Source organism: Plutella xylostella, chromosome 22 (assembly GCF_932276165.1).
Source record: "Plutella xylostella chromosome 22, ilPluXylo3.1, whole genome shotgun sequence".
Classification (NCBI taxonomy): Eukaryota; Metazoa; Arthropoda; class Insecta; order Lepidoptera; family Plutellidae; genus Plutella; species Plutella xylostella.
Genome location: NC_064002.1, coordinates 10984581 through 11056669, shown reverse-complemented (window position 1 = coordinate 11056669; position 72089 = coordinate 10984581). Strand labels below are relative to the sequence as shown.

The 72089-nt window shown below is 39.0% G+C and overlaps 1 protein-coding gene and 1 long non-coding RNA gene across 2 annotated transcripts; one reads left to right on the top strand and one right to left on the bottom strand.

Annotated features, from left to right (window-relative positions):
* Nucleotides 1-20225: 20225 nt before the first annotated feature.
* On the top strand, nt 20226-50344 carry LOC105381712 (rho GTPase-activating protein 100F). The gene is made up of 24 exons (XM_048629130.1): nt 20226-20258; nt 20909-21025; nt 22819-22902; nt 26242-26340; nt 27676-27834; nt 28403-28520; nt 28827-28962; nt 29353-29514; nt 30159-30311; nt 30717-30841; nt 31309-31765; nt 36527-36615; nt 36852-37003; nt 37370-37530; nt 37781-37857; nt 38036-38298; nt 38547-38732; nt 39840-39977; nt 40482-40566; nt 40960-41160; nt 43367-43648; nt 44514-44594; nt 45143-45255; nt 45695-50344. The coding sequence occupies exons 1-24, from the start codon at nt 20226-20228 to the stop codon at nt 46091-46093; spliced, it is 3870 nt and encodes a 1289-aa protein (XP_048485087.1). The 3' UTR covers nt 46094-50344.
* Nucleotides 50345-68758: 18414 nt separating this feature from the next.
* LOC119690472 lies at nt 68759-69574 on the bottom strand. The gene is made up of 2 exons (XR_005253590.2): nt 69287-69574; nt 68759-68969 (listed from the first exon to the last, which is right to left on the bottom strand). It is a non-coding gene; the product is annotated as an uncharacterized LOC119690472 (long non-coding RNA).
* Between the last annotated feature and the right edge of the window lie 2515 nt (nt 69575-72089).

The following is a 72089-nucleotide window of genomic DNA, read 5'->3' as shown; positions in this document are numbered from 1 at the left end:
GCCGTAGCCGTATCGGCTTGGAAGACATCATCATCATCAAATACATTTTAAATAATCCTACTATAAATAAGGCTTTATAATAAACTTTAAACTTTTTATCTGTAGTTAGGTACTAAGTACCTACAATTTGTATAATTTGAGATAGCAACAAAGAAAAGAATCATTATTCATCAAGTAATTTCTAAAGAAAAACTTAATTCTTTTACGCTAACAACTAGCTGTTAAAAAATACTTCTGAAAAATAGTTTCTGTCTGGTAAAACTCTGTCTATATAGGTAGTTATTTGATAGAATAGCATCTCTCTTTATATTAATCGTAGGAATTCAACTTATTCTACGATATCTCTTTAACGACGAATAGCTATGCTTATTTGGTACGTGTTTTCAGGCTCGTCATGATCACAAGATATGTACAATATGTAGTTATGAGCTGAAGAATCGAGAAATACATAGCAATGAGCTGTAATGAAAACTACACGCAGCTATGACAAGGCCATATGGATAATATTATAATCTATATCCATGGAGCCATATATACAGTCAATAATTTATTTATAACTAAACTTTTACAATTTGATTAAACATGGTTATCATGTTGGCTGCCTCGTTAGGCTTGTCCAGAAGTTTGTAAAGAGTAGAAACTTTACATGTATAGCTCTTTAAATTTGGAAGCCAAAGTGGTATTTGGTCACCTATTTATATGTGGAATTGTCGGAGAATCGATGTCCGGTGTGGTCATATAGACACGCTCATCACTACCGAAACCAATGTCAGAAGCCTTTAGTGATTGCTTTTTGAGTCTTGCAGCGGCTATAAAATCTTCTTTAGCGTAGCGATTTACGAACCCAAGCAGTATGGATTTATCTTTGGATTTGTAAACAGGAACGCGAGATATGAAGTTAATCTGCGTTTTAGGTATAGGTAATTTCAAATGCTTACCAAGAGAGTCCACTACATCGAATAGGTTTTCGTTGTTTTTCAGCGGAATACCTTTAATTTCAACATTATTGAGCCTAGACCATTGCTCTTTTTCGTTCAGTTCCTGTTGAAGAGCATCGACCACAGACTGGGTGCAGTTAGCGACTTCACGTGTGTCCTCCAGTGCAGACAAGCGATCATTCACTCCAACAAGTCTCAACTCTTCAATTTTTCGGCTCGAAAATTCGCAACTCTTTATTACCTCCTGCATCTTCAACTCGTTGATATCCGATATTAATTTGGGTAATACATCCAGCTTTGTCGTGAGAATATCCAGTCGATTCAGAATATCTTCCAAAGTAGGTCTTTTTTTCTGCGCGCTTGGATTAGGGGATGCAATTCGGCACTTAGGACAAGTCCAGGCAGCTCTGCGCTCCGATCCCAGATTACGAAAACCCCTTTCCGTAATGTTTGCGCAAGAGAAACATTTGTCCTTGGAGCAACTGGCGCATTTGGCACCATCGCCACAAGTAGCGTTGCAGTCAAAGCACAGCATGTAGAGATTATACAAAGGTTGGGAACCACTGGATAACGAGTAAAGCAACGTGTGTTCCGCACGGCCACTGGGATCGTACTGATGAATTATTTGATAATTATTATGATGAAAGATAAGATAAACTGTTTTAGTCCCTAATGATGACAACAATAAATACCATACGACTACCACTTTGGTCGTGTAACTGATACTTTCATAAATTTTGTGTAGGGTATATTTTACAAAAAAATATTTTTAGTGTTGTGGATTTAATGAATTGACCTTAGCTTATACCAAAACTGTTCATAAAAAGGCCCCAAAGCAACCCGTTTTCCCTCGGCATTTAGCTCGGGTTAAATGTATTTATACCCGCTCATTGAGTCAGAGAAGGCTTTGATTCATCACAGCGTATACGAGTATAAATGTCAGTAGGTATCTCCTTATTAATGTAGAAAGGTCATGCGTGGGCAAGAATAGCAGAAGGGTGGACCTGAAGAGCCGGGAGGCTTTAGGTATTGTGTCCAGGCAATACGCACGTGTAAGTGTAATGTGATAAGGGTATTCTCTTAGATGTGAAATAGTTATTTCGTAGGTAAGTATATCAATCTCGGTCTATCTTTTTTGTCCTAATTCCAAGAGTTTCATCGGGCCATCGCTGTTAAATGAGTATTTTTATCTTGGTCCAGTCTGATTTAGTAATTCAGTGGTTCTGCTAAAATGTGTGAAACTATGTGTGGTGCATGTAAGAACTTAAAGAACTATGTAAATAGCCTCTGGCTATAGAAACGGAAGCTCATCTTCAGTTGGTTTCGTGCGCACTCGGTAATCGTTCCGAAATCCGACTATCCAGCCTAATTACCACAGGATAATAGCCGGCGGCCACAAATCATACTAAATGCCTTCAGAGCCAGAATCGGGATCATTACTACTCTACAATGCACTTGAGCGCCACCGAAGGTTGCATAGTGCAATGACACCAACCCGGCTAAGTGGAGTAGCCGCGGGTGACTAGATGTTTGAGTTGGAGTAGCGGCGATTTTCCACATCCGGGTTATATTAGGGCGACGACAGACTAGCAACAGGTGGGCTGCGCGTTACGTAAGCGAGGATGCGCGCGCATCTCATTGAGTGTTCGCTCGTACGCGGCATCGATCGTGAGTACGCCCATCGACCGAAGCCCGAGCCTCGATGTTTAAATAGTTGCGAGCTGGTGAATGAAATGAGCGGGAGGACTAATTTATGACTTTTATTGCCGCTCTACTTGAGGTCACGACGCTAGCGCCACGTTGAGACGTCAACTACACAATTATGAACTAAATGAGGTCAACTAATTAACGGATGCATGCTATAAGTTACAAGGCTGTACGTTTATACGGTGGAATTATGATAAATCGCCTGATAAATGGCGGCCATTGTCAGTAATTTTCCTCGTCTTCCGCTCTAATCTTTCAGATTTTTTCCTCAATATTCTTTGTGAAAAAGCCTTCGTACCTTATTCAAGGTCACACTTAAATCCAACAGCCAGCTAATAAAAATTAAAACGACTTAAATATAATTTCGGAGTTATCCATATGCAACACCAATCAAACTATTATACCTTGGAATCCAAAACATATTGAGATTGTCATAACGGTTTTTTTTTTTTTTTTTTTTTTTTTTTTTTTTTTTATGCAGCCTGTGTCGTGTCCCACTGCTGGGCAAAGGCCTCCTTATAAACTGACCACCGTTCCCGATCATGTGCTTCCTTCGGCCATTGAGGCAAAAACCTGTCGAGGTCGTCCCGCCATCTCCGCCTGGGTCTCCGCGTCGCCGACGTCCATCACTGGGCACCCACTCGGTGACAATTCTGGCCCACCGGTCCGGGTGCATGCGACAGACGTGGCCTGCCCAGGCCCACTTCAGCTTCGCAGTCTGTGCGCCCACATCAGTGATACGAGTCGAGGAGCGTAGCGTGGTGTTCCAGATTCGGTCTATCCTTCGTACACCAAGTATAGTACGCTCCATCGCTCTTTGGCAAACCTTGAGTTTGGACTTCTGATGTTCGGTCAGAGACCAAGTCTGTGCGCCGTAGGTTAGGACAGGCAGTATACACATGTCGATGAGTCGGCGTTTGAGTGTGAGAGGGAGAGTGCCCTTCATTAGATCTTTCATGGACCAGAAGCTCTTCCAGGCGTTGTTAATGCGTCTTTCGACTTCTTTGTCTTGCCTGTTCTCGAAGGATGCTATCTGGCCCAAGTAGATATACTCATCGACATATTCTATTTCCTGCCCGTCTACCACGACCCTACTTTTGGCGCTATTGGTCATGACTTGAGTCTTAGACCTATTCATCTTCAGTCCCACCTCAAGGCTCGCCGTGCTAAGGTCATAACGGTAGACTGGTTTAATTTAATTTATAGAGATAGTATGACTTTATGAAAAGGTCTCAGACATAAAAAAATTTAGATAGTTAATACGACTTTCTAAAAAGCTAAATATACTAAATAAATTATAGGAAATACTTACCTGTAGTATGGATCGGCTTAGTGAAGTAAGTTTCGACCTCATTTCCAAAGTAGGCTGGAGCGTTATAAATATTTTATGTTATCTGAAAAGGTTGACGAGTGATTCAGAGGTAGAAATGTAAAATAAGTCACTTCTTTCCATTTCCAATTACATTATTACAGTGTTAAAAACTGAAGAAATACGGATTTGTTAAAACCAATATTCTAGTACAATACAAACTAACAGTAGGCTGCCTTATGGCTCAAAGCCATCTCTTCAAGGAAACAAATATTATGATGATATATGATATTTTTCTTATATAGGTTTTGTGTCCTTAATTATTATGTTCGATTATTTTTATGGCATACATCTTACTCAGTACATCAGTACATGGTTAAGGACAGTGGTGTACACAAGTGCTTAAATAACCACTGCATACGCATATTTATAAAACAATTTGACGGCAAGAATACAGGCATACATGTGGCTGCCCATTTAAACTTGGTTCAAGTATGCTACGGCATGGGACTGAGGGTACGGCCACGAGACTAGCGGGCGGTCGAGCAGCGGAGCGGAATAATGTTTCTGCCGTTATGACAAGAAATGAAGCAGATGATGCAGATTTTTTCATGTATTTTTTTGATTTAAGTTTTATTGTATTGTATTGTATTGTATTGTATTGTATTTTATCTTATTTTGTGTGAATGAACACATTCATTAAGACTTCCTACCGATCGTAGCTGTAAGTATCTTAACGGCAAAAAAGCTATCAAATAAACTGTGAGCTACGGTAAATACTCATTAGTACCCAATCAAGACGAAGCTATAACTCTACATTATCTTCTTAAGAATCCAGGGGTCCCCCATCCTTACACATACACGATGCTTGCGACTCCGTTAAATGTAAAAGGGCCACTGCCACTGCCACTGATGCCGCCGCTAGTCTCATGACCACAGCCTCGTAGCGTCAACTCCCAACAATCTTGTACAGCTGACATACTTAGTGACCTATTTCGACAATTCCTGCGACGACACTCCAAACTGAGCCGTATGACACACTGCCGCTCGCTACGACATGTAAAGTGTTGCTCAAGAGGTTATCGCCGCGTTGAAGGACCATTTTAGGGTGCAGATGTTTATTTATTTATTACTAGGCGCCTGGCTAGATTAATTTTGATTCTTTTTAAGTAACAGTTGTGATTGAAGTTCGTAGTATCAATGCTAATACTGGGTTACCGATAACCGTCTTTATTAATCTAAGGAAAACATTTACAATTGAAAAACTAAATTTCACCCTGTTACTTCACACCTAGGTTGACTTGCTAACATTTATTTTATCCAAAGTATAATACGATAGTAATGTATGCGATACTGAAAAATTCATACAACAATTTTAGAGAAAATACCTGGGAAAAGAATAGTTTGCTATCTCCTACAAAAAAACAAGTGACCTACAAACATTGTCTGGAGTTGCAAATATTTTTATCACTATTTTATACAAAGGCTGTATTCACACAGTGCCACATGCTGTTTATTCGAGTTTTATTACCTTTTTCATAATTTTACAAGTCATTCTTAGTAAATATTATTAAAAAAGCACATGTCCCCAAACTAGACTCCGTTTCAGGATTTACCAAAAATGAATTTGAGTAAATTGATGTTGTTTGAATAAAACAATTTGTGTTCAATTTTATGCGAATACAGTTCACAATATGTGAACGTTCACGAGAATCGAGTAAACTACTCGTTCCCGGAACATGTTTTCATTTACTTCGAATCGGAATAAATGAGGTCAATGCACTGTGCTGCACGATGCGCTACGAAATATCGTAGCGCTACGAGATCTCGTAGCGTTGGCTACGGCGCGGCGTAGCACTTCGTAGAAATGCGAACGTTAAAATTTGATTTTTCTTCATACTTATTTAGTTTTAATATTATTAAGCTCCGTTATCGTACCAATCCTCAATATTAGCCTTTTGATGTTTTAATAAACGAAATCTGAGCTACCCTTACCTAGTTTTCAAATTAACATCTATTTTTCAAAGTTGTGATTCACCATAAATGAGTAAATAAAAATCAAAGCTATTCCCAGAAATACAGTAATCTGTTTTGTTCATACAGTGCCTTTTATCACGTATACATTGTACACTGTACATTAGCAGCTAAGCAGCAGCTGGTTCAACAATATTTTTTAAGCCATAGGAATAAAGCACAAATTCTAGTGCCTGTTGTTTGACTGATAGGCTGTTTCCGAATGTGGCTTCACAGCGAAGGGTCATGTAATTGCTTCACAAACAGAAAATTGATGAAAACCAACGAGTAAAATGTTTAGGTTTTTTTGCTGACTTTCGTTTTTTTATAAAGGGAGTTTTGTGTCATGTATTGCTGTGGTATTTTTAAGAAAAATATGATGATGCTTTGATTTACTTAAAATGATGTGTTCCTTTGATCGTATTTGTATATCTACAAAAAGGGATAAAATCACCTACTAATTGTTTTTATTCGGATTTGGGTTAAAATGTATAAGTAACAACAGTATGTACTCGTAGGACCGAGCCTGAATAAATCCTGGAAAGAGTCAAGCCACAGCCAACGTTCGAATAATCATACATCTTGATAAATATTATATAAAAGAAATATATAATTGAAATACCTTAGTATTTGCATACCATCATTATACACTCGCAAGTAATAAAAGTAATAAAGTAATAAAGTTACTGTATTTTTGTTTTTTCATATTTTTTTTTGCTGTGTGTCAAATAAATGATTTCTATTCTATTCTATTCTAATGAAAAAGTTCCATCGGCCATTGCCATGTTCTGCTATGTTACTGAAACTGTGCTTGCGTTTATTATTATCATTATCTATTTATAATGCTTCATTGTCTAAAAGTGCTCAGTACATGCCACATCTATTTTGGAAATTCCTGCAGTAAACCCTTATAGGACCTAACGGACTAGCACGGAACAGCTACTCTATCATCGTAACCTAATTTCTAACTACCGCGCTCATATTTCCAACCTACCAGTATAACTCGCATAATTGCAACCCATAAAGTTTAATTCACAAAACCGTAACCTAGTTATATTTGATTACAACCTCGTAAACGCAAATTATCTCCGGCTGACAGTTGACCCCAAACCGGTATTGTGTAAAAAAAAAGCAAGATGGCGGGGTCGCCGCCAACAAAAAGGGTTTACAATGTGAGGAGGCAGTCACCTCTGCGGCAGGGCTGCAACTGCAGAACAGTGACCTCGTGCGTACGATGGAGGGGAAGGGAAGGGTCGGGGAGGGGGAGGAACTAGGTCACGGACCCCCCCGCCGCCCGCCACTCGATCGACCGCCAAATACTAACGCAAGGAAAGTCGGAAACAAAATGCTCTTCCATTCCGTTGGAGGAATAAAGCCCGGGAAAAGAGGTCTGAGCGCTGTGACAGTTGTGCGTTCCGAATTTGAATGCTATACGTAGGTCACACATGGCCACATGGCCAGTAGTATGAATTGATACTGATTTCTTTTTCTATTAAGGGTCTGCAATAGGGAATCGAGGGTTGGCATTGTCATAGAATTATGTAGTAAATGATGCTCTACAGCCTTGAAAAAAATCACACAGCTAGTTGAAGAGTCTAGCTAGGTGCTGAATCATTCGAATTTAAGTAAATGATTATGGATAACTGTAAATTAATTTCAGAATATCAAGAAAAACCAGTCAATCACACTCCCGTATTGTAACAACTGTGTTGTAATTATTAAGAATTTTCATATGATTTTTATCGTATTATAAAGTTAAAGGCTTGGACTAGGCGCTAAATACCTTGTTTTTTAATAAACACACACTTATTTTGTGTAAATTAATCCCAAACTTGAGCAATTTTTTTCCCTCAAATCTTCATACAAATATCTATGGCGGCTTTCTGTGTTATAAAATCATAAACACAAGTGACGTTTGACTCAGTTGGCCGCTGGCCTCCAAAGAAGGGTCACGTCGGTTTAGGCAGCACTGACAGCTCGCGATCTTATCGTGTACAGATACAAAATCACTGCACATTGGTTGTCATTGCACTTTTTCAACTTTTATGACACCAACATAATTTGATTTGAAATTGAGGAAGCATAATTCTTCCAGTATATTCAATACATTAAATTAAATTAGATAGTGTGCAATATTCTCGTGATATTACAGTCTCGTAAAGGTCTGATGAGGAGCAGGAATATAGCGAATGGATCTAAGTGATGACAATACGCACGAACATTAGGTTAGGGATCAAAAATACAGTCTCTTGGTGCTGGTTGAGGTATGGTCTCGTGAGGATCTGATGAGGGCAGTAACACGGTGGTGGCTCAATTTTATTTCAAAGATGTTAATAGCTAAAAGCATCGAGTTTGGGCTATTAAGTATGTTTTTCAGAGAGAGAGAAAGAGATTTTGTTTTTCCTCTGGATGTGTTAGGTTTACTGGGTTTACTAAGTTCATTCTGTTAATGGCATCAAGTTGTTATGTGTTCATAAGTAATAATTATTTATTAACAAAATGCTGTTGATTCTCCACGAAAATGTAAAAATAAAAATAAAATAAATAAAAATAAATTCGTAACGTAAAATTGTCAATGACGGAATTTCTTCTATAGACAGTAGCCACAAAAAAAACAAACGATAGATGGCGTGATTTGAAGATAAAGATACATTTTTTCGACACATAGACAGCAACAAACAAAAAAAATACAGATTTAAAGAAAAGAAACACATACTTATACAAAACAACAAAGAAAAAAAAAGGATACACATCAAAATAACTGGAAAAAATATAAGCCCCAATTTACTTGTGTGGGACAGGGAGTACCATAATATTTTTTTTGGGGTACTCCCCATCTATGCGAAATATAAGCTTGATATCTTTACCCGTTTCTGAGAAAAAGGGCGGTGACAGACAGTCAGTCAGACAGACGGACAACAAAGAGATCCTATAACGGTTGCTTTTTTTCTTTTGACGTTCGAAACCCTAAAATTAAGTAAAAATATTATGCTGCCAAAAAATGTACTTACAGGTATTGAAAAAGCGGTATATAAACAAATTATACCAGCAGAGGGTTCACCATTTAGCTGAATGTTACTAAGAAAACGGCCTTGAGTGGCGGTCAAGTTGGTCCCCGCCTGCGATACTTTCCATTAACATTGGGACTCGTTTTCATGTTTTTAGCGTACAGTCAGGTTTTTAGTTTTTTTATAATTGTATTTTTTTATTTGTAACTTTTTAATTTTTTTTTTTTTTTTTTTTTTTTTTTTTTTTTTTTTATGAAATTTTACGTCGGTAGGTAGTTCATGATCATTTTTTATTTCAATAATTAAACAACTTGACCGTTATTCGAAGTCTAATAATAATTGAGAGAGACATCTCTTCCTTTTCGTATTTCCTGCTAAATACCACGTGACTTCCGGCGACTTCCCTTGAATTTGACTTTTTCCCACCACCACCGGCAGTTGGCGCCATTTTGTTGGCTCCAAATATATTCGTCATTGACGTCGTTTTCCTTCGTCCGAGCTGGTCGTGTCCCACCAGGGACGCTCCAGGTTTTCTGTGTAAATACCAACCTACCTGCAAATTTTATTTTAATTTTCCATAGTGAAAAAATCATTTAGATTTCACTAAAAAGTGGCTAAAATACCGGATTTGAAGTGAGTTTAAACAGTTATAGTGTATTTTTCCCTGGATTGTGCTCAGGTATGTTTTTACTGTATTGTTTCACCACGTTTTTACCAATTATTTATCGAAAAGTTACTGTAATTTTTGCCGCATGCTACCAGTGTAACGTTGCTATCATACTTATTTCGAAGATAAACCATCATTTTAACGGTGTTACCGTTCGTGTTTTAAAATTAATTTTAGCAATTAGTTCTTGGAATTTCCCTTGTATTACAGATTAAATTAAAATAAAAATAAAATGAGTACTGAAAATGCGGATTTGCAAGATGTGCAAGATGCACAACCATCCTTGTCAACACGGAAACATTCTCGTAAAAGGAAGTTTAGTGAAAGTGATTCGTCATCGTCTGAATCTAGCTCAAGCTCAAGCTGCAGTGATTCCTCTTGCTCTAAACGCTCCCGGCGTAGGAAAACTAAATCTAAACGCCGCAGACGAAATCAAGATCGTAAATTTGATAAAATGATGTTAGAAATAAAAAATCTTAAAAATCAAATAGCTTGCAATAACAATAGCAATGATGATATTATTGATGATAATATTAGTGGTCAGCTTTATTCAGATGTGCAATCATTAGATGAGGAACCAGCTCCTCAAATTTCTTTAACTATCGGTACTAGATTGAAAGAGCCGGAAATTTTAAAAACACCAGCCGTTTATTTGGATACTCTTAAAAACATCCAGCGGCTTGAGCACCCGGATTGGAGAAACGTTCGTTACGCGGATGTCCAAAAATTATATCGTCATAGCCCGGGCTTTACCGACTTAGATGCGAACGAAGAAGTTAAGCGCTACGATTCCTCTCGCACTCTCGTAAATTTTGAAAAGGCCCTAGCATCGCTTACTTTTGCCATGATAAAACAAAGGGATCAACTTGAAAAGGAGCTCCGTTCCTTTTTGGCGTGGACAACAACAACATCAGAGCTAACTTCGGAAGAAGTTAATAAAAGGATCGAAGATATTTTCGTTACAGGTGATTTTTCAAAAACATCTAACGATATATTACAAATGGTTTGCGGCCACAGAGCTGAAATAATTCAGCAAAGACGCGAGGCTATTCTAGCTTTCGTCAAAGACCCACTTCATAAAACTTCACTGCGTAAGGTTCCGCCTTCCTGTGATAATCTCTTTGAGACTAAAAAGTTTACATCAACTCTGGAGAGAGCCGGAGGAGTACGGAAAGTATTCTGGCCTCGTGAAAAGGATCGCGTTTCTGCACCGCAGACCGATCCGACTCCTAGTACATCTGCGCAACGCAATGTACACGTGCAAAAGAGACCAAACTACAAAGGTAATATACAAGCCGCGAACACCAGGTCAACCTCAGGTAATTATAACAATAAGCCATTTCGTGGCCGCGGTGGTAAGCAACAAGCACCTGGCAGCGGCCGACAAGATCATGGCCGACCAAGGAGAAACTCTCCCTCATCCCACCGGGAGAGGAGAGGTAATAAACGACGATACTGACTCACCGAGTCACGTCACCCAACAATTTCATGCTGGACAACTACAATTTTACCATCACAGATGGGTGAACCTAGGGGCACCAGCTTACATTACAAAAATTACTTCAGGATACCGTATCCCTTTCATTTCGAAGCCTCCGCTTCAAATGCCGAACATGTCGAATCCCAAAAGTCCCATCCAGTCCAGCGACGAAATGGACCTGATAATAGAAAAAATGAAACACGAGGGAGTATTGGCCAAGGTCAATGTGAGCCCAAGTTTCCTGTCCTCGATGTTTCTGGTGCCGAAAGGAGACGGCAGTATGAGACCCATATTCAATCTAAAGGCATTAAACCGCTATGTGTACACAGCGCCATTCAGACTGATAAATGTGTACAAAATTCCCGATTTTCTACAACCGAGCGACTGGATGGCAAAAATCGATATTTCCCAGGCGTATTTCCACATACCCATATCAGAAGCCCATCGTCGGTTTCTACGCCTAATTTATCAACGGGAACTTCTACAAATGAACTGCCTACCTTTTGGACTAAGTTCTGCTCCGAAAACCTTTGCCTCCGTGAGCAATTGGATGGCCCAGATCCTTCGCCAGCGCGGCATCCGCCTGGTCGTATATTTGGACGATTATTTGCTAGCCAATCAGGATGCTCGTGTTCTAAAGGACCACATAAAAATAGCAGTAAATCTACTGGAGTACTTGGGGTGGAAAATAAACTACGCCAAATCAGTTGTACAGCCATGTCAAACAATAGAATACCTTGGAATAACATGGGACTGCAAGCACAACCAAAAGTCACTTCCTGCTCAGAAGTGTGCCAAGCTATCAGCAATGATAACAAACTTATCCACAAGCAAAAGGGCCACTATCAAGGACTTGGAACGAGTGATAGGCCTGATGAACTTTGCCAGCTTCACTGTCCCACGCGGCAGGCTAAACTACCGACAGCTACAGCGATTATTGATCGCCTCGAAAAGAAGGTCTCAGGATCATATAAGAATGTTGCTGGACGAGGCTGTTCTACAGGAACTACAATGGTGGCTAATTCACCTCAAGGATCCATCTCCGGTTCACCACCCATATCCCACTCATTATGTTGTGACCGACGCCTCAGATGTAGCGTGGGGGGCGCAAATAAACAATCTGAGTGTAACAGGAACATGGTCGTCGCAGGAAAAGGGACTCCATTGCAATCGAAAGGAGTTACTTGCCATTTTAAAAACTTTAGAAGATCAATGTCAGAACCTTCGTTTCGGATCTCTGCATTTACAATGCGACAACAAAACAGCTGTATCCTACTTGAGAAACGAAGGCGGTACCAAGTCGCAGGGTCTACTGGAAATAACGTACAAGATATTCATGTTATTGGACAGTCATCAGATAACATTGACTGTTTACCACATTCCCGGGGCTTACAATGTAGAGGCAGATCACCTATCTCGATTTCGCAAGGGGCCAGAGTGGCATCTGCTCCCTCAAGCTACAACTCAGATTTTCGCCAAATGGGGAACCCCAGTCATCGACTTGTTTGCCTCCCGCCTGACACGAGTAGTTCCCAGATATTGTTCCCTGGACTGTCACGATCCGCTAGCGGAGTTTCACGATGCGATGACACAACAATGGAACTACGAGCTGGCGTGGGTATTCCCCCCGCCATTTTTGATGCCCAAAGTGTTACAACACCTGAACACGTGTCAAGGGATGTACCTCATTGTAGCCCCCAGATGGGAACAAGTATTTTGGAGACCCGATCTAAAAAACCGAGCCACAGCTCCACCGTGGACCATCATGAACCTGAGAAACGTTCTAGTAGACGTCTCAACCGGCCTCCCACCACAGAAAGTGACAGAAATGACGCTGGAGGTGTGGAGATGTGGGGGTGGCAGGAACATTTAGTCGGGTGGACAAAGGAGCAGAAGGATCTCTTGTTGAAAAGTTGGCGTCCTTCTACGATACGGACGTATAAGCCAGTATGGACACGATGGGTCAATTGGGCACGTGAAAACAAAATTTCTACGAATAAGCCAAGCGGGTCAGACTTATCCAGATTTTTGGCTGACTTACATCAAAAGGAAGGCTTATCCTACAGTACTATATTAACTCATAAGTCGGTAGTATCGACATTTTGTGATCCGCAAGCCATAAACCGACTTAGTGATCATCCTATGGTCAAAAGAATTTTAAAATCTATAGCCTTAGCAAAGCCTAATGTTCCGAAACCACCTGTGTGGGACATTGATATAGTAATTAATCATTTAGCTACGTTAGATCCTAAAACTGATAACCTTTATGAAATTTCAAAGTGTACGGCCACAATGTTGTTGCTATGTTCTGGTCGACGCGTCCATGACCTGACGCTATTACGTGTTGATTCTAATCATTGCATTGATTCTCAGGACTCGATTGTTTTATGGCCAGTATTTGGTTCAAAAACCGACACAGTTGATTATCGCCAATCTGGCTGGAAGTTAAAAGTAAATACTAATAATAGATCTCTTTGTCCAGTTCATTGGGTTAGAAGGCTCATTATTATTGGACAGCAACGAAGAAGTGCTGCCGAATCTAGTCACCTATTTCTATCAATTTGTGGTAAAGCTAAACCAGCTACACGGTGTATTATTGCTAGATGGGTCAAAAATATTTTGAAGGAGTCAGGCATAGAGGCCACAGCTGGTAGTTTCCGGTCTGCAGTAGCTTCAAAAAGTTGGCTTGAGAACGCTCCAATAGAGGAAATACTTACTCGAGGCAACTGGAGATCAGAAAATACATTTAAAAGATTCTACTGTCGTCAAATCATGAACGTAAATAATGTGAATAATACTGTTTCTAATTTATTCAACGCAGTTGTACCCTAATTTAGATATTTAAAATAATTTATTTTTATGTTACCTACTGTCAATCAGTCTGACTTTATTTAAATCACCTCATTTGATGCAAGATAGATGATTTAATGATTTATGTTCAAGAATATTATTACTTATTATATTATTACTTACGTTCAGTATATCAAGATACTTAACATTAATTTGTATTAATTATTTATACATAATATATTTACCAAAAATAAATAAATGTCACACATTATGTGAAATGTTTTCTTGTTACTTATCCTAAAGTTAACAAATTATGGTTTTATATTTTGAGCTAAGCTATCACAAGCTTCTCATTGTTAATGTGTCCCTAAATAACATTCATATAGTCACATTGACGTCCACCACCACCAGGCGATATCAAACACGTCTCTCAATTATTATTAGACTTCGAATAACGGTCAAGTTGTTTAATGAAGACGTTTTACCTAAAAATAAAACGTGTATTAAACATACTTACCTTATTCGAAGTCTAATAATTTTATTTCTGCCTGGTGGCATTCAACAAGACGCAATGACGAATATATTTGGAGCCAACAAAATGGCGCCAACTGCCGGTGGTGGTGGGAAAAAGTCAAATTCAAGGGAAGTCGCCGGAAGTCACGTGGTATTTAGCAGGAAATACGAAAAGGAAGAGATGTCTCTCTCAATTATTATTAGACTTCGAATAAGGTAAGTATGTTTAATACACGTTTTATTTTTAGGTAAAACGTCTTCATTTTGGTGTTGTTATTTAAATACCTTCAATATGCATATTTTTGTAATGTGAAAATCAAGTCCATTCATTTGATACCTTACACGGCAAAGTTGAATTATTATTTTTTCGATCATCACGTTATGTCCTCAAGAGGGCGCTATGTACATTTTAATGGAACGTCACATAGCCTATAGCCATCGCGCCATCAATACGCTTCTAACAATACCTCATACATCAAAATCTATCAAGCCGTTTAGGCTACAGACATACAATCAAAAAACATTACCCTCCTCCTTCGGCAGTCGGGTAAAAAGGAGTAAGACAGGGGGTCATTCTGAACTTTTGCTCTACGAGTTTTGGAAATTAACAAAAAAAAACCTTTTTCATAGAAACTTTGTTGGACATGTGACTTTTTACCATGGAAAACGAATATTTTTTTTCGCGAATTTGCAAATCTTGTAGAACAAATGTTGTTCAGAATGACCCCTTGAGTCATCCCCTTTTGGCTTAGTATAGATCTTTTGCGACACTATGTATTTACTTTGCTTTGTCGTCGGGGTTCAGTTGGCTGGAGGATGCCCGAAACTTATTATCTACACTTTAATACTTTTAGTTACCTTTCTACAAGTAAATACCACATTTGTTTGAGAAAGCTAATCGGGTTCCGAGTATAAAGTGGCACCCCTATTAATTTCTACTCTTTCCTTTGACTACTGGTTAGACTGGTTAGACTTGGACTACTGGTCCATAAGTATGAGAAGGATATTTTAGTCCATAGGCAGGACCTTTCGGAATGCAACAGCTACTATGAGATGAACATGGCAATGTTGCAGCGCAGACTGGTCAACTTAGAGTCTGCCCTAAATAGTACCCGTACGCCATACTCTGGGGATAAAACCACCAGTCCCCAGATGTCGGCACCTCTCTCGGGGTTCAACCAGAGTGCTTCACCTGAACAGCACCAGCAGCCAGCAGACAGTGTCCTACCAACTGACACTCAGCTACATCAGCTGCCATCTGCCTGCCCCCCTGATGAGATTCAGCCACCTACTACAACCTGCAACAACGAGCCCGCCGTCGCGACGAGTAGTGTCCTACTAACTGACACTCAGCTGCCACCAGCCTGCACTCTTCATGTGAACGAGCCAGCTAGTACAGCCTGCAACGACGAGCCAGCTACTACAGTCTGCAACGACGAGCCAGCCGTCCCAACGAGCAGCCCGTCACCGTGCGACCGGTCCGAGATTGCCCTGTCTTCAACACCGAGTACCTGCCTGCTTCGAGAAGCTCCTTATGAGACAATTGTCTTCTCAGATAAGCTAGGTAGCAAAATGGGTCACATGTTAAATGACTATCTTAAACAAAAAGTCATTAATATATGTATGCCAGGGGCTTCTTATAACCAAATTGTAGATAGAATTTTGTCAGGACAATACAGTGCAAACACTACATTAGTATTGTTAATTGGAAACAGCTTAGATGTGACAGAAAATGACTTAATAAGATGCTATGACGCCCTTTCTACCATGGAAATCAAGAAAACGATAATCTGTGCTTTTCCCTATTCCGCTTCACGGTCTCATAAGCAGAACACTCAGATACATGAGTTAAATATGTTGATATTTAACATGACATTTGGTCATAGGGAACAGATGATGTATTTCGATACAAATAAATTTATTCACAATTTTATTTTGACCAAGAGTACATTATTTGTACCTAAGTTTTATAAGCGACAGATAGCTAAATTGTTAGCTTACAATATTTATGACCCTGTTATAAGTAGTATAACAGAAGTAGGACCAACTGATACGATAGTTAGTAGTAATACTAATGTAAATTTAAACTGCCATGCACGACAAGAGATGAGCAACTGAGAGTTGTACACCAGAACATTCAGGGGCTTTCTCGCAAACTTCTAATGCTAGAGTTATTTTTAGAACAATACGACATAGACATAATTTGTATTACTGAGCATCACCTTAAAAATGATGACATGAATTTTAATGTAAAAAATTACAATGTTATTAGCTCATTTAATAGGAAATCTTTAGACAAAGGAGGATCATTAATATTTGTAAAGAAAAATTTAAAATGTAAGGATAGGAAAGATATTGTAAAATTATCGGTCGAAAGAATAGCTGAACTAGCTTGTGTTGAGATGGACAAGTATATAATTTTAAGCGTGTACAGGCCCCCCTCTTCTGACTATAAAGTATTTGAGAAAGTGATAGAGGATAGTCTTACCATCTTATCTAAGAGCTCAAAACAAGTGGTCGTGGTGGGAGATTTTAATATTGATTTATTAGTTGAGACTTCTATGAAATGTTGTATAATTAATTTGTTCAAGTCATATAATTTAAGTAATGTCTTCCTGGAACCTACCAGAATTACTCCCACCTCAGCCACTTGTATTGACAATATTTACTGTAATTGTGATTTTACTAATCATTCTGTAATCAATTGTTTACCATCCGACCACAGTGGGCAAATTATTACGTTTCCTTGTACTTTTGAACGTAAGTCAGCCACTTTCAAGTTCAGACCAGTAACATCATACAGAATTGATAAGTTTAAATCTCGATTGAACAGTAAACTAGGCTACTGTAGAAGCTCTGAAAGAAATCCCAATGATGCCTTTAAGGAAATATTTCAAGGTTTGTCTCAAGAATTTGAAAACGTGTTCACTAAGAAAGAAGTAGATGTTAATTGTAAACTAAGTCTTAATGACTGGGCAACATCGGGAATTTATAAGAGCAGACGTAAATTATATGATCTCTATGAACAGCGTACATTTACTCATGACGATAACTTTAGAGATTATGTAAAGAAATATACAAAGATATTCAAAGCCGTTTGCCACCAAGCTAAATCAGATTATATAAATAGAAAGATTAAAAACTCTAATAACAAGATTAAAACCGTATGGAATATCATTAATACTGAAACCGGGAAGAATAAACCACGTGATTTAAATTTTGAACTTAAAATTAATGATAAAATTGTTTCATCTAGTGAAGAAGTGGCTTCCGTCTTTGAAGATTTTTTCCGTAGTATACCGATAGCTACAACTGAGAACCTTGATTCATCTTGCGCTGAAGCTGAACGTTTACTAAGAGGGAATGCACCGCCTTGCGATCTCGACTTTCAATTTCATGGTATAAATACACAGACCATAATTACCACTTATAAAGAATTAAATTTAAAAATGACAGAAGATTTATGGGGCATGTCCGTTAAAGTTATTAGTCATGTTATTGATATCCTAGCACCCCACTTGGCTAATCTTTTTAACAGATGCATTGAGGTCGGTGTATTCCCCGATTTGATGAAACTTAGTAAACTAATACCGCTTTTTAAATCTGGTGAGAAAAATGATCCCAATAATTTTAGGCCTGTATCAGTTTTGCCAGTACTGAGTAAAATATTTGAAAAAATTATGCTGCATCAAATGCTTTCGCACTTTAATATTCACGGCCTTCTCCATAACCAACAGTTCGGTTTCACCAAAGGTCGATCTACAACTGACGCTGGTGTCGCGTTGGTCAAACACATATTTAGTGCTTGGGAGGAACGTCTTGATGCTGTGGGTGTATTTTGCGATCTATCGAAAGCATTTGATTGTGTGGATCATGCCACTCTACTTATGAAACTTAAATATTATGTGCTAACTGGCAAAGCTCTTACATTATTGGAATCATACTTGAGCAACAGAACTCAACTAGTTGACATAAATGGAGTGCGTTCGGCTGGCTGTCCTGTCAGTATGGGTGTTCCCCAAGGCTCGATTTTAGGACCATTCTTGTTTCTTGTATATGTTAACGATTTACCGTTTTTGGTAGATAAATTATGTGAGATAGTACTGTTTGCTGATGATACTTCACTTATATTTAAGTTGAAGCGACAAGAAGTCAATTTTGACAATGCAAACAGTACTCTTTCCATAGTTGCTAATTGGTTCACTGTAAATAATTTAGCTCTTAACTCCAAGAAAACAAAATGTATTAAATTCACTTTGCCTAATGTAAGACAAGTAGAGACATATTTGACATTGAATAACGATAAGCTAGAGTTAGTAAATGAAACGGTATTCCTGGGTATTACAATTGACTCAAAGTTGCAATGGGGACCCCATATTGAGAGGATAGCCGGTAGATTGAGTTCTGCAGCTTATGCGGTTAGAACCATTAGACAGTTAACAGATGTAGATACAGCCAGGCTTGTGTATTTTAGTTATTTTCATAGTGTTATGTCTTACGGAATTCTATTGTGGGGACGAGCGGCTGACATTAATCAAATCTTTGTTCTGCAAAAACGAGCAATTCGAGCCATATATGTATTAGGGTCTAGAATTTCATTAAGAGATACGTTTAAGGAAATAGGTATACTAACTGTTCCATGCCAATATATCTATGAAAATATTATGTATGTTCGTAAAAACTTAAATTCATTTAGTAAAGTAGGAGCCACTCACGGTATTGAGACCAGAAACAAAAATAAGTTGCTTTTCCCCACACTCAGACTTTCGAAAACAAACACATCATTCATGGGGAACTGTATACGTTTTTATAATAAATTATCAAATGAAGCAATAAACCTTACTGAGCAAAAATTTAAGAATTATGTTAAAGCTACATTATGTAGTAAAGCTTACTATAGTATAAATGATTATTTAAACGACAAAAACGCGTGGTCTTGTCCACCTCAGCTAAGGCTATTGAAAAAATGAAATGGATATAGGTACTTAAGTAAAATTGTAGGTACTAGATATAAGTAAAAATTGTAATAGATTATAAGGAAAAAGTTGAAAAGATGCTCGAGGAGTTTCTTTCGCCATTTCTTTCCTTCTCAATGACGGGGCCTTTGTGAAATGGTGGTAGATGACTATCGACAAATAATTGTAAAATTTTACGTCGATTAAACCATTTGAATTTGAATTTGAATTTGAATTTGAATTTGAATTTAAAATTTGAATTTCCTGGTGCCTACCAGTGTAAGTAAGAATTATACTTACTTACCCTAAAATCACCCAAAATGTACTTGAACATAATTGTCAATAAAGTTGGCGAGTAAAAGTTTATCGACCCACTGTGCAAACTTACATGTGTGCGTGTCACTGCGTGTGCTGTGTGAAGAGCATTGAAAACCCAAAATTGGCGCGGCACGTCACCCTGTACGGGCCCTTAATACTCAAAGCATGCAAAATGGTTACACTGGCTATTTTAATTCTTCGGGGCTGTTTTAGCATTAATTATCTAAATCCTAAATAAGTTTTTGGTTTGCATTTCTAGACGTTTAAATTGATAGGTCATCTTAAGTAGGTCACCTTTTTGAACTTCAAATAGGATAATCGCGTTATATTAAAATGTTATCTATTTCCGGAAGAGGTTCGTCTCAAGATCGTTTATTGTTCCGGGGTTTAGAATTTGGAGCTGGATATTTGATATAACGGATATTGCCCAATGACGGGGAAGGCAAGTAAGCGCGTTGAGATCTTGAAATTCGATTGCGAAGTCTCTTAGGAGAATTCTTTGATGGTTCACTTGATTTACAATTCAAATGGTGTTGGATGAAATAGGAGTTCCGATAATGGTATGTAGGTTCTCTAAGCGATATGGCATGTTTGTTTTATAAAAATCAATTCTTTCTACGGCGATTCCATTTTAAATTATTAATGTGGTAGGCTTTCTATTTTATTGGTTCCGAAGCGAGAGAATGATATATGTTTAATATGTGTGTGCGTGTGAGTTTGTATGTGTATGTAATGTAATATTATGGAATTTTTGGTTTATGAGGAATGGCGTCACTGTCTGGTAATATAAAAGAGAAAATACATTTATTAAATCAAAGACTAAAACTACTCAATACTCATGTCATGCAATCGATAGGATTAGAGTAGAATATAATAGAATAGAATATTACTTTGAAAAGGACAGTTATCGTACGTTTTATTTTGTAAAAATAGAGTTATCTCCTGTTGCGAGTGATTGAAGAAAATGTAAGATAGAAATACTCTATGTTGTAGATGTTAAAAGTTCAATAAAATATAGTGCAAAACTCTTACACAAAAAACAAGGAAATACAAAAAAGCATACTTAAAATCAAAACAGTCCAATAGCAGTCTTATTGCTTAGAGAAATGTCCATATATTGTAAACAGTGGTGTCGTTTACAAAACATGGCCATTTCTACCAGGCAACCATGACATTGCTGTCGTTATTAACATATGAATGTTGTCCGCAGGAGAATGGTCGCGCGGCGCCGGACCTGACGGCGTCGCCGGGCCGCGCGCCCCCCGGCCAGGTGCCGCCGCGCGCCAACCACGCGCCGCCCTGCGTGCTGCAGCCCGACTTCCGGAAGGTAACCGGCACCGTATGTCCTACACACTTCTATCGGTGTTCTGTTGCCCTGGTAGATTTGAGCTGCAATCTTTTCCTTAGATTGTTTATTTCATTTCATTCATTCATACCTCTATTAGCGTCCTGTTGTCCTAGTAGATTTGACCTATAGTAGTTTGCAATAGAATCCAACAATCATGTAAACAAACCAAATTGTCACGATTACTCCGAAATCACATACATTTTCGATCAATTTATGAACATAGTCTGATTTCAACGAACACACCATTGTTTTCACATTATCTTCAACACGATTTAACTTGTATTTATAAGTTAAATTTGTTAAAACATTTGCAACGTAAAAATTTCGAAGTATTTGACAAGCTGTCATCTTAGTTTTTTACTCATCGAACTCTATAAGTCATTGAAAAGTTAGTGTTGTTCGTAATCTGAAGTTATCTTTTATTTTTAATTTAATAAATTATTTTAATTTAATGTTATTCGAATACAATAAAAAATAATTTTCAAGAGCCTAATATAATTAACCAAAACGAAAAAAGGAAGAGGAAGAAATGAAAAAGCTCGACGGCATTTTAGACATGGCAAGCGATGACATAGTGGTTCCATTTATAATTACGGTCACCGGCGATACTTCTGATAGTGATGATGACGAAGACGAAGATTTAAATTTGTTTTAACAAACACTTTTTTTTATATATAATCAGTTTTATTTAATAGTCTATGGCTTATATATTTAATCTAATTAGAACGCTATGACATCACTATGGGCATAAAAAATACGCTGTCAATGTCAGTCCGCCATATTTGTTTACATGGTTGTTGGATTCTATTGCAAACGACTATAGAATCATCCTCATTACATCTCTTTTTAAAATAGAATATAAAATAGAATAGTGCAGCCACCCCGCCAACCACGCGGCGCCCTGCGTGCTGCAGCCCGACTTCCGGAAGGTAACCGGCACCGTATGTCCGACACACTTCTATCGGTGTTCTGTTGCCCTGGTAGAATTCCGCTAGACTTTTTCTATTTCCATTACTTTAGAACCAGCTACCTTGAAACTTTTTCAAGTGTTCTGGTGCCCTGGTAGATTTAAGCTGCAATATTTTCCTTAGATTGTTTATTCCATTTTGATTCATACCTCTATCAGTGTCCTATTGTCCTGGTAGATTTAAGCTAGAATCATCCTCATTCATCTCTTTTCCTTTGATAGAATAGAATATAAAATAGAATAGCACGGGCCTCCCTGCCTGCGCGCTTCAGTCCGACTTATGAAAATTAACCGCCACCGTATGTCTGACACACTTCTATCGGTGTTCTATTGCCCTGCTAGATTTCAGCTACGATCATTGCATTACGTTTAGAAAAGAAGGACATTCTTTTCTTGTTTGTATGTGGTTATTCATTACAGTCATCTACTTTTCACGCTTCTTCTTTATAACCGCGAGATAAGTTTAGCGTTTAATCCCTATGAAGTTCTGGTTCATGCTATGTGTAGAATAACTTTCTTATAATACGTAGTTAACTCTTTTTTCTCGTTTCTGCTACAACTTTTCAAATATGTCCAGCTATGTTTTTTTTTATCTTCCTATTACTAACTTCAGTCGCAATGTTGTGAGATATTACAAACAAGTAATTCGTATACTTTGGTTGTGTTAAAAAACTTGCGCTATAGGAAACTACATCTTGAAATAAATGACAGAAATGCAGTTGTCAGATAAAAATGCGAAACTATCGCATTTATTTATCCCTGTATTGTTTACAATAAAATCTGTAAATTAACCCTTATTTCACAGGTATCAGGGGTCAGCAATGAGATCTTCCGACAGATCGAGATGGTCGAGAACGACCACGACGCCACCACCGCCGCGGCTCTCGAGGTAACGCATTATTTAAAAAACCACAACTATTTATACAGGGTGTTGCCAAAGCGGTATAATAAGCAAAAGGTGACTCGGTGGTCAATCTGAATAACTTTTGTTTTACAACTCTCCATAGTAGAGAGCCACTTGACTAGCTAAGTTTGAAATGAATCTTTTTGCGAAATCACAAAAAATGTACAAATTTTTTAAACAATCAACAAACACATAATAGGCCTTGCCATCAACTTTAAACACGTTAAAAGCTGCCATTAATTTTACATTCTACAGTTTTTAACATTCTACAGTACTTTTAAACCTAATTTCGAATCCATCTCAACGTAACACTATAAAAACTAAAATTACTACTTGCTATGAAAAAGCGATAACTGAATTAGAACCAAACCTACAAACTATATTACTGATGACTGACGCCAACGATGCCTCAGAAACACTAATAAATAACATAAATACAGCCATTAAAAATAACCAAAACGTTGTTAAAATCCCTTGTAGAAAACGAATTATCCAACCTTGGATTACGCCTGGCTTGATGCGATGTATTCGTAATCGAGATAACCTACACTGTAAATTGAAAAAACAACCTGACAATGATGTACTTAAAATAACATATACCAGATACAGAAATTACTGTAAAAAAATAGTTAATAAGTTAAGAAACAATTTCGAAAGGAACAAATTGAGAGATGCAGATAAAAACCCTAAAGTACTATGGAACGCCATCCGGTCAATCTGCAATCTAAATAAAAACAACAATAATGATACTCAAAAGCTTGCCTCACTCTCACCTTCTCCGTTGGGTTCAGCTAACTTAGTAAATGAGCATTTTTCCAATATACACGCACACACACACACGCACTCACGCCTTGTACTAATGTACTCCCTTGCGGGGTAGGCAGAGGTACATTGCTGCACCCACTTCTCGCCAGGGTGTTATGTTAGTCCCAATGTCATAGGGGGCGGGCCTATAGCCATTTTACGGGCACATCCAAGACCCGAGAACAAATATCTGTGTTTAAACAAATATCTGCCCCAGCCGGGAATCGAACCCGGGACCATCGGCTCAGTAGTCAGGGTCACTAACCACTACGCCATTCGGTCGTCATTTTTCCAATATCGGTAAAAAATTAGCTGAAAAAATTACTGCTTCGCATATGCCGCGAAGTAGTACTTTATTAAATTCATCTCCGGTTGACTCTCTTGTTTTTCTGAAAGTCGATTTTGAGGAGTTGGATTTTATAATAAATGGGCTTTCTAATAACACAGCATCAGGATGGGATGCAATTTCGTCGAAATTTATAAAAATGGCCAAAACTATTCTCATCCCAGTAATTTGTCACATTTGTAACCTCTGTTTTGATAAAGGTCAGTTTCCGTCAGTATTCAAAAGAGCGACAGTCACGCCAATCCATAAGGGTGGGAGTGGGGACGATGTCAATAATTATAGACCAATTTCAGTTCTCTGTGTAATTTCAAAAATATTAGAAAAGGTTATTAACAAGCGTTTAACGGAATTCCTTACAAAAAACCACTTACTATCTAAAAATCAATTTGGATTTAGAAAAGAAATATCAACTGAGGATGCTATTTTGGCCCTGACAGAAGTCATCACACAAAACTTAGACATGGGTAACAAATGTGTTGGTGTCTTTCTTGACTTGACGAAGGCATTTGACATTGTCTCTGTACCCATCCTTATGGATAAACTATATACTTACGGAATAAGAGGACTACCTCACTCTCTTTTCCTGGACTATTTGACAGATCGTGAGCAACAGGTTAAGATTGGCGATACAATAAGTGGTATCAGTAAAATATCATATGGTGTCCCTCAGGGTAGTGTAATCGGGCCTACATTACTTTTAATTTATGTAAACGACCTCTGTAATATGAAATTGGAAAACTGCAGTATATTTACTTATGCCGATGACACAGCCCTTATCTTCCACGCCAATTCCTGGCTGCAAGTTCAGCAAATGGCAGAATCCGGAGTACATCATGTTTCAAACTGGCTTACAAAGAACCTACTCACACTTAACGTTAGAAAAACTAAATTTATCACGTTCTCCATTCGTGAAAATAGTCTTCCTGACTTCGAATTCACGCTAAAAGTACATGCGTGTGTTAACCCAGCTACAAATAACTGTGCCTGTGAAAAAATTGAGAGTGACTCTAAAATAAAATATTTAGGTGTAATTATTGACCAACATCTCACATGGCGGCCCCATATACTTAACTTGTCTGAAAAAATTAGAAAATTGATGTGGGTTTTCAAGAAGCTGCGCTACGTTGCTGATGTTTCCCTCCTTCACTCCACTTACAAAGCGTTAGCTCAATCTGTTTTAACATACTGTATAACCGTGTGGGGAGGTGCATCTAAAACTCACTTTATGCCTATAGAAAGATCCCTAAGAGCGCTACTAAAAGTCATGCATTTCAAACCTATCAGATTCTCCACTTATCAGTTACATACTACCTACAATATCCTGACGGCGCGACAAAATTATATCTTAAGTACTGTTCTTAAAAAACATAAAAATCTTTTATTTAACCCAAACATCATGCTTAGACGCAGAAACTACATTGTTTGCAGCTTCCAAAAACCAAACACCGAATTCGTAAAAAAACATTTTAAATACCAATCTTCATCTATCTACAATAAAGTAAATAAAACCCTTAAAATTTACCCTCTAACAAAAGTGGAAATAAAACGCATTTTATCAATGTTCTTAATAAATTTAACATATGAGGAAACAGAAAATATTATAAACTGAACACCTTCTTTTTGCTGCCTGCCTACTTCAATCATCATCTATTTATACCTATAGTTTGTGTTGTGCATTAGTTTTGTATATTTTGTTACCTAATCATAACTTTAGTACCTATTATATTGTTATTAAATTTTAGTCCTGTACTTTTAATATTAACTTGTATATATATTTAATCATGTGTAGTATGTGTACCTACTTAGTTAAATTTGTTGTATTTTATTAAATTATTGTCTTGGTGGATTGAGCGGGGCACCCAGTAATACAGGTTCCCACCTAGTACAGGGGCCCTTGCGAATTGTTTTAACTTGTGTTTTTTGTACAATAAACAATTTTAATTTTAATTTTAATTTTTTTTTTAATTAAACAAGATTTTTTTCATAGTGATACTTTTAAGGTTTGGAAACGTACAGAAAGTGCACCCATAATCCTATGTACACTCACGACTCACGAGCAAATTGTTCCAGTAACTTCGAACCTCAATGATAGAGATGGAACTTTTTCTTTGCTTGTGAGTATGCATATATATACCTTAAATGTTGGACAGTATATAACGTATATTTTCCCTCAGGCGGTGGAGCGCCGCGGGGAGATGATCGTGCGCATCCTGGAGATCCGGCAAGTGGGGCGGAACAACATCGAGGCCGCCAAGAAGTTCTTCTCACTACAGGTCAGTTGAGAAAGAAAGAAAGTAAGAATTGGTTGTATTGATAATGTATTTCTAGACAAGACCTGAGTGACAGCTTATAGGGTGAGTCTTTCGTAGATGTCAAATCCGAAATAAGTTTGTTAAGACAGAGCTTTTAATTTTGAACGACTTTTGTTATACTGAATGACCTTGGGATATCTCGAAAAAATATCTATTTCCCATACACAAAGTCACGTATAAACAAGATTTTTTTGTATGGGGAAGTAAATTGGCAAGTATTTCACATAGTCATTGAATCAAAAGTTTTTCATAATGAAAAGCTCTGTGGCCTATATACTTTCGAATGTTCACCTACAAAAACCCTCCCCTGTTTTACTGACACATAAGATACCTAACGTAAGTAGGCGTTTTTTCGAAACTTATATTTATAAAGCAGATTGGAAAAATAAATTAAGAAAGAACGTTAGGAAAAGTAATTCAATTTTTCATCGACTTTCACGCCGAGCATTCCATATCCAGCCAATATGCAATGAAAGCGTGGTGTTCCATTGACACGAATTGCCAGCATCCAGCGCAGCCGAGAAGAATGATGTCCTCCTTTGTCCGGAGCTGGCTTGACCTACTAGCTGGAATGCACGCAATTTAGACTACAACCCAGACAGCCAGATGAATGCCACTCGATTTACAACCACAATACGGAGCCACAAAATCCATTTTACAACCTTAATGTCTGTAATGCTGTAGATGGATATGAGCAATTTCGTCTCTCTGTGTAATATTTTAGGGTCTGTATTTGTGTAGCGAGAGAGATGTAGTGGTTGTGGCTAGACGGTATGTGAGGACATAGCTAGAGATTCCGTGGTCGATTTGGGCGCCTGCCTCAATAGGGCATTCACTACGTGTACCTATGTACATGTGGGTATGTATAGGTATATACATACATAGGTAGGTGTAAGAACATGCGTCGTCGTATTATGTAGATGGGTTTCTGGCGATTGTGATTTGATTTGACTGGATCACTTCTTGAAGCTAGGAAGTAAAAATATTTATTACTGACTTGAATGTGTATTTTAGTTTCAGAAACGAAACTATCATGTGTCGTATGTAGACTATTTAGAGGTGCATTGCTGACCCAATTTTTCGTGTTAAGGCCCAATATAATAGGAGGCCAACCTTTGACAATCCTTAAAGCGCAACCAAGACCCGAGAGGAAATCGGCAGAGCCACGCATAGAACAACGCTTACTCGGGCGACCATTCATACTCAGTGGAGCCACCAATCGCTAATCCTCTCCTAACAACATCTGTCACATATAAACCAATAACCGACCTCCAACTAACCCCCCCCTCTCCCCAGGACTCCCGGCACGCGGTCCAGCTGGTGGAGATCGTGAAGCGTCCGGGACAGACCCTGGGGCTGTACATCCGCGAGGGCGACGGCGGCGGCCGCACCGACGGCGTCTTCATATCACGCATCGCACTGGAGTCTGCGGTCTATAATAGCGGCTGTTTGAAGGTGGGCTGTGTTCTTCTGCTTCTGTAATATAGTGTACGGACATTCTCTACCATGGTTGCTAAAGTAATTAGCATAATAGTGAAGCGTCCCGACGCTGCCGCTGTAAGTACAACATCATTAAGTCTCTGTCTGAAACTAGGATTTGTCTCTGTAGCTGTGCTATAAGAAGAACCGTCTTCTTGGCAATCCAACCTTCGTCACAGTTTGAAGGTAGGCTTTGTTTATCTTGTTTTTTATAGAGACCCTTGGGTTGTTAAAATCATTAATATAGTGATCGCGAAGCGTTCGAGATATACCCTAGGGCTGTACATTCTACACCCGCAAGGGTTTTGTGGATGATAAGTCTAACGAAATCTTCTTATCACAAAAGACTTACCTACTTTGTATCTGGTCTCCTTTAAAGAACTTATTTACCCCTTGTACTATCTTTAGCTACAAGCTTTACCAACAAACCGCTCTCAACCTATAAACCCACCTTCCATCTGACCCTAAAACCTCGAACCTACATAAACCTCATATCCCTAAACCTAATAAATCCATACATAAACCTCATATCTCCCGATTCCAGGTGGGAGACGAGATCCTGGCGGTGAACCTGGTGGACGTGCGGCGCATGTCGCTGGACGACGTCGTCATCATCATGTCCATCCCGCGCCGGCTGCTGCTGTGCACGCGGCAGAGGAAAGGTTAGCATCTGAAGCCATTCATATACTTACACTGTGGTGTAGCGAAGCACGGGTTAAGTGACTGTTCGGATTCTTCGGATGCTGTGAAGTTGGGTCATGCTCTTTTAAGCCTAGCAATAGGTTTACGAAAGAAACAGTTGTCTGACAAATTAATAAGAGAGCAATTGCGTCAATGCTGCAATACATAGAAGAATAGGGCAAGAGCGCCTTACCTAGGTGTTTGTCGACTTGCTAAGAAGACTATAAAACTAGAAGATAATTATGATTATGTGCATGTGTAAACCAAATTCTATATTTTATCTACAGGAAAATCTGGCCCCGGATCGCCATCCCTTCCCCGTTCAGAGCACAAGCCACCGCCCGTGGTGGTGTTGAAGCGAGACTGCAGAGACGACCGCGATGACGAGAGAGAAAGAGACAGAGTTGACGGCATGTACTCGCAGTGAGTGTCATGTGAATTCTTCTGTCTTCTTACGTTATTTGGACTCCAGAAAGCGAAGCATTTTTAATTGCAGTTATGAATAAACTTAGGTATAAATAGCATATGCACAGTTTGTTGTAACTGTCGCCTGATGTGGTTACTTATAAAAACTCTTGCTATTGTTATAGGTTATTCAAGTAATCCTGGATAACTTTTCAAGAGATACCTAGTTACCATGATTATTTAAATAAAATATTCACACCCGAGAACGTCAAAAACAGCAGAGCTTGAGTATGGAATGCAGCGCTGTGATTGGTTAAATTGCCATAAAGTTGGGTTTTACCGATTAATTTTATAGATATAAGTAGAAAAAGGCATATACTTATACGTTTCCCTTATATTTATTTCCAGACACGGTACATTGCGTTCGACCGGGCCGGGCAGCAATATCCGTCCCGTGGGCGACGGCAGGGAAGAACGCAGCCGCATGCAACTTGGAGCCTTATCTCCTGACTCCAACGCGCTAGATTTGTACTACAACTCGCGACCACCTTCCGATCATTCCACTTGGAGGTAGGGAGATCAATTAATAATAATTAGAACTATTTTTGTTAGTGTATACGGTAGAAACAACAATGCACCCAGAATGCGTCCTTGTGGGACACCATGAATTGTGTATGGTTCTTTAATATGCATAGATAAGTAGATTGCATAGCTTCATATTGGTTTTGACAGTATAATTCACCTCCCACACTCCCCAATGCGGCTTGGCAGGAGGCTAGGATATTAATGGGATAGAAATTGTCAGATTACCAATAACTACTTACACTCTGAAATGATGGGATCAGAATTTCCGCAATACATAGGTACACATATAAAATATTTTAAGAACAGCATTTAGTTTGTATGATCGATTTAAATTCAGTTGTCATACATCTAAGACCTTAGTTGGCCAGAAACTTAGCACAATAATTCTGGCAACTGAGATTGTGGCACCATTCTCAATATTATAGAGAGGAGGCTTGTGTCTAACAATGTACCATCACATGCTGATAAAAAATTATGATAATTCAGACTATTTCTACCTTAGCACCACTCTATTTCGAAAAGGGGTTAAGTAAGTAAGTAACCCATTATTCCAAAAAACTTTATTTTCTTATCCCTATCTACAATATATCCTCAGCTACCTCTTTCTAACAACCTGTATACTTCCCCAGCTACCGCCCACCGCCGCCAGTGATCACGGAGCAGCCGAAGTCCTCGTCCACCCAACACTTCGTGCCCTACGAGCGCTCCTACCCCAACACGCTGGAGAGTTTAGCTGAGAAGGTCCACTCCTTCTATCCGAATGAGCCTGGCCAGAGATATGAGTATGTATCATCAATGATATACAATAGTATATATTTTTAGGAAGACAAATCAGATACTTATAAAAATCATTAGAGTGCGTTCGGAGGTATTCAATTTTGAATGCTACACACTAACAACTATTACCTGCTTTGTTTATACCTACAACCATTTATAGGTCAAACTGCATTATATGCCGATTTGACTAAGTTACTTGGACTATGAAACAAAGTGTTATTGCAAAAATACATAGTATAAAGAAACCGAAAATATGATTCCATTTTCCAAAAGCCCTGCAATAGAACTGGTCTAAAATAATGAAACCCCATTTCGCCTCACACACTACCAATTTCCTGTATAATAAACTTCTGTCTTCACACACTAAACCTTCAATCATATAATATATAATAATACCCTTTCCCCAGCAGCAGATTCAGCGGCCGCGTCCCGCGCTCCGGGTCCGAGCAGCAGCTGCCTCGCGCGGAGACGCACTCCGACTTCGGCCGGCACTCGCTGCTGCGGTCCAGCCTGAAGGCTTCTGCTGCTACTAATGGTGAGAGCTTCTAGCTTATTAACATCATGTAATTGACGGTTGCATGTAAAACCCTTCCTTCATTGGAAGGAGACTCGTGCCCCAGATGGTTCGTAATGACGTGGTGAATAGACGGTTACTGCTGGATACAGTCCTATCTAATAGCCTAACGCGATGCAAACGATGAATCCTAAGGAACCCTTCAAGGGGAGGGAAGTTTTATTGCGATGTGACGTTCGCAATGACGAGAAGCTTTGTTCTCTGAGGCTTTTCACATCGAAACACTAGCGTCTTACGCCTCAGGCTGTTGGTCTAGTAAGCGTCTTCTGCTAGCTTTGTCTGTTTGACTCCACTCAAGAACTCGTCAATTACAACAGTTATCAGTTCTTTCATTCCCACTTTAGCTTAGTCCATTTCTGATACGAAATCAATATAGGTATATACGGAATTAGCAAAACTCCAACGCTAACTCCTTACCTTCTTCACAGCAGCAAGTCTATCAAGATACGCGCATAACCAGCGCTATGGCACCGTCGGCATGGGAGGCCAAGGGATCACATCCGGACTTACCGGCAGCGGCCTGACCGGGTCTGGACTACCCTCCGGCCTATCCACCACCGGACTAAGTGGCCTAACCGGCTCAAGCCTCGTTGGATCCGGATTAACAAGCTCAGGATTAGTTGGAAGTGGTTTGACTGGAGCTGGCCTAAGTTCGACTCTGGGTCAATACGGCACAGCCGGGCTTGGTCTACCCTCTTATAGCAGCAAGTTTGGTACAGCGCGACGGAATAGAAGCCTGGACTATTCGTCGGATACAGAAGCGACTGCCCCGACTCGAACCCCGTACTATTCTGGTCTGAGCGGGTACAGGAGTAGCACTCTGGGACGTGATATTGGCTCCAAGTTTAACTCGTTGCCGCGTGACGTCAGGAATACTGGGCAGAGGTAAGTAACTTTTTTATTAATTTATTTATTTATTTATTTATTTATTTTATTTTAGGAAAACTTACAGCACAATTTAAAGGTATAACAATAGAATGAGCAGTAAAAGGCCTTTTACAAGTTTCCACTGATAGAAATAACTTAATAATATTTACGCTAATACAAAGTAGCAAACTAAAGTAGGTACATTAACATATTATCTACGCCTAATCAAACGTACTAAACTGTATATATACAAAGATGTTTAATAACAATTACACTGTGAAATTATATTATACCTAAACTCTTAGACATCAAAAAAGGTACAACTTAGAATATTTCTCGCCTTATTAATGCTTGTATTAAATATATCAATGTCCAAATTATTCGATACGTGGTTAAAGTTGTTGCAAGCACGCCATAGATACGAATTCTGTCGGTAATTGGTAGACACCGTGGTGTTACTGAAAGTCGGATTGAAGCGACGGGAACGATTCGGAACATAAAATTTTAATTTTTCCAATAATTGAGGACAATCAATTTGGCTGGTGGCAATTCTTAGGAGGAATAATAAATCACAAATTTCACGCCGGTTTATTAATGGTAGAATGTGAAACTGGCGGCAACCTTCCTTATAGTTTTGTAAGGGATACCTAACACGATAACTTAAATACCTCATGAACCTTTTTTGTATACGTTCGATGCGATCAATGTATACCGTATATCTAGGGTTCCACACCTGTGATGCATACTCTAAGTTACTTCTGACATAGGTGCAGTACAAGATTTTAAAGGTTTTTGCCTGTTTGAAGTTAGTTGAAAGCCGCATTATAAATCCAAGAGCCTTGCTTGCTTTAGCCGTAATCGCATCAATGTGGGCATCAAACAACAGCTTCGAGTCATGGAATACACCAAGGTCTTTGATTTTACTGTCTCTTCCGATGGCATGACCTTTTAAGAAGTAATTAGTTAAAGTAGGTTGTCTTTTTCTAGTGAAGGTGATGGTAGAACATTTTGATGGATTTAAATCTAATTTATTGTCGTTACAGTATTTATCTAGGTTATTTAAGTCATTTTGTAATAATATAATATCATTTTCATTAATAATAGGTTTAACAATTTTCATATCGTCTGCAAATATGTAAATACTAGAGTTACTAAAGCACGAATCAATGTCGGAAATAAACAATAAAAATAGCAAAGGCCCTAATATAGAGCCTTGTGGCACACCACTTGGTATTTTAACCCAGTCAGACTGAAAGTTACTGGCCACGACAGCCTGGGTGCGGTTACTGACATAAGACGAAAACCATCTGAAGAGATTGCCACGAATTCCCGCCTTGAAGAGCTTGATCAGCAAGAGCGAGTGGTCAATACGATCAAACGCCTTGCTATAATCTGTGTATACGACGTCAGCCTGGTAACCTTGGTCCATTGTTTCCGTAAGTAACTCATTATACAGCAAGAGATTTGTAACCGTAGACCTACCCCTTAGAAACCCGTGCTGAGTAGATTTAAAAACCGTCTTAAGCGCCACATTAAGGTCACGTTGTACAATTTTTTCAAAAACTTTTGCTATTATGCAAAGCTTGGAAATAGGTCGATAGTTTTTTACATCATTTTTTGGCCCCTTTTTATGGATAGGTGACACAAAAGCTGCTTTCCAAATATCTGGAACCTTGCCCTCTTTAAGTGACTTTTCAAAGAGGAGGTATATGGGAAACGAAAGTTGTTCAGCACACTTTACCAAGTAAATAGGAGGGATTTTATCAGGACCGGCGGACTTACAGGTATCAAGTCTTTTGAGATGGTTATGTATAATTGATTGATCTAGTTGAATTGAGGATATATGACAATCATGGTAGAGGTTCTCAACTTCACCAGGAGAATCAGGTGGATTTAGTATATCAGGCTCTAGAAAAGTGGAATAAAAGTAATCCGAAAATAATTTACAAATTTCATCACCCGAGGAAGTTATGTTGCCTTCAAAGGTCATACAACTGGGCAAGGAGTTAGTTTTGGCTTTGGATTTTGCGAATGACCAGAATGTTTTTGGGTTGAGTTTGATTGACTCCTCAACTCGGGTGATATAAGCGTCGTAACATTCGGTTTCCAACATTTTAGCCCTACTTCGTAATATACAGTATGAATTAAAATCCGATTTATTACCATAGTTTTTAAATTTTAAAAAGTATTTATTTTTCTCTTTAAGAATTTTTATTAGTGTCGGTGAATACCATGGTGGATGTGATGTACTTTTTAAAACTTTAGATGGTACAAATTGATCTCGTAGTGAGTACAATTTGTCATAAAAAATTTCAACACACTCATGTAATAGTTTATCGTGAAATGCCTTGTTCCAGTCGAAATTTTGGATTCCCGTGTTAATAGAGTCCCAGTCCGACTTAGAATAGAGGTGCACAGTGCGTGGAGGTGATTTAAGGGGGTTGAAATCAGAACATTTATAAGTAATACATAAGGCTTTATGATGCGGATCTAATGGTACCAGGGGACTCTGACACTCTTCTACCGAAACATCACTGTTTGACACTACTAAATCCAGGAAACGGCTGTACTGGTTACTAATACCATTATACTGGCTAAAACCAAATGTGTCTAGATGGTCAACAAAATTTAACTCATCATGGTCACTGTAATTTGACGGTAAATAATGTGACAATTTAATATGCTTAGTCCAATTAATGTTACCTAAATTAAAATCGCCTAGAACTAGAAATTTATCGGAAGGATGTGATAATATTATGTCATTTAGCTTCAATAAGAAGTTAGATAGTTGTTGTGATTTGGTATAGCCCTGGTTTTGCTTACATAAATAAATTATTCCTATATGTAGTACAGATTTCCTACTCAAGTTAATCGAGATCCAAAGGTCTTCCGCTGAGGAATTCCAATTTGGTCTTGGAGTTACCGATAGATGTTTACGTGTGGCCAAGAGTACTCCACCACCCAGCTCCTGATTCGTGAGGTTGTAGTCCCGGTCCCGCCTCCAAACACAATATCGGCCGTCGAACAGCTCACTGTCATATATGCTATCATTAAGCCATGATTCCGTCACCGCTATCAAATCAAATGAGTGTAAACATATATTTCGATAAAATTGATTAGTTTTAGTTCTAAGTCCCCTAACGTTCTGATAATAGACACTCAACATTTTACTATTCATTATTAAAAATGTTTAACTATACAAAAATAAAGTAATCGGAACATAAAAGTATTCAAAAAGTCTGTTATCAGAACGCAGAGGACCCATAACGCATAGGCAGCAACGTTAAAATTGGCTTGGCTGATAGTTATAGGTAAATTAGATAAGAACATAGGACAGCGAGTTTGTAGGTAACTGTCGTAACTTATCAGCAGCGAGATGCGGACTTTATAAGCAGCATGAATAGAAGCTAGTTTCATACCGATCCCGTCCAAGCGGCCCGGCCGGCTTGCAACAACAACAGGTACACGGACTGAGAATAAAAATAAGCGAGCGATAGGCAAATAGCAAATAAGGCGAGAACAAGTTATTACAATAAGTAATATGAATGCAGGGGTGGTTAACATGTAGTAAATAGCGAAGTTATCTGAGTTAGGCAATTTTACGATGACAATGAAGTGAGTTTTTTTATGAAAAAAGTTTAAGCTATTTAGGCATATAAAATTGATTAAATTATTTTGTTTAAATCATTAGCAGAGTTTATGGTAATTACATGTGTCGTGTCGCTTTTACGCATGTGGATTTTTGCGAACTTTACCCAAACGTATTTATAGTTCTTCTCCTTCGCCAGAGATTTAGCCCTAGTAAGTAGGTTTTTGTACATAGGCGACAGATGGTCGTTCACGTAAATACGTTGATCTGCTGGACCCAGATCCATATCTGAAGCGGTTATCTTCTTAGCTCTTGCTGTTGAGATAAACTCTTCTTTCACATATCTATTTAAGAAGCTAATCAAGATTGATTTCTCCTTGGAGTTATGTATCGGGATCCGGGATATATAGTTGATTTGGGAATTTTCAATAGGATAACCCACATGGTTGCTCAGCAATTTAGCCACGGTAAAAAGGTTCTCATTCTTCTTAATAGGTATGCCCTTTATCTCGACATTATTAAGTCGGGACCACTGGTCCTTTTGGGCAAAATCTTCCTTAAGGGACTCGAATGATGCCTTAATTGTAGAAACCTCATCTTTAAGGAGTTCTAAAGACATAATGCGTTTGTCGATACCATCCAGCTTAGCGGCAAACTCGTCAATTTTACTGCAGCTCTGCTTAACTTCATCCATGTTGGACTTAAGCGCCCCCACTTCGAGCATTAGCTTCGGAAGATCGTCCAGCTTGGCTGTCACTTCGGCCAGTTTCTGCAGGACTTCCTCCATATTGCCAGTGATCTGGCGGGTGCTAGTTGGCGCAGCAGGTGAAGAGATGCGGCAGCTAGGGCATTTCCATGTTGCCCTTCGATCGACACCTAATTTACGAAACCCAGCTTCGGTGACATTAGCGCAGCGAAAACAGAGGTTTTTATGACATTGCGAACACTTAGCACTATCATTCACTTCGTTATCGCAACTCGCGCACAACATTTTTAAAAAAGGTTGAGAACCACTGATAACCGAGAGGACGCGAAGAGACGTTAGACAACGGCGACTATTTGAGCGAGACTGAACTAAAAACTTAAAACTTTATCCTTTCATAATAAAATTGTTCTCCGCTAGTGCTAACTAGTTTCCTAAAATGTTAATTAAACTTAAAAGTTCAAACTAATGTGGTTAAATTTTACAGGTTGGGTTTGAGTAATCGACGCGCCGGCAGTGTCCTGCAAGATGAACCAGAGCCGCTGTCTTCTCGGTTGGATCTACGCTCTTCCAGAGGTAAGTTCTAAGTGTCCAGAGATTGTATTGTTACTTCTAGACATTACATTACATTTTTTCGCTTATGTACCTCTACTTTTATATTGTAGGTAATTTATATGTAAATTCCTATGAAGCATTACATATAATATTTCGCTTATGTAACGCTATTTTTATATTGTAATTAATATGTAAACTCCTATGAAGTGATTTCTATGTTAACTGCGCCAATACTCAACCACCACGCATCCCACCAGGTCGTCTAACCTCGTCGCCATCAGTGTTCACGTCGGACGAGTACCGCGCGTGGCTGTCGCGCGCGCCGTCCACCAGCGCTCTGTATGAGACGCTGCGTCCACGCCTGCCGACGCACTACTCGGCTGAGAATATACATGACGCGCTCAAGAATGTGAGTTTTATTGTGATGATCATTGTTATTGTATATTTGGGCATTGTTTCGCCCATGGTATAATGTTTTGCTCAACAACGCAGAGTTTGATAGTAACTAAACTATCGTAGGTTTATTTCTCCATGTGCATTCGAAAGGCTCTGACTACGTTTTCAAAAATACATACAATCAATCTATTGACGCATTTACATTACCGTGGAGGTTGAGGACTACAAAGATTGGCGAAACTCGTCAAGAGAAGTGAATCAGCATGACATCAGTAAGACTGTGCCATGCTAGCTCTCCATTCAAAAGCTCTTATATGACTCACCCTCATCAGCTCCTCTTAAATAGCAAGACTTCTATAACTAACCTCGTCGCCAACAGATGGAGAACAGCAGTCGTTTCGGCTCGACGCTCGGGCTGGCGGGGCGGCGCGTCGAGCGTCCCCGGCACCTGCCCGCGCGCTCGCTGTCTTCACAGCAGCTCGGACCTTCCAGCTCTCCGTCGGCGAGAAGAGTGAGGCAGCTGTTGGAGTTGGGGTCTAGGTGAGTGGTCTTCATATTGGTTTTCTGCAAGCGAAACGATCCACGCTTTTGCGGTAGAGTGTGAAGCGAAGCGACTCCGCTTTGCTGGTATATCCTCTCAATCTGTGTGTTTGGGAACGCCAGTTTGGGTTTCCGCTCTTCTTGGATTTCAGCTGCCGCAAATTATTTGTGCATTGGGAAGCCTAGATTGATTCCTGGATCATATGTATAAGTATGTGTTGAAATTTAATGTATTTCATTTCTTCTGTAGGTTCAACTGTCCCAACCCTAGCCCAGTGCCAACGCCTGGCTCAAGGCATCAGAGACATTTGGACATCAACCCTAATGGTGAGTTGATTATAATAGATACCTATCGATCCGCAAAACATTTATAGGAAGTATTATTTGCTTTACGGAGAATTTATTTTCCTCGCGGCAAATCAATTTTCACATAATATTTTTTGTACCAACCAACAACCACAATCTTCCACAACACCAACTAACCAATCACCCTTCAACTCCACAGAATTCCTCAAATACAAGGTCGAAAAGCCCTCGACCGGCGGGCTCTCCTCCTCCATGACTGGGCTCTCCCGACTCGCCGGTGGCGGCATGTCCGGGATGCTGTGGGTGCACCTGCTGGCTGGACGCGGGCTGCGGCCGTCCCCGTCCGGGGCGTCGCCCGGGTCGCCGCCGTCCGGGCCGCTCGCCCCGGCGCAGCCGCCCGTCGCGCCCAGAGACTTGTACTGTGTGCTCGAGTGTGACCGGGTGCATAAGGCTAGGACTGTGGTGAGTAACTTCACATGTGCTTTGCGAACTTTCAAGATTCCCTGATCTATAATCAAAACAATCAGCCGATAGGCTCTAAAATATACACAGAAGAAAACGCTGCTTTATTTCTGTTTGACTACAGAAGCCATTTTACCTAGATGAATTAGTCACCTGATGAAACCCTGCATATCTCACAAGTCTCACAACATAATCTCTAAAACCCACCACAGAAACCAGCCTTCCTCAAAACCCAAACTCCTCCTCAGGTCCGCACCGGCGAGCTGCAATTCGACTGGGACGAGTCCTTCGAGCTGGAACTCGTCGACAACAGACAACTGGACGTGCTGGTGTACTCGTGGGACCCGCAGCACCGGCACAAGCTGTGCTACCGCGCCGCCGTCACGCTGCCCGAGCTGCTGGCGCGCGCCGCCGACCACCAGCTGGCGCTCAAGGTGAACTGAGCTGTTTGAAACGAAGGCTTTGTGTCGCTTTTGAAAGCGTTCCCGTGGGAATACCGGGATAAAAATATGGCTATGTGTGTTTCTGGGTACCACCTACATACACACCAAATTTCATCTAATTTGGTTCAGCATGTATATTGTTCCTGAAAACAAGCTTCCTACCTACCAAATTTCATCCAATTTGGTTCAGCCTGTATGTTGTTCCTGGGCACCAGCTACCTACTTACCAAATTCCATCCAATTTCATTCATCCATACCCACAAACTTCCTGGTTCACACGTATAAGCCTCTCCGTATTGGCTCGTGGGTCTCCTGGAGCTGGTGGACAGGCGACAGCTGGGCGTGCTGGTGTACTCGTGGGACCCGCAGCACCGGCACAAGCTGTGCTACCGCGCCGCCGTCACGCTGCCCGAGCTGCTAGCGCGCGCCGCCGACCATCAGCTGGCGCTCAAGGTGAACTGAGCTGTTTGAAACGAAGGCTTTGTGTCGCTTTATCAAGGGGGTTCGTGGGAGTTCTAGGATAAAAATAAGCCTTATGCCTACCAGCTTCTTACCCACTAAATTGCATATAATTAGGTTCAGCCGTTTTCTCGTGAAATTACCAGCTTCTTACTCACTAATTTGCATATAATTAGGTTCAGCCGTTTTCTCGTGAAACTGTAACAAAGATCCTCAGTATTTCGCGTCTATACATACCTATAAGTCTCTCACAATAATTGACGAGTAGTTCGAGCTGGAGCTGGTGGCAGCTGGCTTTGAAGGTATACTAGACTATCTTAGACAAATGCTAAGGTTGTCGTGGCCGAGGGTGTCCCACGCTACGCATGCCTGTTCGTGAGGAAAATCTGGATTTGAAGGTAAACTTAGCTGATAATAATATGCTTATGCGATGACTACGTATAACGTTGGATGGAGTATTAATAACCTACGAATAGGGTGCGACAACAAGATTCCATACACCATGTCCCGATCAAAATCTATGCTACACATAGACGAAAAGAAGGAGGGGCGTACCATGCGTTTCGAAGTCAACCAGAAGTCTTCCAGCTTACTATACCACTTTTAGAGCATCCTGAATAAAAAACCCTTTCATTCCAGATGGAGCCGCGCGGCACGCTCTACATGCGCGTGCGCCACACGGAGCCGCACGAGCTGTTCCGCCGCCGCCCCGCGCCCCCGCGCCTCTCCCCGCCGCCGCTGTTCGGCGCCGAGCTCGATGCCGTCGTGTCTAGAGAGGTATGTTATTATTACATATAACTTACATAAAGCCGGCTAGATGGGGTGACGAATTGCGAAAGGCGGTAATGATTGGATGCGGAAAGCTACACGGAGCCGCACGAGCTGTTCCGCCGCCGCCCCGCGCCCCCGCGCCTCTCCCCGCCGCCGCTGTTCGGCGCTGAACTGGATGCTGTCGTGTCGAGAGAGGTAGTTTATTTTTATCCACCACCGACAAAAGGAGTGTTATAAGTTTAACACAAGTTTAACGTGTCTGTGTACCTATCTGTATTCGTTTTGTTTTTTAGGATGATTTTACATGTTATTATGCTCACGACTGTAATCCCCGAAGGGGTGGTCAGAGGTGACTCGCAAGCGAGCCACCCGCTTTTCGCTGTTCATTTATACTCACGTGATAGGTTAGAATCTAGATGTGCAGGTTTCCTCACGATGTTTTCCATCATCTGTGTTTTTGAACTGTGTTTACAGACTTAAAAACATTGTTTAATAATGAATAATTCGCAGGTGCGTCCGCCGCACGCGCCGCCCGTGCCGCTCATCGTGCGCCGCTGCGTCGAGGAGATCGAGCGACGGGGACTCGATATTATTGGTAAGAGACGAGTGAATGATGGTGATTACGACACTGAACGATAGGGTGTAAGGTGTAAGGCATGAAATGAGCTTTCCCGAGTGTCGCAAAATACTATTATAATATATTTGTCTGGCGCTTTAGCATTTGGCGAATACATAGGTATGTCTGGCTAATTCTTTCATCACACTTCCATTACTATCAGCCGCGATTAGATTGAGATCTGGGATTACACCATCACATCTGTTGTTATAAGTGCAATCATTCCTTATATAAGTTCGGTGCTCCATGGCCTAATAACTTATCAACTGATGAATCCTTTCCTCACGAAGCCACTGAATGCGGCTCCAACTATGCACAAAAATCTGCCATCCACACGAGTAAGCACTATAATTCATTTCATCATTCTTCCAGGTCTATACCGGTTATGCGGCTCAGCAAGCAAAAAGCGCATCCTCCGAGAAGCATTCGAGAGGAACGCTCGCGGCGTGGAGCTGGCTCCAGACTCTGTTCCTGACATCAACGTTATTACCGGGCTACTGAAGGACTACTTGAGAGAGCTGCCTCAGCCGTTGTTCAGTCGCTGCTTGTACCAAATGACGTTGGATGCTTTGGGTTAGTGTTTTGTTTTTGGATCATTATCAGCAGCTATTAAATGATCACTTTACCACATAAGCTCCAATGAAGGAACTCTATGAAAAGCCATTATAGGTACTACCACCAGCAGACCACTTGTGTAAATATTCTGTAATCACGAGTTTCACTCATGTACATGCACACGGCAACCTTAAATGGTTGGCAGGGCACACTAACGTAGGTAGTGTATGTGTGTGTCGGCGACGTCGACGTAATTATTTAGTTCTGGGCAACCCACACACGGATATTGTAAGCATGTAGTTGTGCCAGTGACAATGATTCATTGTTTTTATGATATGAAGCAAAATTTTGCAAGACATTGTAATAGATTGAATGGCTCAGTTGGTATGATACAAGACTTACAATAATCGGTATGGTGGTTCAAATCCCACTGAACTTACAACATTCCTTTTTTGTTTTTTTTTATAGATTTAATTTATTTTTTAAGATGGTTAATAATAGTATTGTAGTATATACGAATAAAAGCAACACAGAAAGTAAATGAAACAAGTTATTAAGTGTTAAAATTACCAAATTTATTCTTGCCGTAACATAAACATTAAAGATGTTACGTTTTTGTTGTTTTTCGTTTTAAAACATAGTAATTGTAGTTTATATTAATAAGGAAAATTTTCAATTAGCAGTTTTAAATCATAATAAACATCAGAAAAGGATGGACTGGCTGGTTTACTAAAGTAAATAGGCAAGTCATTAGTTATATGAATCAACATGTTAATTAGCTAGAAATAAGATAACTTATTCCAACCTCAGTAACAATAACATCATTAACACATTGGCTTACCCATAATTGTAAATAATAATAAGCATTTAACAAAAAAACTAAAATCTTATACAAATGGAAAAATAAAAATTACTGAGCTAACCTCAATAACTATAATTTTCGCCACTTTTTCGCCATAATATATCTTACGTCCATCCTTATCTGACTTAAAGGACTTTTCATCACTAAATATCACCTCATTGTTGCACCAATCAAAGTTTAAAATAGTCAGTCGCAAAACGCACTCTGTTTCGACGATGCTGATCGGTTAGAGCAATTTTCTTCGTCGGCCTCCGACACCGCAACCCAGCAGCACGCAAGTGAACCCGTACGGTTTGTAGGGATAGATTATGTGTTGTGGCCGTAGAACGGGTGCTGCAGAACGGATCGGCGCTATGTGCAGCTACGATTTCTCGATGGCGTAGTGATGCATCCGTATAGACGACTATTGTCTACATGTCCCGAATCTGCGTATCGGAGAACCCATAATTGAACAGTTCTCCTCTGCAAACAAAAAAAAACAAATACTTAGTTTATACAAATACAAATATTCTAACAGTTAAATAAAATATTTGCAATTCTATGTTACTTACCGTTAAACGTCTTGCGATTTCACTAATTGTAATGTTTTGTTCATATAAATACGATTATCTCCGCCTTTTTGAACATGGTTAAGTAACTTTCCATAGTGACTGCGAAGAGTAATTAATTAAATTTGCAAATCACAAAGTGAATCACTTTGCAGACGCAGAGGTGAATTGTCACTAAAACTAAAAACTAATTTCGTTTATTCATATTGTATGAGGGTAGAATGGTTTTACTTCTCAAATGAAGAACGAATCATATATTTTAGCGAAGAGAAATAGTCGACAGCTATGCAGCTTGTAGTCATTTGTCAATTTCAAATAAATTTATTTCATACTCAACAGCGTTTAAATTAACGCTAAATTTAAATAAAGTAAAATAAAATTACCCATTAGTGGACTCGAACTCACGACCTATGTTTCATAAGTCTAACATACTACCAATGAGCTACGAAGAGTATAGCTACAAGCTGTGAAATTTTGCTTCAAGTCAATTTTATAACTATTTGACTTACTCGACCGGTTGATATTTTTATGTCACAGCTGGTGTAAGGGCGTTTGCCTACGCGCAAACTCGTTTGTGCTGTTGTGTGTGTGTGTGTGGTTTGTTACTGGTGTATTTACCGATTTCTGCTTTATTGCACACATAGACCACGTTAGTGTGCACACATACACTACGTTTGTGTGCCCTGCCAACCATTTGGAGTTGCCGTGTGTACCTACATTATAACTCAATGGTTTCAATCGGGTAGAGATTTGCTATTATTATTACAGACCAGTTATTAAAAAGCATACTGATGATTCATTTCCCACTTTCCAGGAGTATGCCTACCAGACGACCGGGAAGGCAACGCCCGCCTCATGGCTTCCATAGTGGAATGCTTGCCGCGCGCCGCCCGCGCCACTCTGGTCTTCCTCTTAGACCACTTAGCTTTAGTCGTGGCCGCTCAAGACAGGAACAAGATGTCTCCACAGCACCTGGCTGTGGCCATGGCGCCTCCCCTGATGCTGCACTCGCAGCCACCGACGGAAATGGACTATCAGAGGCCGATCAATGTGCTCCAGTGTCTACTGCAGATCTGGCCGGCTCCGAAACGTTCAGGTAATGTAGTCGTCTGCGATACATGCGTAGCATTTGGAATTGCTAATAATTTCCGTGATTTTGATGATAAATTCTTGTAATTTGATATGTTGCCTATTTACTGCCAATATGGGTAAAATTATTTAATAATGAAAAATACGGTTGTTGTTGCTGAGGTTCTAAAACCCGGCCGAATCTTATTCTTCCCACGGACTGTACCTCTACCTACTAGTACTGTAGAATAAGTTGGGGATTAACTTTGATGCTGGAAACTTTAGCGACATTGCTGACTTCACAAATGCACTATTTCATCAATATGTACATTCATCCCCAGTGTAGTATCAAACCACACTCGCACGAATTAGAAGAAATACTCGCTTCAACATAAACACGCATGCAATAGCTTGAGAACAGCTGAAGCTAGAAACGAAATGCACATTGAAATGATACTAGTTCTCCAACGGATTTTATCGTGACATAATTTAAATTATACAAACATTTGCAACCACTTCTTGTGTTTATACATGGTTTATACTTACGTGAATACAGTTTACATAAAACACTCTGCACAAGTTTAAATTACTCTTCTTTTTCCGTGCAACTTTGTTAACCACCGAATGAAAGCATGGATACTATCCATCGAACTCCTACATTTCTACTGCACTGGGCCGACAAGGCCTCAACATTGCATCAAGAATAAGAATGAACGGATGCCTTCATCTTCTCTTTCTACCATGACCATACTCCCACAGCATAACCGAACCAACCAATCACGATGAATTCCAACCACGAGACTCGTACCACTTCAACACACATGCATGCTAGGAAGGTTTCCCTGTCGCATTAAAGTTAAGCTTAGTCTTAACGCGTGTATGGTTGTAGACAGTTCGGCGCGGCGATCCAGCGCCCGGGCCGCGTGGAGGCAGAGCCAGTGCGTCGCCAGCGGCCTCAGCCACCCGGGAGCCAGGTATTACTTCCATTTGGAATACGAGATATACCCTGCACTTCTTAAAGTCAAATTTTAAAGGTGCCACATTTATAAGTGCCTTCCTTTACCTTCGAGTTCTCAAGCAACAATAGCGTCTATATTGCTGATACTACAGTGTACCTATGTTGATAGGAAGGCCAACCAAGTCCATCCTCAACTTAACACAAAATACAGTCATTCCATAGCGACCTCCAGAGCTAACATCTGAGGCATCGCAAAGGAGAAATAGAATTTATTGCGCTGACAACCAGGCCTATGCGATCTTTCTTTCTGACCACTATGCTCTCAAGCCACACTCGCATCTATGTCGTTGACTCCAAGGTATACTTTGGCAGGCCAAGCTCCGCCCTCAGCCAGTCCATATCGTTCTCCAGAGTCCATATCTAAAGCATCATTAACGAAGTAAACGAAAGCTAAAGAGGAAAAATTGTTGTGCAGATAATAAGGCCTATTCCGTCCTCTTTCATCCCCCTATTCCCAAGCAACAGTAGCACCTATCTCGCTGACACCAAGGTATATTTCACCAGGCCGAGCTCCGCCCTCAGCCAGTCCATATCGGCCTCCAGCGGCAGCATCAGCAGCATCTCCGCAGCCTCCTCCCTCGGCTCGGCTCGCGCCCGACCGCTCGCCGCCCGCACATGTAAGCATGCACTGTAATTCCATAGTCATAGATAGCATTATGCAATGGCTTTTGGCACACGCTTCGAAAGACGTGTGGTCGAGAAATGAAGTTCTGGATATCGGCGCGAGCGAGATCAGTATGTTTAAGTGGTATTGCAAGATTGGCATTGTAAGCTGAAACGAGGTGATAAAGTTCTTCATTACAAACAACATTGGTGCTAAGCGTTATATCCTTTCAGCTTACAAGTCTTTTTTGCAGAGATACCTACTATCATCTGAAAGCACAACGATCATAATCTTCGTCCATTGCAAATCAATCACGACGCAAAAATTGCTGATGACGCTTGTAATTGCTCTCTACTCCTGACTCCCCTAGCGACTCAATACTCGTCCAAGAATCCTCACACCAATGGTATCTTCTTCCTTCCTCATTATCTCATCTTTATTCCCTTGCGCAGGTTCTCTCATCAGTCAGGGGCGGCCAATATCGTCCGCAGTCGCCGCGCGGCGCGGGGGCGGGGGCGGCGGGGGCGGCAGCGCGGGGGGGGCGGGCGAGTCCCCCCGCGTCCAGCAGTAGCTCGGGCTCGCACAGCCCCGCGGACACCATCAAGCACGGCGGCTCCGTGAGCTCCATCCTGCGCCAGCCGGAGCAGCCGTCCCCGCGCGCCTCGCCCCGCGCCTCCCCCCGCGACTCCCCGCGCACCGCCATACCGGGAACCTCCGCTGGACTGGCAGTGACGCTGAACACTCCACGCTACAGCAGCACCAACCCGTTCCTGCAGCAGTACGACCCCGAGGAGGAGGCGCAGGCGTGGCGCGCCGCAGACATATTCTCCCCGCCTGCCACCCGCACGTAGTCGCTCCTACGACAATTTTCTAGTCAATTTTTTTAAGAATCGAAAGTGTGCTACGATCTACGATTCCCGCTGTATATTGTTTGGCGAGCTCGCGCGTTTGTTATGTATAGAGCGAGCGGTGTATATTGATGTGAGAGTGTATAAAGGCCTGCCGCCGCCGTGTAGGCGTTTATTTGTATATTGTATATAATAATCGTATATGTATGTAGGTTCGCTCCAGTTGGTTCGCGGCGGCGGGACGTCATGACACATATCATGGGCGCATCGGCCGCGCGGGGTCGAGACACAGGGTTTACTCATCTCCTTCCATTCTCAGCTTTCTTGTCTGATTTGATTAGTCAGTTCGATCGTTTCGGCCGCTTGACCGTTATTCAACATTAGGCTAAAATCATAATGCCCCTGTGAAAGTGGAAGGTGCGCCCAGTGTAGGTCGTATAGTGAGATTGTATAATGTATAGTAGCACAGGCGTTACGGACTGTCTTGAGACTGAGGCCATATCAAAGTAGTGGATCTCCTGCCTAGAGTTAGCTATCTCAGTGGAGTTTCAACGAACGATATCGAACGAAAAAGGGTCTACGAGTGGGTAGTTATTTTGAGGTTCTTCATTTGCCGTGTGGCCTAAATAAGAACTGGTACTGTCTTACTTCGAACTGAAGATTTAAGAGTGTTGAATTGATATACATTACCTATTGTTTTTGATAAGTTGTATTCTTTTATTATTTAACAATACTGAAATAAAAGTAATTCAGACATTCTAAATATTATTTAAAAAGTTACTTCGTGTAAAAGATCTTATTTATTAATCATGACAGTTCTGTTTTCCTTTAACAACATTTTAATCAGTCAGTGCTATTTATGTAAGTAAGATTAATTATTGTTAAAATGTGTTTTAATAGTTTCACTCCTTACGGAAAAGTGTATAGAGACCTCACGTACGTTACTGATGCTGCGGTTTTGTAAATTATATAATTATGCTAGTTATTTGAATGTTTTAGTATTGGGAACAGATAATTTCCCGTTATATGGATGTTCGTCAGTTTGGCAATAAGTTTGGGATGTGAATTATCTCTGAATGTCTGAATGTTACACAATCGAATGGAAAAAAATATTATGGGTCGGTCAAAATGTCAAGATGAGTGTCACTGCGTTCTAATTTTGAATTTAAACCAATTACAGCTATAGACTCCTGTGATTGGGTATATTACCTACTTATATCATAATCAATAGCGAAAATAGATTGTTCAAAATTTGAAAACAGAATCTCTCGTGTCTCATTGGCGTCTGTTAGAAAGACATGATAGGATTGGAGACGTTGAAATTGACCAATGACAGCACTGATTGACCTCATCACTGCCATGATTGGTCCATTTTTATATTAAGGTTATTATACACTTGTTTATATGTCTGTCGGAGGCTACATGGTAATTTTAACTTTTGAGCAACACTTCAAGACGGACGTACGTTTAATTCAGTTTTAAATAATTGATTGCACAAATAACTCGACTGATATGGGACACAAATCGTTTTTTGATACTTTACTTTTTACCTGTTACTGTTTTGAATGCTTTTTCTGAGATATGTTGTGAACTTGGTATCTATAGCTTTTGTAATGTAACTCCGTAGACAACTGCTGTGCGTTTTGGAGGAAATACTTCAGCTGCGCTCATGTTCTTAGATACTTCCAAATTTTTTAAACTTTTTCCCTCCGTATTTCCGTTCTGAAACGCACAGATTCCACAAATGTGTAAAACAAATTAATAAGATAGACAAAATATAGTAAATTTATACATAATGTCACTGTTATCTGCTTTCAGAAGCACTTATTGTAAATAATTGCAATAACTACCCTACGTATAGTTACAGGTACTTTTGGGGAAATGTCACTTCTAGGAAAACTGAATGAAACATGATCATACCTACTCACAAATATTTTGTATCTTACCTCTTCTCTAGCTAATTGTTATTCAATTAAACTTAACGTGTGTACTATTTGTAGATAGTGACCTGTGGGTCTACGCATGGAGGATATTATATACTATGGTACGGTCAATTTATCTCCAAAACTTGGTGGCATTTATATCCATAATGTGACTTGGCCAACAGATTCTGTACTAGTGAACAAGTACCCTTATGAACAATTAAACATCAGTGAACTAATATATAAAATATATTTAACTTTAACAAAGTAAAGGGTATATATCGTAGATCAATTTAGCTGGTACACTATAAAAATCCAGTTAATTTTATAGCTGAAACACTTATCAACGCGGCTACATCTCAACTCGACAAATTCCTACATGGAATTGAGAATTAATTTTGCTCCGTATTTTGTTGCGTGAAGAGTTGGAAACATGTCGGGCTGGGATGTATCTGAATAAATCGATATAAATAATATGGAAATTAGAAATGATTAAAAGATATTATCAAATGAAATAAATAATTAGATCAATCGCTGAGACTTGAAGTGTCGCTCGATAGTGTAGCCGGCGGTCGCAAGGGGGCGCGATTGTTCGCTGCGATTTTGCGACTATTATCCATCGCTTTACTATTATTCTAATAATGGTCTTTGATACAGGTCGACTACAATTATAATTTTGTTATTGTAATTTTTTACATTGTTTTCATAACAATACCAACAAAGAAATTCATTACGTTTTAATTAATGGAACAAAATGTACCTTGTGGTATGGTTAATTGGCAAATAATGTTTAAAACATTCATGAAATTATGACCGACCTGTAGCTATGTAACATTGTACGAAAATGCGATTTATGATGTATAGTCGCAAGTCGCTGCGACTAATCGCAGTCGCAAGTCGACGGTAGAGTGTAGTGACTTCGGCGCACTGCTTATGTTGGCTTCTATAATAATGGCGGACTTTGAGGGGAATTGTGTTTCCATTATAGTAATGGAACCACGTTATAGGTGCGTATTACACAATTATGTACATTTCACATCATTCGACCAATACTTTTGTTGTTAAATGTAGGTGTCATTCAAATGTACAATACATACAAATCATTAATTTTAAATACCTATTCACTAAATATAACATTAGTGTTAAGTTTTATCAGAGAAAACATTTTGCATATAATTTATTTGATTATTTAGCTTGCTATTCTATATCAGTATGGCACACAGGGAACCACTTTATAGTCGAATGATGTCAAATGTATAACAGCTTTATAATAGTGTGACCTCGGAATACAGAATAACACCAGAAGAGTAATTTCAATTAAAATGGGCAAATTAATTCCTGTTTTTTTCATGATAAGTGCCGTTTCTGGAGTTATTCTATATTCTAAGAGTGTGTCTCATACTGACACTACCATCAGAGTCAAGTCTAGAACCTGGTTATAATAAATGTATGATGTATAACATATCGTATTCGCTCTTTTACGTTAGTTCCACATATAACCAGAAAGAGACGCTGTGATGGCGGTGACATCTTGATACACATAATTATTTATAGATTCGGTTCACTAAAGTTGACCACTTTAAAAGTTTTTTTCATAAGTTGTGCTCAGTTTATTTTTTCGCCTAGCATCCATTAGATGGTTATAATAACCGTGGCGTGGATGGAAATATCCAGTTTCTGCTCATGTAATTTATGGTCACCTTTCCTGAACTGAAGTATAGCTGTACTTTCCTATATCGATTAAATTTATACCTAAACATGAAGGTTATGTTATGAAAAGTGTGTTTGAGACGTTAATAATTTTATATCTACTTAGTCTTGTTGAGATTTTTTTATCGAGATATACCTATATCAATTTATGATGCCTGATTGTTAGAAAATTGTATATTTAACTAAATTTTTAAATCTACATGTAAATTACAGATATCCTATACTCATTAAAGTGAATATTGATTCAGAAGTTTAATATAACTCTTCGTAATGCTACAAATATGATTTGTGGTTTGGGGATTCTTTCAGTGGCCGCTCTCATTGGCTGTTGCCGCTCGAAAGAATCCTTAGACGTTGATAGTCTGTTCAATACATTAAAGGCATCGGTAGACAATAACGAGTCATTTCTTAACATTCACCGTCAGTTGTATAAATGATTGTAAATACTTGTATGTCGTTTTCCCCGAAGTCCGTCGGTTCGTTTGCGGGGCCCCTCGGGTACCTAAAAACTATATCAGTATTTTGAAATTTGGTAAAAGTAGCGTAAAGACGAGTACTGATGTCGAGAACGGCCGGGCCCGCGGCCGATCGATCACCAAATAAATAATACGACGTTATATTATCAAGTGTGTTTTATTTCTTGAAATATTAGATTTCCCAGCGAGCTTCGCCTTAAAAGGTGTTTCTATGGAAGTTGTGCACTCACTGTAATGAAGCATCATAATTTTTGAAGTTGGTCCTATATTTTTTGGGCAATTCTCAACCAACATAGTACCTACATACAACGTACATTGGCTAAAAAAATGAATGCAGAGGACCTAATCATGAAGACGAACAATAGATATATTATAATAATATCATAATATATTTAACATACTATTATTATGATATTGTAGGTTTATACTTACAAGATACATTCGCGAGTAATTAAACAGTTCCAGTGACACAGCACTTTTGATGCGCAGTTAAATGCTCGTAGTACCTACATTTGACAGCGCATCAACATGTTAGGCCCGGGTCTCCTATTTACTCCGTAGGTCGCGTCAAGTGTCACCGCCGTAGGCCACGTCACGATAGTCATAACATCTACGCGCCAACGTCGGCGTGTAAATGTAGACCCGGTAAATAGGAGACCCGGGCCTAAAGCCTTGGTCTCCTATTTACGCCGTAGTTCGCGTCCTGCGTCACGCCGTAGGCCGCGTCACGATGCTCACTATAGAAATGTACTGATGCGGTCTCCCTCACACGCTGACGTTGGCGCGTAGATGTAGTGATCATCGTGACGCGGCCTACGGCGTGACGCTGGACGCGATCTACGGCGCGTAATAGGAGACCCGCGGGCCTTACTAACTCGTTCCAAGGCTTTAAAAATGGTGTTGGCATTTTGTAAGTGGAACTTTTTAATTTGCTTGCGAGTGTAGATAAGGTTCGTAAAAAAATTACTAAAAATAGGACAGTACCGATATGGTCCAATACATGCTACGATCTCCGTAAGACAAGATTCTATACGAATACCGCTATTGATGATAAATGAGTCAGTTTGTAGGTACTGAGGTTCCATGCATTATTCATAAAGGACCCTACAAGATGCCTCATTTCTATACGGCATGCAAAGATATTTAATACGAACCAGATGGAGTGTCAGTGCAAAAGAAACGTCTCGACAAATAACACCACACTTCTACCACTGAGGTCTTTTGTTTTGAATAAGTTCGGTTAGAAGATTTGTGGCTTTATTCATTAGGTTGAACTGGGTTTGCAATTTACGTAGTTCTGGTTTTCTTCTGTCACCTGCATACATGATCTGTCAAAAGTTTCATGATAGTTTCCGGTAGAGGCGGCACTTTGTATACGAGAAAACTGAAACTTTTATAGTTTTCGACAATCTATCAAACCTACAAAATACAAATCGTTTATTTGGTGCTAAGTAAAGGTTCACACAAATGCATATTATCTCTAGTCCCTACACTAGGATTCCCTGTGTTGTAGGGGCTAGCTTTCACTCTTCCACACTATTTTACAAACATTTAGAATATATATTAGAGTGTTACAAGAAAATATGTACAATTACAAGTACAGTTAGTAACTAAGTAAAATAAAATATAAACCCGTTTACATTTGAATTGATTATGATTATGTGTGTATGTATGTATTTTTGTGTGTGTTTGTGTGTGTGTATGTGAGTGTGTGTGTGTGTTTATGAGTGCGTGTGTGTGTGTATGTGTGTGTGAGTATGTGAGTGTGTGATCACGTTAGTATAATTATGTTACGTTAGTTTAATTACCTGTACTACACCTACAGAATGCGGACAGTTTTTTGTTTTGTTTTTGTGTGTGACACGCCATCTTATTCATATATTGTGAATCTAAGACGGCGAGTCAGTAATATTTATTTATTTTTATTTATTTATTATTTTTCATGGAGAATCAACAGCATGTTCTTATTTATAATAACTTAAAATAGCTATTTAATATAATATTAGACAGGCCATTAACAGATTCCCACATATAGAAACAAACTTAAAGTATACAGATAAAAAACTACGCTAGTTACAAACTAACAGCGGCAAGCGCCACTACGCCTAGTTAGAATTAAGTGCCTACTGACTTATTATTATTGGCAACATAATATTAGAAGAAAATAATAAAACAGAAAGCTACAATATTTGTGGCATTTGAATATTAAATACCAAATGCAAGTGTGCCCCCAGATAATTGAATTAAAAATAAATGAAAATATTTTATAAAGTTATTCACTTAACTAACTACCTAAATACTTATATTAGTAGTGTACTATTTTAGTTCAACCGACTCATCAATGAAAAAGTTTTTAATTTTAGAGAGACTACTGCAGAATAGGTCAATTTCCGATTCGGTGAAAATTCTGTTGTACGTGTTGCATGCCCTTACCAAGAAACTATTTTGCCGGTAGTTACAGTTAGCGGAGGGTACATGTAACAGTGGCCTTTTACGAGTCAAGTGATAAGGAACCCTTAATGCTATCTTGGATAATATTTCCGGACTATCAATGATTCCCCTTAGAATTTTTGCAAGAAAGAGTACATCGGAGATATCCCGTCTCACATACAGAGGCAGTAAATGCAGCTTTGTGCATCTCTGCTCGTAAGGTAGACGAGGTAATTTAAATTTAAAACCTAGGAACCGAGTAAATCTCCGCTGTACTCTTTCGAGCCGATCAATATACATATTGTATCTAGGGTTCCAAATTTCGCTCGCATATTCGAGATGACTCCGGACATATGCACAGTAAAGAATTTTGATAGTCTTCATTGATCTGAACGGCTTTGATACCCTAATTAAGAAACCCATGGCCTTGCATGCTTTACCAATAATGTTGTTTATATGGATATCAAATAGTAACTTACTGTCATGCGTTACTCCTAGGTCTTTGGTGTGCAAAACTTGGTTCAATGCCTTATCTTTTAAACTTAGACTAATGTGAAAGTGATGGCGTTTGCGTGTAAAATTAATAAAAAAACATTTATCCACATTTAGGTCTAGTTTGTTAGCACTGCAGTAATCATCCAGCCTATGGAGATCATCTTGAAGGAGCATCGCATCAGGTGCGTCATTCACGACTCTAAACACCTTCATATCATCCGCAAATAAGAGATATTCTGAATTTAGAAAACAGGATTCGATGTCATTGATAAAAATTATGAAGAGTATAGGTCCCAACAGGGAACCTTGCGGCACACCTGATGGGATGCTCATCCAAGATGAAGAGAACCCATTCAGTACGACTGCTTGACTACGGTTCTGAACATAGGAGACAAACCACTTCAATAAGTTACCTCTCACACCTACGTTCCGCAGCTTTTTAATAAGCAATTTGTGATCAATCCTATCAAAGGCCTTGCTGTAGTCAGTGTAGACAGCAACTACCTGATTGCCGGAATCCATTTGCTCAGTAATAAAGTTATTAAAAAGTATAAGATTGGAAACTGTAGACCGACCCCGAAGAAAACCATGCTGCGCCGGACTGAAAGAGGTTTTTAATTGATTGTATAGTTGCCTATATACTATACGCTCAAATACTTTAGCGACTAAGCAGAGTTTCGAGATCGGTCTATAATTCCCAACGCGGTCTTTAGGTCCTGCTTTATGAATAGGTGATATGAAAGCGGATTTCCATTTCCGAGGTACCACACCTTCATTCAACGATCTGCGGAAAATAATAGCAATAGGAAGTGATAATTCTGTAGCGCAGTTAGTAATAAATGAAGCTGGGAGATCATCAGGTCCTGCTGCTTTGGATAAGTCGAGTGACTTAAGTAGTCTTTCAATTTCAGCTATGTCAATGTCAATAGAAGCTATGTCACAAACAGAAGGAATATCAAGGTGATTGTCGATATCATTGTCTGAAGTGTCAACCACATTATTGAAGGTTGAATGAAAAAATTTAGAAAACAGCTCACTAATACCTTGTCCTGAATCGCTCACTACTCCTGCATAAGACATACAGGAAGGAAAAGAGCTACTCCCACGTTTATCCTTCATATATGACCAAAACATTTTAGGATTTTTCGCTATGGAGGACTCGATACCCCTTATATAACTTATATAACAATCCTTCTCCACCTTCTTAGCTCGATCTCTTAAAATTTTAAAAGAGTGGTAGTCTGAGTTATTTCCGTATGTTTTATATTTTCTCCAATGTTTATACTTCTCTTTTAGAACCTTAATGAGTGCTGTATTAAACCAAGGTGGATGACACTGTTTAACAGATGGTCGCATAGGTACACACGGCAACGTCAAATGGCCGGCAGGGCACACTAACGTAGTATATGTGTGCATACTAACGTTGTCTATGTGTGCATAAACGCAGAAATCGGTTTACACACCAGTAACAAACCACACACAACACACAACAGCACAAACGAGTTTGCGCGTAGGCAAACGCCCGTATACCAGCTGTGACATAAAAATATCAACCGGTAGTGTTAGTGAAATAGTTATAAAATTGATGTGAAGCAAAATTTCACTACCTGTGTCTATACACTTCGTAGCTCATTGGTAGAATGTTAGACTAACGAAACATAGGTCGTGAGTTCGAGTCCACGGATGGTTATTTTTATTTAACTTAGGTAATTCAAATTTTGCGTTCATTTAAACGCTGTTGAGTATAAAATTAATATATTTGAAACTGACAAATGACTACAAGCTGCATAGCTGTCGACTATTTCTCTTCGCCAAAAATATATGATTCGTTCTTCATTTGAGAATTAAAACCATTCTACCCTCATACAATATGAATAAACGAAATTTGTTTTTAGTTTTAGTGACAATTCACCTCTGCGTCTGCAAAGTGATTCACTTTGTGATTTGTCAATTTAATTAATTACTCTTCGCAGTCAGTATGGAAAGTCACTTAACCATGTTCAAAAAGGCGGAGATAATCGTATTTATATGAACAAAACATTACAATTAGTGAAATCGCAAGACGTTTAAAGGTAAGTAACATAGAATTGTAAATATTTTATTTGACTGTTAGAATATTTGTATTTGTATAAGCTAAGTATTTGTTTTTTTTTGTTTGCAGAGGAGAACTGTTCAATTATGGGTTCACCGATACGCAGATTCGGGACATGTAGACAGTAGTCGTCTATACGGATGCATCACCACGCCATCGAGATATCGTAGCTGCACATAGCGCTGATCCGTTCTGCAGCACCCGTTCTACGGCCACAACACATAATCTATCCCTACAAACCGTACGGGTTCACTTGCGTGCTGCTGGGTTGCGGTGTCGGAAGCCGACGAAGAAAATTGCTCTAACCGATCAGATCCGACGATGTCGAAACAGAGTGCGTTTTGCGACTGACTATTTTAAACTTTGATTGGTGCAACAATGTGGTGATATTTAGTGATGAAAAGTCCTTTAAGTCAGAAAAGGTTGGACGTAAGACATTATGGCGAAAAAGTGGTGAAAATTATAATTATTGGGGTTAGCTCAGTAATTTTTATTTTTCAATTTTATAAGATTTTAGTTATTTTGTTAAAGACTTATTATTATTTACAATTATGGGTAAGCCAATGTGTTAATGATGTTATTGTTACTGAGGTTGGAATAAGTTATCTTATTTCTAGCTAATTAACATGTTGATTCATATAACTAATGACTTGCCTATTTACTTTAGTAAAACAGCCAGTCCATCCTTTTCTGATGTTTATTATGATTTAAAACTGCTATATGAAAATTTTCCTTATTAATATAAACTACAACTATGTTTTAAAACGAAAAACAACAAAAACGTAACATCCTTAATTTTTATGTTACGGCAAGAATAAATTTGGTAATTTTAACAATTAATAACTTGTTTCATTTACTTTCTGTGTTGCTTTTATTCGTTTATACTACAATACTATTATTAACCATCTTAAAAAATAAATTAAATCTATAAAAAAAAACAAAAAAGGAATATTGTAAGTTCAGTGGGATTTGAACCACCATACCTATTATTTTATTCTTGTATCATACCAACTGCGCCATTCAATCTTTTACAATGCCTTGCAAAATTTTGCTTCATATCATAAAAACAATGAATCATTGTCACTGGCACAACTACATGCTTACAATATCCGTGTGTGGGTTGCCCAGAACTGAATAATTACGTCGACGTCGCTGACACACACATACACTACCTACGTTAGTGTGCCCTGCCAACCATTTAACGTTGCCGTGTGTACATGTTTATTCCTGAGATCATATATAAGTCGATAAAAGGTATCAGTGGCCGTGTCTACGTCACCATGTGAAAGTTTATCAGTCCAGTCTATTTGTGCAATATCCTTAGAGATTGATTCGTAATTAGCGCGGGAGTATGCAAACTTTTTCCGAGACTTAACTGGGAGTGAGCTAGAAATAGGAATTACTAATTGTACACATATTGACTTATGATACTTATCCTCAGTTACCAGTGGGTCGGGACACTCCATGACCTTAACATCAATATTAGAAAGCACTAAATCCAATATGCGACCAAAACCATTACTAATACTATTGTATTGTCGAAGATTGCACAAATTAAGCGTATCAATGAAGTCAAGTAAATAGTTCTGGGACAAGACGGAGGGTGACATTGCGTCACCTTCGCTTGCCAGCCAAGTTATATCACTCATATTAAAATCACCGACGATGAGAAAAGTGTCATTACAGTTAGAGTTTATTAATGATGTCATTTTATCCGAAAAAATATTTAATTGTTCAATAAAACTATTGCCTAGATTCTGTTTACAAAGATACAAAGTACAAATGTTTAGTTTACAGTTTAAATTGGAACGTCCGTCGTGATACTTTAATGTCACCCATATGTCTTCGGCCGAGGATTGCCATTCATAACAGCAAGACGAATTATAACTACGCTTTACGGCGATCAGAACACCACCACCCATGGACTGTCCAGTAGCCGCGTAGTCGCGGTCCCGGCGGTATACCACATACCTACTGTCTAGGATCTCTGAGTCCGCAATACCACTGACGAGCCAAGATTCAGTTATAGTAATTATGTCGTAGTCATTGAGTAGCACGTTGCGAAGGCACTCCTCGGTTTTAGTTCTGAGTCCACGTACGTTCTGGTAATAAATACTTAAATTAGTCATTTATGGATAATAACCCGAAATCTGAATAACAATACGGCACACTATTGCAGGTGAAAGGCTTAGTAACACTCAACTCGGACAATCGACTAAAAACTGCAGCAATCTTTACAAATATATAGTACTTAACTACACATACATTAAACACCATAAATATGTTAAAAGCATTTGTTGATCTGCGTATATAATAATACAATACACAGTCTTTGTATACAAAAACACAACGATTGTATACTTGTATTGCAGAAGCAGGCATTATCACTGCCATCTTATATAAGCGGCACACATTTATTCTTAAAATAATAATAGTTATTAAATGATAAAAACCCAGCAAATACGTATATATTTTAGATCTAAATAGCGCCCTAGTTATTAAGATAGTATATGCAATACAGACAATAAGAATCATCAACAGCAGTAAGCATAGCGGAATGCGCAAGCAAGAGCGAGACAGATGATTAACCATATGCGACACGGCAGGTGTGTGTGAGCAGGCTAAACGATAACCGGCCAGCGACCGGCACTGATAACAGTAGCGGGGGAAGTACATTTTATAAATTCTAACAAAAAATGGCAACGCAGGGGAGTTTAACCCATTACACGCATTTCTAGACAGAGGGAGGCACACGTTAAACGAGTAAGTAAACAGCATAACCCATAGTGGTAAGCAGGCTAAGTAAGCTTGTTTAAATCACTAGCCGAATTAATGACATAAACCGGAGAAGTGTCATTTTTCCTGACATGAATTTTTGCAAATTTGACCCATACAAATTGATATCCTTTGTTTTTAGCAATGTTTTTGGAGTCGTTCAAAAGTTTTTTCTGCGTAGATGACAGGTGATCGTTGACATAGATCCGGTTATTGGAGTCCGCAAAGCCTATGTCGCGCGCCTGGATGGTTTTCACACTCCTTGCTGCGGCGACAAAGTCCTCCTTCGCGTAGCGATTCACGAAGCTTACGAGTATGGACTTCTCATTAGAGTTGAAAGTTGGTAGCCTGGAGACGTAATTGATTTGCGTAACTGGGATGCTACACTTGACGTGGGCACCAATAGCTCCAACCAGCTGGAAGAGATTCTCCGACTTCCTCATGGGCACCCCTTTGATCTCCACATTGTTAGCTCTGGACCACTGATCACGCGCTTGGAGATTCCGCTGGATGATTAAGAGTTGCTCCTTGGTAGATGCAAGCTCGACCTTCGTAGCCTCTAGGGCTTGAACTCGCTCGTCGACCAGCTTAAGCTTACCAACAAAGTCATCCAGCTGTGAACTCATGAAGGAACAAGATGACCTCACATCCTGAAGTTCTTGCTTTACGCTTTTCACGTCCTCGACCAAGGCAGGCAGGGCCGTGAGCTGGGCAGTGAGGCCGTTCAGCCTCTCCATGATAGCCTCGAGCGTTACCGGCTCGCCTTTTTTCGCAACGGGCGAGGAGCTCCCGCGGCTGCATGCTGCGCACCGCCAGGACAACCTCTTCATCTTCCGGTAGTTGGCCTCGGAGATACCGGCACAGTTAAAATCGTAGGTCTTTTTACACGCGCCGCACTGTGACCCATCAGTGAAGTCATGGTTACACTCCGCACAACGCATATTGATTTGGCCCGCGAACGCAAGGGTTGACAACCACTGGATGAAGACAGCAGGTAGTGGACGCGACGTTTAGAGACGGGTGCTTGCGCGCTACTGATATAGATTGTCATGCCATTCCTGGGTAAGGACACGTATATTGGCCGGTTATTGGAGGGTCTCGTAGAGATCTAACAACATTTGTAAGTAATATAAAGGAAGCTTTACCAGGGTTAGATGGGCAGAATATGAATACGAAAAGATGCATTTACCTCATCTGGTAAGACGATCACTTTTTAAAAGAGATCATAGAGTAAGAAGTTTTTAAATGTTAAAAATTATAAATTCATATTATCATGTTTGCACCATACATAATAAGGTACTTTTTCTAAAATAGATAGCTCTTCCCGAGGAAATACGACGTGCACCTTCTGTTGCCTCATTCAAAGATAGGATCAGGATACATTATTTGAATTCACTGAACAGTTGATTATAAATATAAGTAGTTAGTATTTATTTATGTATTTATGTAAACGAGTTTATGTAATATATAATATGTAAGTTTATAGGTATAAGTAGATATATATATATATATATATATATATATATATATATATATATATATATATATATATATATATATATATATATATATTTTATTTATTTATATAGTCTATAGTATGTACTGTTTAAGTAGTATACCTTGCACCTCTACTCCAATGGGAGTACTTATTAATGAATGAAAGTAATTAATGAATTATGTTAAAAATGTCTCTTCCATCCAAAGGTTGTCTGGTAGAGATTGCTTTAAGCAATAAGGCCGCCTTTTTTGTACTATTTTATATATAAGTTGTGAATTGTAATGTTGTATTTAATGGTGCAAAATAAAGAGTATTCTATTCTATTCTATTCTAGATAGTGATTCAATACGTGCAATGCGTTTAGCATTAGCATTTGCAATTGTTCAAAGCCGTGCGAGTTTAGTATTGTAACAATAAACTGTACTTACTTAAGTAGGTGTTTAAAAGTATAAGTAGTAGTTCACTCTAGTAAAAACACGCTAGGAAAGGTCGTCACTTCAAAATTTCCTCGCACCTGGCGACTGTGCTGGTGATATTCACAGGGTGTTCAATTATTCAGCGACCGCCACCGCCCGCCGCGGAGTGTCTGGAGGGTTACTCTATCTACAGGGTGTTGCAAAAAGGGTATACTAAGCCGAAACCTACATGTGCAGCATGGTATATCTAAGGCCGAAACTGAAATCAGAATTTGGAAATTCGCGAAAAAAATTTTTATTTTCCCATAGTAAAAAGTCACGTGACCAACAAAGTTTCTATGGAAAATGAATTTTTTTTTTCGCGAATTTTCAAATTCTGATTTCAGTTTCAGGCTTAGATATACCATGCTGCACATGTAGGTTTCGGCTTAGTATACCCTTTTTGCAACACCCTGTATAGAGTGACCCCCTGGCAAGTTACGTAGATACGGAACCATTTTAGATCTCACTATACAGGGAGGAAATTCTACCTGTGATGGAACTAATGGTAATGTAACAAGATAAGTGGATAGTGATACGAGTACCTACGCATCAGAATATCACCAATCACCAACTACTATAATAAAGTAAATATCTATTAAAAAACTTAGGCTACTTATATTTTGGTGTCAGTATTCTGTAAGTGGACCTTTTTCATTGCTTGCCAGTGTATTAACACTAGGGCATGCAATACCGGTAATATTTTCAATACCGGTATTGAGTTCCGGTATTAGAACTCAATACCGGGATCCCGGTATTAATACCGGTATTAGACTTCCTTGTTATAAATGGCCAAAAAACAACAAGAAAAAGCAATCAAATTCTGTTTTTTAGGAGAATTGAGTCTTAGAGTTTAAATTTTAGAACGCATGGACAACAAGTAGGTTTCCAAAGGCCAAAAACCGCATGTAACGGTTGAAAACAAGTGCACTTTCATAGTATATAGGAGCACAAGGCTAACTATATCTTAATACCGGTATTAACTTTCCATACCGGTATTGAAAAAACCGTGGATTTTGTCCGGGATCCCGGTATTACGCAATACCGGTATTGCATGCCATAATTAACACGTATTCGTACTATTAGTACGAATTAACTGTGCACCTGGCCAACAAGAACCAGGGGTCACGCCGGGTACGCCAAAGCTAGTTAATACGACATCTGGATTTTGTCAGTCAGCTGCACAGTTCATTCATACATGTAGTACTTTTTGTATTCAGTACACTGTCACATTACCATCATTTCATCTAATTTGGGGCTTTTACACAAAAGTGAAAGAAAAGCAGGGCCTCAGTTGAACTCCTATTTCCGTGGCAGAAATCCCGGATGTGTTAATTGAATTACGTTACAATACACGGATGTGATTCTCTGTCTGCAGTTTGATCTGAGTGTCGTGAATTATTCATGTCCCCGCGAGCTCTCAATCAGGCCTGGGGTCACTCTAGTTTGTTGACAAACGTAGTTTCACTCGGGGTTGATTGTGTAAATCGAACGAACGGGCGAGAGCTGTCATACAATCAGACCGTCTGGTGCAGGTTTGATAGTTTGTCGGAAACTAAGTATGAAAGTTTACGTTTTCATACATACATAGTGGCGGCTCTAGCGGAAAGATTCATAAAAATTTTGACAGATAATGTATGCAGATGATAGAAGAAAGTCTGTTTTTTGCGTTCTCGTAAATTGGATAACCCGTACAGGCTTGGTACAGTTAATAATAGTTAATAATAACAGTTAAGTTGGCAAGAGTCGTGGTTATAGCGAAGCGGCTGCGCTCTGAAGCTTAGGGACAACCATAGACTAATAACAATATACTAATTCTATGGGAATAATAATATACTAATTCTATGGGAATAACCACAGACGGAACCTTGCCAAACGACGGCGGTGACCTAGAAAATATTTTTTATCTTTTAAGGTAGGTAGTTTTATAACATCTTATTATTTTTAGGTACCATTTTAGTTTATGTTTTTTTAGAAAATATGTAAGTATTTAAATAAATGAATGTACTAAGTACTTAAATAATAAATATGATAATATTGTGAACACCACAGACGAATCTATGAGAATAACCAAACTGCTGCGCAAACGACCACTCTATGCCGTTTTATTAAACGTACCACTTGCATGACAGCTCTCGTTTGTTTTGTTGATCTAGAGTAACCCTCGCTGTCATGTAATCCAGTTTGCTCACAACTCGAGTTTTGCATATTTACGTGTGTCTTCCAAGTGTAAGATGAACCCGTTCACGGTGAGGAGTTCTGTTGAAATCTTTAACGAGTAGACTGACTTTCAGAGAACATTTTAAAGGATACGTATATATGTAATGTAACACTTACTGTGCTCAGAGAAGATGAGAGCAAAATATGGCGTTGGAAAGTAATTGATACTGAGTCAGTAGTTTCTGTTTATTTAGGTATTTATAATTTTATTGCACAGATACAGTGTACAATCAGCCTGATTGAATCAGGTAAATTTAATGCTAAAAGCAAGTCAACCTGAAGGAGATACAGGGAAAGAATCTATCGCTGCGCTAGTTTTGCATACAATCGTTTGCATAGACGCAATTTATATACAGAACTAGCTGTTCCCGCGCGCTTCGCTTCGCCTTAAAAAGTTTTCTCGTGGGAATTCCGGGATAAAAAGTAGCCTATGTTCTTTCTCAGGGTCTAGACCGTATGTATACCAAATTTCATTCAAATCCGTTCAGTAGTTTTGGCGTGAAAGCGTAACAGACAGACAGACAGACAGACACAGTTACTTTCGCATTTATAATATTAGTTAGGATCACCTACAGCACGTAGCAGCAATCTTTATTGGAGGTAAAAAATCCAGGGTATTTTTAAAACAGCAGACAAAGGCGATCAATCGTATTGATTTGTAGCGGCCGCCCAATTAATGTAATTCGTGGGACGTGCCCCGCTTGTGAAAAGATTTTTGGTGTACCCTGAAGGCTATTTGCTTGACGAAATCAGATGGTTTTTTTTCGAAAATAGATAGACTATTTTGAAACTTTTACACAACGTTGGACTATCTATAGGTATATCTGGCCTATGCAAATGTAAGCTCATAAGGTATTGTAACACTCAAAATTCATGTAGTACGACAGAAATCTCCTTTCGAAACAACAATTTAACACTGAACAAGGTACTTTTAGTTTTATTTATTTCCCATACATAAAATATTTATGTTACTAACTGTGAAAAAGTATGAATAATGTATTTGGAGGGACAGACAGGACCCAAACTTATCGAAGGTAAAACTTTACTCTTCAGTAAAAAAAAAACAGTCATCTAAAAGCTTTTCCTATAATTTTCTATAAAAGTGTAAAGTCAAAAGATTACCTACAATGTTTTTCTGGAGAAGCAAAATTTTCAAAGTCATACAACAAAAGTTGTTCAGTATGACCCATGACCCTGAGTCACCCCCTTTCAGTACCCTTTTTGAAACACCTTGTATGTGTGAATTTTAGGCAAGCAAACCTGCACATCTAGATTCTAGATGTGAAATCGTACTAATTCAAAAACAGTTCAAAACGTGAGTTCTAATGTAGAGCGAAAAGCGGCGACTCTGATTACCCCTTCGGGGATTACAGTCGTGAGCATAATATATGTATGTGTGTTTGTGTGAATTTTACCAGTTCAGATCACGATTAAGTATTACCAATACCAGTAGTACCTACCTTTATTTCTCCACGAACTCTCCCAAGTGTTCACAAGAGGCTGAAACAAAGTAACAAGTGGCCAACGAAGAGTTCTTGTAGCATCTTTCTCTCGCATTGTACCTACCACTTGCTCCTTGGAACAAACGCCTACAGATGTGAAGAGAATTATTAAAGTGTTCTTCAGTTCTTCAGCTGCTGAAAGAGAGAGTTCGACCTCAAGTAATTACAAAGCTGAGGACTTCAGAACAGCCTCTTGCTTTGGTTTGAAATCATTATGTAAAATGTTTATTATATCTGCGTATATTTTTAATAAATTTTAAACAAGTGTTCAGAAAAAAAAAAATTAAGAACTGAATTATAAATGCCATACAGCAGTATTAAAATCACTTTTTAGACAACTATACAAACCAAACTTTATTCCTGGATGAGTATTCAAAGTCATAAGTATCGAAAATAAATGTGCATTTTTAGGGTCCCTAAGTACCTATTTTGTAAATTTCAGGCACGTTTAGTCACATATCCATAGTCTACGAAAAAGGGTCGCCTTACAAATTGCGTTCCAATAAGATACGGCTACAATATAGACATTAGCCTGAATATAAATGATTCCATCTGTTCGTCTAAAATGTGAAATGGACCTTTTCTATATGAGAATGAGTTCTTCTGTACAACTTAAAGATATGGTACATGGTAAGTACTTATGTACATTGGAAGAGCAATGAAAAAGTAACAAAATTACGACACCAAATAATTATTTTTAGTGCCAATTTCTCCATAGTCGGTTATCTAACCAACAGGGATTGATTTATAAATTAATTCAAATTCAAAATATTTATTTTTTCAAAATATTTAAAACGTCATCTCCATATAACATTGATGCCAGATGTGTCTTAATCAACCACTACTCCCTTGTTATTATCTAACCGACTATGGAGAAATTGGCACTTAGTGCCATAGTCGGTTATCTAACCAACAGGGATTGATTTATAAATTAAACGTCATCTCCATATAAAATTGATGCCATATGTGTCTTAATCAACCACTACTCCCTGGTTATGCTCTAACCGACTATGGAGAAATTGGCACTTACGTGTTTAGTTTGTAATTTCTGATGCGCTTATAGGTGTATTTCAATGGAGTATTTTAATGTTATTGTCTCTGGGATTTTTTCATTGCTCCCGTATGTTATATTCTCGTAATCCGTAAGTAATGAGGTACCTTTCAGACTATATTTTTTTCAATAGTGGGTACATTTTCCTCCTATTTTTCTTTGTGGAACATATTGCTAACAAAACGTTTCCTCTATGTAATCTTTTACAAAAAATACCTTTTCGTAGACGATATAGATCTCCCTTTCTTTGTAAATTGTGGTCTTTGTTTTTTATCCTTAAGAGCCTTTCCGTGTAGTATTTCACGACAGAGGATAAAAATAATAGTTTTTAGGTTGGTGAAAATTAGAAGCAACACTTACGGATACATACTCACGACCAAATGGTGAAGTGCTTAGTGACCCTTGCTGCAATGGGGAATGTCCCAGGGTATGAAACGTAGACTAAACGAATACAAATACTAATCCTAACTAATATTATAAATGCGAAAGTAACTATGTCTGTCTGTCTGTCTGTTACTCTTTCACACCAAAACTACTGAACGGATATGAATGAAATTTAGGAAATATATGGTCTAGACCCTGAGAAAGAACATTGGCTACTTTTTATCCCGGAATTCCGACGGGAGAACTTTTTAAAGCGAAGCGAAGCGCGCGGGAACAGCTAGTACAAAATATTGCTACAACAACAGATCACTACGGCAGAGATTTCTAACAAACACCTGATGCAGCGATTTTATAAAGGTACCTACTTTATAAATTAAAATTAAACTTAATTACACCGGTAAAGTTTTAAATTGGATCAATTTCGCACAGCTGTGGAGCCGAAAGCCGTCCACAGTGGCCTCATCTCACAAATGTGCAGTTTTACAGCACTAGGCTTAGATTAACAATATGCGAAGGAGATGGATTGTCAGTGCAAAAGAAACGTCTCGACAAAATAACAACTCACTTCTATCGAGGAGCTATTATTTTGAATTTGTTCGGTTAGAAGATTTTTGACTTTATTCATTGGTACAATGGTTGCCATTAGGTTGAACTTAAAACGGTTTGACAGTAAACAAAATGCAGATAGTTTTTTTGCTTAGTTTTTGTATGTGACCCACCATCTTGTTCGTAAAATTGTTAATCTAAGCACAAATGCTCAGTTTTACAGCACTAGGGCTGTAAACTTCAGCTGTGCATTTATTTATTTGACGATACTGTCGACGCAGAGTTCGCATCATGGATATAATAAGGTGGAAATTTATCAGTGCACTGGTCACCATCAGGGTCTATGGCGAGTTGTTCAGTCAGAAGAGTTATGTCAAGGTTTAATTAACATAGAATAACTAGTACTTAAAATTTTAACAGCGTGCCCTGAGGGGTTACTCTATACTGACGAAAAATTAACTAACAAGAGCTGTCGTGCAATTGGCACGTTTAATACAACGAGATAGTGTCGTGGCTCGCGCAGCAGCGCCGCGTGACAAATAGGTTATGTGCCTTGAATGCCTTGTGCAAGGCTCAATAAAGTTCACAATCGACTGGACTCCAACTCAGAAGGGCTAGTACGGCGCGCATTCAAGACATGACAAGAGTTTTGCATCGCTTCGAGCACTCTTGTCACGTCTTAATAGCCCTGTGCTACAGGGCCAGGGCACGTCTAGTGTGTGGGCGATGACGGATTTGTCCACGGAATGATACGGCTCGGGTTCGGCTCGCGGTGCGTGAAGTGAATGGGGTGCTTTAGTTTTTAGTTATATAGAGTGACCTCCCTGAATAGCGCAGTGCCGGCGATGGGATATGTCACGTCCTATTGTCACGAAGATTGCCGTTTTATGCGCATCCCGGAATTCGCATCTCACCATACTAGACCTTACCTCGAAGATATTAGATTCGAGAGTTAAGAAAACGTTTGCTTCAAATGGCATGGCTGTTTTGAGAATCGTAGTCCAAGTCCAGTTGGTGTGTGGCTGTGAGTTGAGGTGTGAAAGTAGCTGTGTGTCGTCTTAGGGTGCGTTGCACCATTTAACTTTAACTATTACAAACGTCACATCGTCTGTCAAAGCATCGGTTAAGCGAAAAATTGGTTGCACCATTCAACTATGGTTAAAATGACGTCATAACTTTAACGATAACCATAACCACCCAATGTTGGCCGGTTACTGCTTTTGTTAAAGTCAGGTAGCTGTCAAACGCATTGTATAACCTCAAAGTAACAGTATTACGTACAAATATTAATATTAAATAATTCTTATCATGTCGCTTCTACGTGAAATAGAGCTTGAAACAAGTTCCTTAGAAATTGAGATTGAGGTGGTGTGGGTACGGAACTTACGAAATATTAAGAGAAAGGTGTACTTTCAGAGAACTGATAGATTCGCAACTTGGGATGAGAACTCGTTCTTGGATAGGTTCCAGGTCTCAAAAATGTGGCTCGTGTGTTGGCTTTAAAACTAGAACCTTTCTTACTGCCTCCAACGACGAAGTAAGTACCAATGCACCTATTATTATGCTGTAGGTGTAATTATCATCTTCACCTCCCAAGGAGCGAAACAACACTGTGCCCTCGGCCTTCCTTATCCAGCCACTACCAGCTACCGGCCGGCTGCTGGTCCAGCGCAGCAATCTAATATCAAAGTAACATACGTAACTCTTTAATTGAATAACCTTGTTTTCAGAAATTTTGCAATCACTCAAATACAGCAATTTATCAATGAAAATAAGGACAGAACTAAGAAGAGTGCAGCCCATTATAGTGGCTACGCCATAGCTGCATAATACATATATTACGTAACAAAATGAGAGACCCTGTACCACCAGCTAGGTTTTTTTATGATGATTCATCATCTGATGAAGAGGAACCTGTCTATGCAGTTAACAGGAATGTTAATAAAAATAAAATATTTCAATAAATTACATCGTTAGTTTTAATTTTGTTTAATTTCAACATCATCATCATCATCAGCCAATAATCATCCACTGCTGGACATAGGCCTCTCCCAAGGAGCGCCACAACACTCGGTCCTCGGCCTTCCTCATCCAACCACTACCCGCCACCCGCCTAAGGTCATCAGTCCAGCGGGCAGGAGGGCGTCCAACGCTGCGTTTACCTGCTCGTTTCAACTTGTTAAGAATTAATTAATAATAAACCTGAGTCTACTTTGTCGCGGGTTTTATTGATGATAATCTTTTGGTCAATATTTGGAGGAATAACAGACTTAGGTCTTATGACATGTTGACTTTGAGTGCTTTGACAGAGAATGACGGCTACAATGTACTCTGTGACGGCTTCAGTCCGACAGCTAGATTTGGTATTGCCCTACATAAAAACGTTTCCCACAATAACTTTGGGGATAATTATGTCTCAAACGATTAGCAACCCTAATAACATTAACAATGACGAACGAAGTGATGGTGCAACGCGTTGCAGTAAAATGTTAACTGTAACCACTCTGTCATTGCTAAGTTTAACCTTAACTATTACGATAACCGGGATGTTGATGCAACCCACCCTTAATCTCGATCAAATGTTGGCAATGGATCTAGCGCACAACGGCATAATTATGTACCGGTTTCACGATACCAAGATACGATACATTACTAACTAAATGCTGAAATATAGTGCTGTGATTGGCTGAAGTATTAATGAGCAGCGGCCGCGGCACGGGTTTTCTAACGACCATTGACATATATTATTACTTTGTTATCGACGTCGATAAAGTGCTTTGATATGCGTTCCTACAATCACAGTGCCGTATTGTGATTTATTGTGATTCGTCATAAATACGGCACTGTGATTGTAGGAACGCATATCAAAACACTTTATCGATCTTGGATAATAAAGTAATAATATATGTCAATGGTCGTTAGAAAACCCGTGCTGCGGCCGCTGCTCATTAATACTTCAGCCAATCACAGCACTTTATTTAGACGTTTATCTACGTCAAAAACGAACCCATGAAGCGGCAGCTGGAATTTCAATACATGCTTAGGTTAAAGGTACCCAAATGAAAAAACTGGGAACAATGAAGGAACGGTGGCACCGAAACATAATACTTAATTAAAGTAAATACAATATAATTTATTCAATATTATTCGTAATCATATTTAGTATCCGTTTCATCAAGTTTTCAATGCAAAATTTTCCTCCCCCATCGTATCATAGAAGTACAGAATACTATAGTAAAAAGTATTTTAAACCAGAACGTTACAAATAAGAAGTAGGCTATATGGGTAAATATTGCATACATTTTCCACTATTGATTTAATTCCTGAAAATCATAAATCTCGTCTTTATCTGTTTTGTCTTTAAATAGAAATTTTCTTGACAATCGCAACAAAACTATACAGATTAAAACATACAGGAATATTTTGATCCAAAATGTAAAGTTAAAACACTTTTTGATAAATTTCAGAATCAGTAACATTATAAGTACGAAACGATGACTTGAAAACTAGTAGAGATCATTATTGGCAAAGTTCAGCTCTACATAAACATTACATTGGATTATTTACTGTGACTTTTACAAACGAATTTATAAGCAATCCAAACAATTGTGATTTTATATAATATTATTGTAACACCGACCACACTTTAAATATAGCAGTTTCTATTCTTGGCTTCAACCCGAAGACTGCCGAAATTATTCGGTGAAACGGCACTCAGAGCTGTTTATGAACTATGTTATATCATTATATTTCACACTTCGACCATTTACTATTTCACACTCCTGTTTTAGCGCTTTTACATTTTAATTTGTTATCAACTATTTACCATTTGACCAACATCCTGTTGTTGTTGACAGTAGATCTACGACGACACGACACTTTTTGTTTGAAAAATTTAATTTTTGTGTCTGTTTTGTAATTTTTATTGTTCTGAGGAATCCACGAGATGTGCAGTTTAACTGCGAGGCGGGTACGTAGACGTTATGTCAAGTAGGATGTCGCGTTTGGGTTGAGATGATGTTTATGAACAAAATAAATGTTGCTATTTATCTCCGTAACGTTTATTAAGACGCCCAATACAATATTTTGTCGCCTAAAGTAACCAAAATTTGATTATAATTAAATGAAGAGTCATTGAAAAGTTACAAGACTCTAACCAATTTATCTTTCAGCTCGTGAAGTGAAGAGGCTTGTTCGCTGAAAACGAAATTGAAAAGGAGGTCACAAGGAAATGAGTAGCGTCTCCCGAACACAAACTGCGAATCAACCAAGACCGCCGCAATTTTAGCTCCAACATTAATAATAGGGGACACTTGCTGTGTTGGAATATAAGTGGATATTTTACTGCTGTGGCGCAAACATAAGCTTTTATCAGTACGTTTGTAGTAAGCTTTGGCAGTCAGCGAGTTTCCTACGGGTCGTGTTCACTAGTGTAGTAAAATTATGGAGATGCTGGAGGTGTTGGCGCATCCCCATGGCAAAGGGAGGATCCTCCGACCAGGCCGGGTAGTGCTGGCGGGCAGCTGCCCAGCGGTTAGCGTTGGGGCTTTGTATTTATTGCACGGTAGCTGAGAAACTTCGATACCGCGATGTAAGAGATTTGCTTCAATTTCATACATTGTCACTGTGTTGCGTTCCGAGCGCCATCTGTTGTTTGTGTGGCGAGGTGTCCGCCACAAAATAATACGAAAGTGGTCCGAGCTTAATTAAGAAGATTTCAACATGTAATACTTACATTTTATTCTTCAGAAACGTGTCTTCAACCTACATAAGTTACTGCATAAATATAGCAGATATTTCTCACGTGTGAGCCTAAACAAATCGGAACAGTACCGGCGATACGGCCGGATATTAAAGACAAATAGATTGATTGATTCATTGAGAGGAAATGTTGAGATAAACTCCGGGCCAAGACTTTCATGTGGGAAGCCCAATTGCTCACAACAAACAACGCTTTAATTCTAGAATAAATAACTACCAAACGTGATTCGGTACCTCTGACTCAAAAGAGAGGTTTTCTTTTTATCCAAGTCTATTGGATAATACCAGCAATATAATAAAAAAAAACATTTTTTTGTTATTTCGCTTCGTCAACGATGGATTCGTGGAAAAATCACACCACAGAACATTTTACCGTAAATACCTAACCGTAGTTAAGTGAAAGTTATTCCTATGTGGAACGCTTTTTTCACGTTTTATTTACGCATTTAGAACGCAAGACGCTATGCCTTGTTCCACACGAAACAAGTGTTCGAGTTAACAAAGATGGACGGACAAACAGACAGACAGACACCGCGCATTGTCGCTAAGTACCCTCTTTACTCTCGTCTCTCACAAGTGCTGTTGCGGGAGACGAGGTCGCGCTAACCTCTTATTTTAGGAGATTAAAGATGTATCGCACTGCGAAAATAAGACTAAGAGCCTGTTTCACAATGACTGAATAAAGGCTATCTGTGGGATAAATACTGCCACTCTCTGTAATTATGCTTTAGACAGTGACAACATGTTGTTATGTTATCCCACAGATAGGCATAATCTAGGCATACTGAGACTAGCCCTAAGATACATAGAAGCACACGATATAATATAGTGTGTCTCTCAATGAAGAAATACAAAAGGTATACTCACATGTACATAAGTACCGTGTTAATTATCAACCATGAATATTTTTAAAAGCCAAATGTTAAATGTACGTAGTTACTTATTTATTTATTTTAATAACATAGAATAAACTTATAACTGTATTTTCTTTTGTCAAACAAGGGTAGGTGGTAGGCAACTCGTGTAAAAAAGTATTTTAATCCGGTATGAGCGAGCTTTTAACGGAATTAATTAAAAAGTGGACAGTCCGCTGCACAAAGATAAAGTAGGTAGGTATTAACAAATTTTATTTTTAACAATAAAGTTATATACTTAACTACCTACTTTTGCTCACATCTTAATTAATAATCCTAACTAATCCTAACTAATATTATAAATGCGAAAGTAACTATGTCCGTCTGTCTGTCTGTCTGTCTGTCTGTTACTCTTTCACGCCAAAACTACTGAACGGATTTGAATGAAATTTGGTATACATACGGTCTAGACCCTGGGAAAGAACATAGGCTACTTTTTATCCCGGAAATCCCACGGCAAAACTTTTTAAGGCGAAGCGAAGCGCGCGGGAACAGCTAGTAATGAATAAAGATGGGTGTATTTTGATTTACGATACGTTCATAGCAGGAGTAAATAAAAATAACTTTTTATTTGTATTACATTGCTTGAAATAAATGGGTAAGTAAATAAAATCAAAACAATACTTTAGGACTTTACCAGTCAAACATTACGGAAAAAACCAAACAATGCTTATAAATACCTATTTCTAACTGAAAATATAATTTATTTATAAAAAAAACATAAGTAATTCAATTTCCTAGAAATGAAGCATTCCGTAAAAACAAGCT

Bases quoted from the DNA above. Each gene is read 5' to 3' on its own strand.
- LOC105381712 (XM_048629130.1), top strand. From the start codon at position 20,226: ATGGTGTTGGATGAAATAGGAGTTCCGATAATG. The intron at 27,835-28,402 runs GTGGGCTGTGTT...TCCCGATTCCAG, and splicing joins ATAATAGCGGCTGTTTGAAG to GTGGGAGACGAGATCCTGGC. The intron at 29,515-30,158 runs GTAGGGAGATCA...ATACTTCCCCAG, and splicing joins TCCGATCATTCCACTTGGAG to CTACCGCCCACCGCCGCCAG.